Source organism: Medicago truncatula, chromosome 2 (genome assembly GCF_003473485.1).
Source record: "Medicago truncatula cultivar Jemalong A17 chromosome 2, MtrunA17r5.0-ANR, whole genome shotgun sequence".
Classification (NCBI taxonomy): domain Eukaryota; kingdom Viridiplantae; phylum Streptophyta; class Magnoliopsida; order Fabales; family Fabaceae; genus Medicago; species Medicago truncatula.
Window position 1 is genome coordinate 45,207,127 of NC_053043.1, and position 69,062 is coordinate 45,276,188.

The 69,062-nt window shown below is 31.8% G+C and overlaps 4 protein-coding genes and 1 long non-coding RNA gene across 8 annotated transcripts; 4 read left to right on the forward strand and 1 right to left on the reverse strand.

The window, feature by feature from the left end:
* The first annotated feature begins 26,023 nt into the window (after positions 1–26,023).
* LOC25487750 (hyaluronan mediated motility receptor) lies at positions 26,024–28,717 on the forward strand. Its single transcript, XM_024777163.1, has 3 exons — positions 26,024–27,818; positions 28,316–28,488; positions 28,586–28,717. Exons 1-3 carry the CDS (start codon positions 26,024–26,026, stop codon positions 28,715–28,717), a joined length of 2,100 nt encoding a protein of 699 aa, XP_024632931.1.
* A 3,721-nt stretch (positions 28,718–32,438) lies between these two features.
* On the forward strand, positions 32,439–37,287 carry LOC25487751 (cingulin-like protein 1). The gene is made up of 4 exons (XM_013609750.3): positions 32,439–32,597; positions 32,846–35,033; positions 35,454–35,924; positions 37,029–37,287. The coding sequence occupies exons 2-4, from the start codon at positions 32,897–32,899 to the stop codon at positions 37,109–37,111; spliced, it is 2,691 nt and encodes an 896-aa protein (XP_013465204.2). The 5' UTR covers positions 32,439–32,597; positions 32,846–32,896; the 3' UTR covers positions 37,112–37,287.
* A 1,881-nt stretch (positions 37,288–39,168) lies between these two features.
* On the forward strand, positions 39,169–42,872 carry LOC120578260 (myosin-13). 3 transcript variants are annotated; one of them, XM_039830784.1, is made up of 5 exons: positions 39,169–39,235; positions 39,693–40,778; positions 41,380–41,877; positions 42,194–42,366; positions 42,453–42,872. In XM_039830784.1, exons 2-5 carry the CDS (start codon positions 39,710–39,712, stop codon positions 42,462–42,464), a joined length of 1,752 nt encoding a protein of 583 aa, XP_039686718.1. In that variant the 5' UTR covers positions 39,169–39,235; positions 39,693–39,709; the 3' UTR covers positions 42,465–42,872. The 3 variants fall into 3 exon arrangements, with proteins under 3 accessions (XP_039686718.1, XP_039686720.1, XP_039686719.1); XM_039830786.1 differs by having other exon boundaries at positions 41,395–41,877; XM_039830785.1 differs by having other exon boundaries at positions 39,197–39,334.
* Positions 42,873–51,314: 8,442 nt separating this feature from the next.
* On the reverse strand, positions 51,315–53,601 carry LOC112419514 (uncharacterized). The gene is made up of 3 exons (XR_003009626.1): positions 53,339–53,601; positions 52,896–52,967; positions 51,315–51,631 (listed from the first exon to the last, which is right to left on the reverse strand). It is a non-coding gene; the product is annotated as an uncharacterized lncRNA (long non-coding RNA).
* A 4,113-nt stretch (positions 53,602–57,714) lies between these two features.
* Positions 57,715–60,708, forward strand: LOC25487755 (uncharacterized). Of its 2 annotated transcripts, XM_039830168.1 has the most exons (3): positions 57,715–58,980; positions 60,050–60,354; positions 60,467–60,708. In XM_039830168.1, the coding sequence occupies exons 1-3, from the start codon at positions 58,908–58,910 to the stop codon at positions 60,605–60,607; spliced, it is 519 nt and encodes a 172-aa protein (XP_039686102.1). In that variant the 5' UTR covers positions 57,715–58,907; the 3' UTR covers positions 60,608–60,708. The 2 variants fall into 2 exon arrangements, 1 of the variants encoding a protein (XP_039686102.1); XR_005644025.1 differs by lacking the exon at positions 60,467–60,708 and having other exon boundaries at positions 60,050–60,143.
* The last annotated feature ends 8,354 nt before the right edge of the window (positions 60,709–69,062 follow it).

Here is a 69,062-nt window from a genome sequence, read left to right on the forward strand (position 1 = left end):
TTCCGGACATGTCTCTCGCGATATCCATCATTACCCATATTACTAATATCGTAGGTTAAATATAAGGTTTTTTCTAAATTACCTTTGAAAAATGGTGGGTAATTTACCCACCAACCAATGAATATGAGCAATTTATTGATGGGGTCAAAATAGTTCATGAATATGTGCTTATGTGGCTAATGTGTATTGGTTGGGGTAAATTACCCACCATTCTTCCATGGGTACCCTAGTTGTCACATAAATATAATTATGCGTGTAAATTAAATTTAGAAGTTTTATTTTTAGAGAAATTAAATTTCAGAAGATATTTATTACTAATATAATTCTGCGTGTAAATTAAATTTAGAAGATTTTTTTTATGGAAATTAAATTTGAGAAGATATTTATTACTTTACTTTGTTTACATAAATGTCAACAGGTATGACTCATCAATAAAATACGAGATAGAGACCAAAGGGGTGCAAAAACACAATAAAAACACCACCTCTCAACATTACAAATTCACAACGTTATTTCCCCCTCTTCCTCTTTCTTGTGTATCTCATTTGTGTTTCAATTCAATCGCTGGTAACTATCTTTCATTCGCTTACAAATCCAACAAAACATTCCCATGTCTTTTTCATGTTTTATCATTCATATTTCCAACCTTATTTTCATGACATGCATATGAAAAAAAAGCTTAATATTGGATTAGCACTGTTTGGTGATGATTGATCTAGATTCAAACTTTACTACATTAATGCTTTGTGATTCAAACTTGAAACCTTTCTTTTATTTTATTTTAGTATTATATTACTACTTGATGATGATTGATCTATGACTTAACGTGGACTTGCTAATGTTTTTTTTTTTTTTGTGTGGCTTTATGCAGTTCAATAATGGCTGCTCATGAAGGTTCTGATACTACTACAATGTCAGCTAAGAGGTCTTTTGTTGATGATGACAAGGAATTGTACATTTCGTGTAAGAAATCAAAGGTGGCTATAGAAAGCAAACAAGGAGAAGAAGTGGAAGTGGAAGATGTGAAAGTGGAAGAAGAAGAAGAAGAGGAGGAGGAGGAAGTGGAAGAAGAAGAAGTGGAAGAGGAAGTAGAATTAGAAGAAGAGGAAGTGGAAGAAGTAGAAGTAGAAGAAATAGAAGTGGAAGAAGAAGAAGAGGAAGTGGAAGAAGAAGAAGAGGAAATGGAAGTGGAAGTGGAAGTGGAAGTGGAAGAAGAAGAAGAAGAAGAAGTGGAAGTGGAAGAAGAAGTAGAAGAGGAAGTAGTTGAAGAAGAAGAAAAACAAGAAGAAGAAGAGGAAGTGGAAAAAGTGGAAGTGGAAGTGGGAGAAGAAGAAGAAGAGGAGGAAGTGAAAGAAGAAGAAGTGGAAGAGGAAGTGGAAGTAGAAGAAGAAGAAGAGGAAGTGGAAGAAGTAGAAGAAATAGAAGTGGAAGAAGAAGAAGAGAAAGTGGAAGAAGTAGAAGAGGAAGTAGTTGAAGAAGAAGAAGAACAAGAAGACGAAGAGGAAGTGGAAGAAGAAGAAGAAGAAGAGGAGGAAGTGGAAGAAGAAGAGGAGGAAGAGGAAGTAGAATTAGAAGAAGAAGAGGAGGAAGTGGAAGAAGTAGTAGAAATAGAAGTGGAAGAAGAAGAAGAGGAAGTGGAAGAAGTAGAAGTAGAAGTGGAAGAAGAAGAAGAGGAAATGGAAGTGGAAGTGGAAGAAGAAGAAGAAGAAGAAGAAGAAGTAGAAGAGGAAGTAGTTGAAGAAGAAGAAGAACAAGAAGAAGAAGAGGAAGTGGAAGAAGTGGAAGTGGAAGTGGGAGAAGAAGAAGAAGAGGAGGAAGTGAAAGAAGAAGAAGTGGAAGAGGAAGTAGAAGTAGAAGAAGAAGAAGAGGAAGTGGAAGAAGTAGAAGAAGAGGAAGTAGTTGAAGAAGAAGAAGAACAAGAAGAAGAAGAGGAAGTGGAAGAAGAAGAAGAGGAGGAGGAAGTGGAAGATGAAGTAGAAGAAATAGAAGTGGAAGAAGAGGAAGTGGAAGAAGAAGAAGAAGAAGAAGTAGAAGTGGAAGAAGAAGAAGAGGAAGAGGAAGTAGTTGAAGTGGAAGAAGAAGAAGAAGAAGATGTAGTAGTTGAAGTGGAAGAAGAAGAAGTGGAAGTGGAAGAGGAAGTAGTTGAAGTGGAAGAAGAAGAAGAAGAAGACGAAGAAGAAGAAGAGGAAGTGGAAGAAGTAGAAGAAGAGGAAGTAGTTGAAGAAGAAGAAGAACAAGAAGAAGAAGAGGAAGTGGAAGAAGAAGAAGAAGAGGAGGAAGTGGAAGATGAAGTAGAAGAAGAAGAAGAAGAAGAGGAAGTGGAAGAAGTAGAAGAAATAGAAGTGGAAGAAGAAGAAGAGGAAGTGGAAGAAGAAGAAGAAGAAGAAGTAGAAGTGGAAGAAGAAGAAGAAGAAGAGGAAGAGGAAGTAGTTGAAGTGGAAGAAGAAGAAGAAGAAGAAGAAGAAGAAGAAGAAGATGTAGTAGTTGAAGTGGAAGAAGAAGAAGTGGAAGTGGAAGAGGAAGTAGTTGAAGTGGAAGAAGAAGAAGAAGAAGAGGAAGTGGAAGAAGAAGGAGAAGTGGAAGGGGAAGACGAAGAGGAAAAGGAAATGGAAGAGAAGGTGGAAGAGAAAGTGAAAGTGGAAATGGAAGAAGAAATAGAAGAAGAGGGGGGAAAATGAAGCGGAAGAAGAAGCAGAAGAAATAAAAGTAGAAGGAGGAGAGGGAGAATTTGAAGGAGTAGAGGAATATCATTTAGAAATCCAAGTGAAGGAGGTTGGTATAAAAAAAGAGCATTTTGAAATGCAACAAAAGGAGCTAAAATCAAAAGAGAATCAGTTTAAAGGAGAAGTAAAGGATGTTGACTCAATGCCGAATGAATTTGATGGAGAACTGAAAGAGATTGAGTTAAATCTTATTATAATTAGTACTTAGTTATAAAAGAAAAAAAATTCTTATTAGTACTTCCCTAGATTTCAAGTGTGCAGAGAAAACCATTAGTCTTTTTTATAGTGATCATATGTCCCGACTCATTCAATCACTATTGTCTTTGAAGATATTCAAGATGACTAAATTGAACATCAGACTCTCATATCAGGTTTTAGGTGTCTTTTTCTCTTCTCTTTTAACCTTAACTCATCATATAGAATGAGCGTGCTCAATAGCCATCACAACAACCTCCAATTAGCCCACAAAATTTGATGAGTATCCAAAATTTAATAAGCGAAACTCGAGCTACCGTCACGAAAAAGTGCATGGGAAGCTCTGTCAGGAGAGGCTAGGGCAGCACCGAGTATGTTGCATTTCAACCAGTTGGTGGGAGGAGCTTGACAATAAAATTCTTTGATAGTTGGATGCTTTCTAGCATGACCAATGTAAAAGAAATAATGACATTCAAGTGAAAAAAATTTCCCACATGAATTAATGCTATAAAATTGATACTACATGCAACACTTCCAATTTAATATATATATATATATTTCACGCTTTGCATTTATGATAATGATAAATACACTAAAATTTGAAGAAAGTAATTTCGTAAAAATTCTATTACTTTTGTTTCATTTATATATATTTTTAATCTACGTGAATTAGTTGAATATATCCATTGTTGTGTGTGAATAATGCTTTAAAAGTGAATAATCTGTTTCCAGCGGAAGTTGCTACAATACTACATATGTGTTTGGTTTAACGGCAGTGAGAATTGATTTTGGTAAAAAGTGAGTTTGATATAAATTGTTTAATGTTTGGATACATTCACTTAAAAGTGATTCTACGAATTTAAGTTGTTTAGATAATTTGAATCAAAATTGATTTTAAATATACAATGACCAAATTATCCTTTAAATTGTATTAAAAACAAAATATCTCATTCTTATTTTAGATAATTATTTGAACCAGCTTTTTGGCTGTCGAACTTCGGAGTATCACAACCTCTTTTCCATGATAACCAGGGTGTTAACAAAAAAACTTAATTTTAATTTAGACAATTATTTAAATTTATTTTATGTTATTAGTTTCAATTGCGCATAGATCATACGAACTTTTAAAATAAAAATACATATTTTTTAACCAAATAAAATCCATATTATAAGCATGATTTTGCGAGTAAAACAATTACTAGAATGATGGTTGCATATTTTCTTTTTGGTTACAAAGTATGATTGCCATTATAATCGAGAAACAAAATAAGCATGGTTGCGTAAGGAAAAAAATGAACATGGTTTACATATATAAAAAACAAAAATAAGGACATAATAGACAACCTGAAGTGTTATATAATATAATTGTTGGCTTAAATGCTCTTTTGGTCTCTTAACTAAAAAAAAGATTGTTTAAGGATTTTAAGTTTTTTTTTTAGTCTCGTTTTGATGTTAGGTTTAATAAAAAACGTTAAGTGTGGACACGTGTCACCTTGTCATTGGCTTTGAGTTTTTTTTTTTTTTTTACAAAAAAAATGAATATATTTTTATAAAAAAAAAATTTAATTTTTTTTAAATACATATTTTAATTTTTTTGTAAAAAATTCCCAGAACCAATGACAAGGTGACACGTGTTAACTCGAGGACATGTGTCACTTTGTCATTGGCTTTGGGATTTAAAAAAAAAAAATTAAAAAATAATAATTTTTTTTGTAAATAAAAAAAAACTAAGAGCCAATGACTAGGTGACACGTGTCCAGGAGTTAACTTTTTTTTAAAACCCTAACGGAAACCTAACTGAAGGGACCAAAACGAGACTAAAAAAAAACTTAAAATTCTCAAACAATATTTTTTTTTTAGTTAAGGGACAAAAACGATACCAATTAAATAGTTAAGAGACCAAAAGAGCATTTAAGCCTGTAATTGTTCAACAAAAGTGCATAATTGATTTTGTGATCACGGATAACATATCGAAAATATTGAGGAGAAAAAAATTAACCAAAAGTTTTATAAGTTTATAAGAGTTTGCTTGATGCGCAAGAAAAGATAGAGACATAATATAGCAATGAATTGAATAAGGATAGAAAAAGATAGTCACATAATATTTTATCATACCTTTGGTGGAGACATGGTAAGAAAGATGACAACATTATTCAAAAGACTAATTGATGTAAAATCTATTGGGAAAAATTCAAGTCCCACATCAGATATATAAGAATCTTGATAAGAGTTTATATAGAGGAGGTAATCATCACCTTACAATCCGATTTTGTAAGGATGAGTCAGGCCTCAAGTTTCAACATGGTATCAGAGCTTGTCGAATTCAAGGGTTACTTATCGATTCACGCACCAAGCCCAAAGAGTGCTGAGCGTGCGACAATCCTCACCTTACAAGCCGGTTTTGTAAGGATGAGTCAGACCCCAAGTTTCAACATGGTATCAGAGTTTGTCGAATTCAAGGGTTACTTACCGATTCACGCACCAAGCCCAAAAAGTGTTTATATAGAGGAGACAATCCTCACCTTATAAACCGGTTTTGTAAGGATGAGTTAGACCCCATATTTCAACAAAATCAATCTTTCACAATCGAAGGAAAAAAAGCGACAATCAAGCAAAGAGATAGGAACACAAGAAAGAAGTAATGAATCAATCGATAAAAGAAAAAAATTGAAAGAAAACACTATCCAAAGGGAGAGGGAGGGAGATTGAGAAACGAGAAGGATTGAGTCGTGAACAAAGAAATTGATTGATACGCGTGAAAGGTTTTTACATCAAGTTGTTAATACACTAAAAAACCAAAAATTATGGATAAAAATTACAAAAGGTGAGTAGAATAAGATTAAAAATATGTTTAATTTATCTTTCTTCCTAGTGCATCAAACAACAAATTGAACTAATATATGATAGTTTTATCATATATTATCACTTTATCATATGCACCAAATGGGTCTAAGAGTCTATTAGGTAGAGTTTACTAGAAAATAAATTTTTGTAGTTATTCGTACTTTAATAGAAGTGAATATATTTAAAGGAAATAGAAGATGCACGTGTAAAACAGTTTTACATTGATATCCAATAAACATATTGTATTATGTTAAATCACATATATTTAAAAATTGGCTTAAATGATGTTTTGGTCCCTTAAGTATTTAGTTAGTATCGTTTTGGTCTCTTAACTAAAAAAAGATTGTTTGAGTACTTTACGTTTTTTTTTTAGTCTTGTTTTGGTCCCTTCTGTTAGATTTTCGTTAGGGGTTAAAAAGAAAAGTTAACTCCTGAACACGTGTCACTTTGTCATTGGCTCTGTTGGGAGTTTATATATATATATATATTTTTTTTTTTTTTCTTCTAAAAAAATCTCAAAGCCAATGACAAAGTGACACGTGTCACCTTGTCATTAGTTCTGGGAATTTTTTTTACAAAAAATAAAATATATATTTTAAAAAATATTATTTTTTTGTAGAAAAAAAATCTCAGAGCCAGTGACAAGGTGACACGTGTCCACACTTAACGTTTTTTTATTAAACTTAACAGATACCTAACAGAAGGGACCAAAACGAGACTAAAAAAAACTTAAAGTACTCAAACAATCTTTTTTTTAGTTAAGGGACCAAAGCGATACCAATTAAATAGTTAAGGGACCAATAGAGCATTTAAGCCTTAAAAATTAGTAGTTATATGACTTTACAAATTAATATAATATTTTTTTTTTGTTGATTGACAAAATGACAACAACCATTAGAAGCCTACACACATAAATGAAGGAGTTGGGGTTTGAACTCCGCTTATGACGCTTGATCTAACAATATCGACAGTTTCTGTCGGTTAAACTAGAATTTATGGATAAATTAATAATTGTTTTATTATATGACATTGTAAAACTATTTTAAATTGTCGGTACTTGTCTTTTAAACTCATATATTTAACACTACTTTTCAATTTTTTGATAAGATTAACAAGTGTTTTGCGATTTTGATTGAAATAGTTTAAAGAAATTGAAGAGACAATAAAGTCTAGATATTGCATCTTGATAAATTAGGAGTAATCTATTTCTAATGATAAATAGGATTTAATTATTGATTGAAAAAGATGGAGATCACACATTAAATAAAGGAGATGACGAAGTTTTATGTTTTTGGGATTAAAACGGTATTTGATTGTAAAAAAAAAGGCTTAATTACTCATTTGGTCCCTTAACTTATTTTTTGGTTTCATTTTGGTCCCTTAACTATTAAAAGTTTCGTTTTGGTCCCTTAACTTATTTTTTGGTTTCGTTTTGGTCCCTTAACTTATTTTTTGGTTTCGTTTTGGTCCTTTAACTTATTTTTTGGTTTCGTTTTGGTCCCTTAACTCTAATACATTCATCCTAGCATAAAGGACCAAAGTGGTTGATGAAGGAAGAGTTAAGGGACCAAAACGAAACCAAAAAATAAGTTAAGGGACCAAAACAAAACTTTTAATAGTTAATGGACCAAAACGAAACCAAAAAGTAAGTTAAGCGACCAAAACGAAACTTTTAATAGTTAAGGGACCAAAACGAAACCAAAAAATAAGTTAATGGACCAAATGAGTAATTAAGCCTTTTATTTCATGATGGATACATTTTGCGTTAAGAATCAAAACATGTTTAAACCATTTTAATTAATATTAACGAAATACACATTTTTACATTTGATTATTGTTTGGGAGCCGTCTGTTTAAATAGTAAAACTGACAAAACTGTCAAACTTCAATTTGCTGTGGAACTCATTTTATCCGCCATCCCTTACGCTATTAGCTTTCCTATGTTGGATTTTGTGTCAAAACTTTGTCCATGGGAGTGAGAGTGTATTAACCTTTAAACTACATGGCTACTTCTTATGTGATGAGAAAAGATAAATTAGGTCACAATGTTCAGATCATCCTTTAGAATGAGTGTGCTCAATAGCCATCGCAACAACCTCCAATTAGGCCACAAAAGTTGATAAGTATCCTAACTAAACAGCTACAGATGCAGCAAAACCGGAGCCACTGTCATGAGAAATTCTTTGATAGTTGGATTCTTTCTAGCATGACCAATATCTGGGAAATAATGACATTCAAGTGAGATTTTGTTCCTTACGAATTAATGCTATAAAATTGATACTACATGCAACACTTCCAATTTATGATATAGTGATAAATATACTAAAACTTGAAGAAAGTAATTTGGTAAAAATTCTATTACTTCTCTTATATTTAGATATATATTTTTAATCTATGTGAATTAGTTGAATATATCCATTGTTGTGTGAGTAATGCTTTAAAAGTGAAGAATCTGTTTCTAGCGGAAGTTGCTACACTACCACAATATGGTGAACTTAAGTTTGAATTCCGATTTGAAGAGGTAACCCAATTTAATGTTGGATATGCTTTGAATATGATTAAATCACGCGGAGAACCAATGTAAAAATATAGTGATAAATGCCTTTTCAATCTTTCTCTGAGATCAAATTTAATTAAGTTTACATTAATTTCTTTGCATGGCATGACATATTTCCTTGACAATTGGTCTATTAATGTAAACTAAACTGAAACCTATGTCTCTCATTCTCTAATGACTTCAACATACCACAGTCCACATTCCAAAAATCAGTACAGAATAAGCATTTGTTTTACTTTATCCTGGCTCCTAAAATCCTAAGATCCCTTCTGGTATTTTTTCTTCTCTCCATCGACAACTATGATGAAGCCAAATCTTAGATCTTCAACTGCTAGAGGATATAATATCCACAGCAACAAAGTGAAAATTAAGGATAAAAATAACAAAGGGTGTGTAGGATACGATTAAAAATATGTTTAATTTGTCTTTCCTCCTGATGCATCAAACAATGAATTGAACTGGGATATGATAGTTTTAATATATCTTATCACTCTATCATTACAGCAAACGAGTCCTAAGAGTCTATTAGAAAATAAATTTTTGTAGTTACTCGTACTTTAATAGAAGTGATATTTAAAGGAAATAGAAGATGCACGGTGTAAAATAGTTTTACATTGATATCCAATAAATATATGTTTAAAAATTAGTATTTGTATGACTTGACAAATTATTTTTGTTGATAGACAAAATGACAATAATCATTGAAAGCTTACACACATAAATGGAGGAGTTGTAACTCCACTCATGACGTCCGACCTAACAATATCGATATTTTTTGTCCATTAAACTAAGACTTATGGGCAAATTAATAAATGTCTTATTGGTGACATTGTAAAACTATTTTTCAAATTTTTGATAAGATTAACAAGTGTTTTGCGATTTTGATTCCTATTGATATGAAATAGTTTAATTTTTTGTAAGAGTCCATAAAGTATATCTCAAACTATTAATATCAATACCTTAGGTTAGATATTCATTCAAAGATATGATTGTGGGTGTAAATTCAGAAGATATTCATTATTTGTTTACATAAATGTCAACAGGTATGACTGACTAATCAATAAAATATGAGATAGAGACAGAAGGGGTGCAAGTCACGTCAGCAACCCTTTTTGAAGCATACAAAAACACCACACCACCTTTCAAAATTACAACGTTATTTGTTTCCGCCTCTTCCTCTTGTGTTTCTCATTTGTGTTTCAATTCAATTGCTGCTGGTAACTATCTTTCATTCGCTTACAAATCCAACAAATCATTCCCATGTCTTTTCATGTTTTTTATTTTTATTTTATCATTCATATTTTCCAACCTTATTTTCATGCCATGCATATAATATTGTATTTGCACTATTTGATGATGATTGATCTAGAATTCAAACTTTACTACATTGCTTTGTGATTCAAACTTGAAACCTTTATTTTATTTTATTTAAGTAATATATTACTACTTAATGATGATTATATTGATCTATGATTTAACTTGCTGTGCTAATGTTTGCTTTTTTGTGGCTTTATGTAGTTCAATAATGGCTGCTCACGACGCTTCTGATAACAATTTAGGGTTTTCTGTAGACTCCCAACTGGATGACAATGTCCCTTTGATTCTTGATTCTAGGTAGGTTCCTTTACTACATACATGATGCATGCCATCTAGGTTTTCATTTTCCCTTGCTTTATGATTCAAACTTTGAAACCCTTTATTTTATTTCTTGGTCTTCAAGTATAGTTATATATGTATTATTACTACTTGATCATGATTGATCTATGATTTGAAGTGATATGCTGCTCATGTTTGCTATTTTGTGGCTTTATATAGTTCAATCATGGCTGCTAAGGATATCAAGTTAGGGTTTTCTGAAGACTCCAAATTGGATGATAATTTCCTTTTGAATCTGAGGGATACCACCACCCTGTCAGTTAAGAGGGATTTTGACGACGACGACAGGGAATCACATATTTTGTTTAAGAAATCAAAGGTGGCTGTGGATGAAGGCGAACAAGGAGAGGGAGGAGGAGAAGAACAAGAAGTGGATCAGGAAACAGAAGAGGAAATTAAGGGCCTGTTTGAATATTCATTTTTTAAAAACAGTTTTTAATTTTTAAAAATTGAAAAACTAAAAAAGTTGTTTGGTAGACTTGTTTTACAAAAGTAATTTTAAAAACTGATTTGTGTTTTAGAGTTTTGAGAACTAAAAAAGCAAAACAGCTCAAAGTAGTTTTGCTTTTCAATTTTTGGTTTTGAAAACATGAAAAAGACGGACAAGGTGCCATTTTTCATTAATGGCAATTGGGTAATTATGAGAATTTTTTTCCTACACACTTTTTAATTTTTTTGGAAGGTATTTATCGTAGTTTTTTTCTTTTGGAAGGGGAAGGTTATTATCCTAGCTTGTTTAACGTTATTAATTATTATTACATACATGCTCAGAACAACAAAAAAAAAATTATGTTTAAAAATTACTTTTAAATTGTGACTCTAACTCATATTTTGTGAAAAAGAAAATACTTTTGCTCTTGGAGGATTCACACATATCCTTGCTCTTGGTGTACAAATTTATATCCGAAGTAGAAAAATATCATCAAATATAATTGACTCCAAAAGAAATATTTTTGCTCTTGGAGGATTGACATAATATTGCTCCGGACTTCTCCGGACTCCTCGACAAATAAGAAGTATTTTTGAAAGATTATTTTAAAATTCAAACAATGAGGTATTATTTTAAAATTTTGATATATTAATGAACTACTGTCCATTTGTTCCAAATTCAGGACAAAAATGAATATTTTTTCAACAAATGCAAGGCATACATTTCACGACACACATTGGAGACAAACATTTGTTAAGTTTTTTTTTTTTTCTTATTAGTTTTTAAACTTTTACAACTTTATCTTTTCATGTAACCAAAAAACTTTATCTGTTCAACTTAATTGCTTTACCATTTTTAAATAATTCAAATAAAATAATTATATCTGAATCAAACATATCTGTATTAAACAAACGAATTAAATATGCATGTGACAATCACAATGTACCGATTTTTTTTTTGTATGTGACATATTTGTAAAAAAATAATGTATTAAACAAATGTGTTTTGGTGAGGGATATTCTTGGGTACGAAACTTCCGATTCATTTGATTTCGTTTTATAAAAAAATACTTAAACAAACATTTTAGTTTTTTTGGGTGTGATATAATCTACATTTTAGTTTTCAAAACATATTTGTAAAAAAAAATCCACCAAACACGTTTTTTTATTTTCTCTTCTGAAAAACAGTTTTTATTGTGTTCAGTTGGCTTTGCCGCGTGGATTGTCGGATCATTGTCCCTTGGTGTTTTCTATTGATGAGGAGAATTGGGGACCGAGACCAGTTCGTATGCTGAAGTGTTGGGAGAATTTTCCTGGTTATAGTAATTTTGTTCGGGATGCTTGGATGTCTTTTCACGTTGATGGTTGGGGGGTTGTGTTTTGAAAGAAAAATTGAAGTTGTTAAAATTGGCTTTAAAGGAGTGGCACCAGCGTCATTGTCAGAATTTACCCGCAAGGATGTTGTGTCTCAGAGAAAAAATTGCAGAATTAGATTTAAAAGGGGAGAATGAGTTGTTAATTGAAGGGGAGGTAGAGGAGCTTCATGGGTTTTCTGAAGAATTATTCTCTTTATCTCGGGCAAACTCAAGTATTACCTGACAACAATCAAGAATTCAATGGTTACGTGAAGGGGATGCGAATTCAAAATTTTTCCATGGAATGTTATTGAGCAGACGTCGTAGGAATGCAATTCCTTTTATTCTTGTGAACGGTGTGTTGGTTGAAGGGGTTGATAACGTTAGACAGGCAGTTTATACTCATTTTCAATCTCATTTTCAACAGAGTTCAACGCAGAGACCTAGTATGGAGGGGCTGCACTTTCGCACCTTAGATTACTCACAAGGAGCGAGTTTGATCAGACCATTTTCAGTGGAGGAGGTGAAGGCGGCAGTATGGGATTGTGACAATTTTAAATGTCCAGGTCCAGATGGGGTAACTTTCGGCTTCATTAAAAACTTCTGGGACATGTTACAGAATGATGTGATGCGCTTCTTGTCGGAATTTCATAGGAATGGTAGGTTGGTTAAAGGTATCAATAGCACTTTCATCGCTCTTATCCCTAAGGTAGACTGTCCTCAACGGTTGAATGACTTTCGTCCGATTTTGTTGGTGGGGAGTTTGTATAAGATTTTGGCGAAGGTTCTTACAAACAGATTGCGCTCAATTCTAGATGGTATATTGGTGGCTAATGAAATTGTTGATGAGGCTCACCGACACAAGAAGGAACTAATTCTCTTTAAGGTAGATTTTGAAAAAGCCTATGACTCTATTGATTGGGGTTATTTAGATGAAGTGATGTTGAAAATGGGTTTTCCAACACTATGGAGAAAATGGATAAAAGAGTGCATCGGAACGGCCACAACTTCGGTGTTGGTTAATGGATCTCCAACAAATGAGTTCTCTTTGAGGCGGGGTTTGAGACAGGGAGACCCGCTTTCGCCTTTTTTGTTTCTGTTAGCTGCGGAGGGTTTTCATGTTTTGATGGAATCTTTGTCAGCAAATAATCTTTTCACTGGTTATAGGGTGGGTCGTGGTGATGTAACAACTGTTTCACATTTACAATTTGCAGATGATACTCTAATCCTTGGAGGTAAGTCTTGGGCTAATATTCGAGCAATGCATGCAATCCTTCTTCTTTTTGAAGCTTTGTCGGGGTTGAAAGTGAATTTTTCTAAAAGCCTTTTGGTTGGTTTGAATGTCTCCTCTTCTTGGTTATCTAAAGCGGCAATGGTGTTGAATTGTAAGGTTGGATCAATTCCTTTTGTGTATTTGGGGTTGCTTATTGGTGGTAATGCCCGTCGATTGTCCTTTTGGGAACCAATATTAACCGTATTAAATCTAGACTGACGGGTTGGAATTCGAAACATCTTTCTATGGGGGGTCGTCTGGTTTTGCTGAAGTCGGTCATGTCGTCTCTGCTTGTCTATGCTCTTTCCTTTTTCAAGGCTCCATCAGGTATTGTCTCCTCTATTGAATCTCTTTTTAATTGTTTTTTTTTTTTGGGGGGGGGTGTTGACCACAGGAAAATATCTTGGGTGGACTGGAAAACTGTTTGCAGGAGTAAGGAGGTTGGTGGTAAGGAGTTTAATTTAGCTTTGTTAGGAAAGTGGTGTTGGCGGATGTTGGATGAGAAGGATACTTTATGGTTTAGGGTGCTGTCGGCTCGATATGGGATAGATAGGGGGCGGTTGGCATGTGGTGGTCGTGGGTCATCATTATGGTGGAGTGATATTCATGCTTTAGGGAACGAGGGGTGGTTTCGAAATCATGTCAGTCGCTCGGTAGGGAAAGGGAATCATACTCTTTTCTGGACGGATGTTTGGATTGGTGGGGTGTCTTTTAGGGACAGGTTCAGCAGGTTATATGACCTGACGTTGTTTAAGGGGGAGTCTGTTTTGGTTATGCGTAAGTTAGGGTGGGGGGAGGAGGGCGGGGCATGGAGGCGTAGGTTGTTTGCGTGGGAGGAGGAATTGGTGGGGGAACTTATTTTACTACTTCATAATGTTACCTTGCAGGTTAATATGGATGATAAATGGCTTTGGACTTTGGAATCCTCCAAAATCTTTTCTGTACGTAGTGCTTATAAACTCTTAACAACTCAGGTTCCTATTGATAATTCGGTGCCCGTAAAATCACTTTGGCATAAGGATGTCCCTTTAAAAGTGGTGTTGTTTGCTTTGCGTTTGTTCTGGAATAGATTACCTACAAATGATAATTTATTTCGTCGTCGTGTTGTTGCTCAAAATTCATTGGAGTGTGTCGCAGGTTGTGGTACAGTTGAATCTTCTGACCATTTATTTTTACATTGTAAATGGTTTGGGTCTGTCTGGTTTTTAATGTATGGATGGCTGGGTATTCATACGGCAGCCCCTCGGTCTTTGTCAGATCATTTTATGCAGTTTTGTTACTTAGGTGGCGCATCAAAGGTTCGTCAATCAATTTTACAGGTTATTTGGTATGCTACTATGTGGGAAATCTGGAAAGAAAGAAATAACAGGTTGTTTACCATCAAATCTTGCTCGGTGACTCAGGTGGTGGATAAGATTAAGTCCCTCACATTTATGTGGTTGAGGGAGAAATTTACTACTCTTTCCTTCAACTTACATGGCTGGTGGCTTAGTCCGTTCACAATGTTGGACATAGGCTAATTGTTATTTCGTTTATAGTTTATTTTTGTACAGATTTCTTGTAAATACTTTTGGACCTGTATGTTTCTTTCCTAGTACACCTTGTGCTAGGAAAGACTCATCTTTTTGAGTTTATATACCATTTTAGCTTCTCAAAAAAAAAAAAAAAAAAAATAGAACTACCAAACAGATTTTTTTTTTATTTACTTCTAAAAAACTGTTTTCAAAGACAAATTTATAAAATAGTTTTAAAAAACTAAAAAGTAAAAGTAAACCAAACAAACCCTAAATTACTGAAACCCAACAATAACACTCACTTGTTTCGGTAACAAATTGATTTAAAAAGTCAAATGTATGTAGACTAATAATATTTTACCTTTTAAAGTCATTTGCATATATTTTTAATGAATGAATTATTTGACTTAAGTTTTTTTTATTTTTTGATCAGGTTGACTGAGTATGAACAATCGACTGTTTGTGAAAATTTATTACATTAACTATTCTCTTTGGTCCTATTATAATTTTTTTTTGAATTTTTAGATCCATTGAGTAATTGATATATCTTATCTAGAATATAGACCAAATACATAATTTATACAATAAATCAAAAAAGTCAACTATTTTTTATAAATAAGACAAAAAGGAGTACATATGAACATTTGATCGTAAATAATGTACTGTTGAGAAAGTTATTATAGAAACGTCAAATAGAGAATTGATGTCTACAAATGATTGATTGAAGGTGTAATTTTTTTTATACTGACTATTTCCTTTTGAAGAAAATTGACAATTTTTTTGAAAGGTATGTTGACTGTATATTTATACATTCACAAAAAAAAAAATAAAGTCAATTCATAAAAATAGCATAATTGTCCTCGTGAGCGTAACTCAGTTGGTAGGGACATACATTGTTATATGCAGGGGCCAGAGTTCGAATCCCGAACACCCCACTTATTCTCCTTAAAAAAGGAGAATTCTAGCCACTAGACTACCTGACAAAAAAAATAGCATAATTTAATATGAAAGGAGAAATAGAACCGAATTATTATTAAAAAACAACAATAAAAAAGGAAATTATGGAATATTATTTATTAAATAAAGAACAACAATTAAAGTGAATATAATGGAATGTTATATAAGAAATAAACGGCTATAGCTCCAACTCACAATCACACTCTTCCCTCAAAAACTGTCACTAAAATTTCTCTTTTGAGCACACTGTCATTTCTCCTTCCTCTGAGACAAGAAGACCATCATCATCATTGTAAGAACCACATTTCTTTTTTAATCTTTATTTTTTTATTTTAGACATTTTGTCAATGGTAATTGTTTATTATTGGTTCTTAGTTATTTCATAATTTTCGAAACTATGAAACAACCTTATCATTAGTATAACTCAATATTGTATGATACTAGTGTAACGCCCCGTGCCAAGCACGGGATACATTTTATTTAAAATTTTTTAATATGATTTAAATTTTAACAGATTTTTTAAATATTATTGTTTTTGTTTCTTTTCATCCATAATTTTGACGTTATGTGGTATTTTATCTTCGTATTTAAAATTGAACAATAAATAATCATTTATTGAGATCAAAAAGTTAAATTTTATAGATGACTATTTTTGTGAGAGTGATAAAATAATTAACAAAAGTACAATTAAACCCAAAAGATAAAAACACTATAAATAATTAATATATTTCTAAACAATTAACTAATTAGTAAGAGTTTGTATTAGCTTTGGTTTGTCAGTCATTCAATATATCAAATGGATATGATTACCTATGTTTTAATTTTTCACTCTTAATAAAAATATTAATTTTTTACTTAATCACAATGATCTCTATGATCGCAATTATAAATAAAAAAAACCTAAATTCAAAATTTTAGTTACATCTATTATTTTTATTGGTTTCATAAATAATATTCATTGACATTATTTTTTTTTAATTTATCAAAATAAGCACATTTTTGAATAAAATTTACCTCATAAATATATGTATATTTTGTATTTCATTAAAAAAAATGAATTTTTATGTTAAATTTTGAATACAAAAAAAGCATTAACAAATCATGTTTGGTTTTATATTTGTGAACAAAAAATAAGTTAAAACACAAAAACAATATTTTTAAAATAATAGGTTATCGCTAATTATTCACATTTAGGGAAACTTAATTTTTGTATTTATTTTAGAATTTGTGTAAAGTTTAAGACATAAGTAAATTGTAAATTGAAAATATGGAAACTGGTTTTTTTTATTTTATTGAAGTGTCAATACATGCAACAAAAACGATTTGTTCATTTGAAAATTGAAATTTTCAAGACAATAAAAGAGGTGCCCTGCATCACCATACAAAATAACATTATACCAAAAGGTGTACAAACTTTACCAAAATAGACCTGTAATAAAATAAAATAAAAAACCTTATTAACATTCTTCAACTCCTCAATAGTGGTCCTAGGGGTAAGTAAGAGAAACTCCTCATTTACAGGTATGCGAGATGAATTTGGTAACTGGATCAATCCCGATGCAGGAGAATTTGTATTTGCACTAAGAAAGCTATAATAAAAAGTAGGGTTAAATATGTTTTTGGTCCCTATAAATATGTTAACTTTTCGTTTTAGTCCCTTTAAAATTTTCCTTCAACTTTTAGTCCTTATAAAGTTTTCAATCACTACTTTTGGTCCCTATTTTTAATTTAATTTTTGTATTTTTTAATGAAATTGTGCAAAAATATGTATAATATTCTAAAAACAATTCCTACAAAAAATTAGAATTTTTTAACAAAACACAAATTAAATATGAATTTTTAACCGTAAAACATATAAAATTCATATTAAATTCATGTTTTGTTAAAAAATTCTAAATTTTTGTTGGAGTGATTCTTGTAATATTTTGAATTTTTCTAGAAAATTTTATTAAAAAATATGAATTCTACATATGAGTTTACTTTAAAAGAGGGACCAAAAGTGAAGATTGAAAATTTTATAGGGGCTAAAAGTTGAAGGAAAATTCTAGAGGGACTAAAACGAAAAGTTGACATATTTATAGGGACCAAAAACATATTTAACCCTAAAAAGTATCAATCAATAATATTATAAATTAAGAAAAAAAAATGTTATATTAAAAAATATATATATACCTTTTCCTTAGTTCCTTTGTTTCACCAATTTCAGGATTGAATGTGATTCTAGTGGAAGAAAATGCATTTTGCAATGCTGGTTTTCCTATCATTAAGATTCAAAAGTATATGAATCAAGTATATATATTCGTATAAACAAACAATCACAATTGCTAGTCATAAATTATTACCTTGAAACAATTTAACTTTTGTCAACATAATGGCTACAACAGCATTTTGAGATTAACCGGACGATAGGAAAGAGTTCAGCTCTTCAACATACTCTCCAAAAAGAGTACATTTAAAAGTTAAAACGGTTCCTATTTAAAATTGTCAAAGATTATACAAATATTAATAAAAATACTATAATACAGGTCTTGAAAAATTACAATTACCAAAAAAAAAAAAAATCAAACCTACCCATTTGAATCCAATTCAATGACATTCATTTTAGTTTTTACACCATCTCTTTCGTACTCTCTTTCAACTCCAACTCCAATCATGACTCCAATTACATCTGCATATATAAAACACATTAAAATATCAATCAAATTACTATTTATTATTAAAAGAATATAACGTACAATTGAATCATATTAAACAAAACATTTTTTTAATTCAATATATAAATTATTGTGTTATTTTTGTAAGCAAAAATAATATTTAAAAAAATCTACATGAAGAAAATTATAGTCACTTACCAACTAAGTAGTTGTTGTCGTAAGATTCATTGAAAACATCAGGTGTAGGTATAAACGAATACACGTTTGTTGGGACCAAAACAGTTTTAGATAGTTTGACTTTTGTGTTGATTGTGAAATTCAGTTTGTATTCGTTGCGTGATGGTCGATACGAACCATTGTTGCTAGCAACATCAAATGAGGAAATCGTGAACACCATTCCTCTTGGAGTTGCTCCTTGAACTTGTAGATCAATGTTCTTCGTATAGACGCACCAATTCGATCACCCTAGATAAAAAAGATGAGAACACTATACTTTAAACAAAAAAATACTAAAAAAAACAAAAGAAAAACGATATGAAAAAGGTACATTTCGATACATTAGAACCAACTCCATGGAAAATGGTAGTTTTTTATTTTTGTAGTCTTGACCAAACCAAGCACGAACAACCCTCACAACCAATGTTCACGATTGTTTTCTTGGTGAAACATTAGAGATGAAGTCGTGTTTCGTAGACATTTTTCTTTGCAATAGAAAAATTACAGAAATAGTTTAGAATATAGATATCAGAGCACCAAAGAACAGAAAACGAAGAACTATATTTTGTGATTGTTATGTACTCATACCCAAAATCTCTACTATTTATATAGAAAAATAGTACCATAACGGTTAATATAAATTAATTATCAATTTGACCGTTTTAAAATTAATATTATCAACGTCTTTAATATTATAAAACGTGCATTAAACGATTAAATTATATTTCATGTAACGTACAAAAAATTAACTTCATAACATTTGAAATTTAATTTAATATTTAATAATATCTTATAAATAATTATGTAATATAGTTTTGTAACAAACAAAAATTAATTATATAACCTTAAAAACTAATTAATACAATTAATTTTTTAATTAGTAGGTTAATGCCTTAGTGTAACGTCCCAAAATTCAAAATATAATTTATTCAGTTTATTTATTATAATTTTGTAACCAACCAAATTTTGAATGTTATATATAAATGTTAATTGAATACTAATTAGATTAATAATTATTTGATTTGTAACGTTCAAATTTTTATTGTAAAATATAAATTTTAATCGAAACAGTAATTATATTAATCATTATCTGATTGTAACCAACTATTTACTTTATGTACAATTTAATGTTAAATAAAAAACGGTTTTTAATAATAATTAAAATTATTAAGCTTGTATTAAAAATTAGGAGAAATTTTGGGAACATATGCCAAGTAGGCTTTTGATGAGGTGGACATTCTTAGAGGAAAGGAATTTGAAATCTAAATTGTTAGTATAAAGATGTGTGTAAAAAACATTAATCACAACATTATATCATAACTTAATTTCTCATTATGTCTTCATACTTTCATAATTGTGGTTCTTTTTATAAACTCAGATTTTTATGTTTTCGGAACGACAAGAACACAAAAAAAAGAGACAATAAACTTATTCCCTACCATTTTCCGCAATTGTAATGGCGAGTAACGATGTTTTGTCACGATCGCTTCTGTGATTTTTGTTCACTATGTTAAACTAGATAAAAATGGTTTTGAACACTACCTATATCTTTTTGTTGCGGCAATTTTCATGGAAACGGACTTCTTTTTAGAACCTTGGTAATTATGTAGTATCACTTTAATTATTGATCAAGAAATTTTAAAAGGAAGCTTCTTGATTTTGGTTTTGTCTTTGTTTTTTCTTCCCAGGGTTTTATGTGGTGTTCAAAAATGTCTCTTAAGAGTTCTGGTAAGCCAAATTTTGATGGTGTTGGCGGTGATGATAACGGGCGTTTAACTTTTAAACGCTACACATCATCTGAGAAAAATACATGGAATTCAAATGCGAGGAACGCGGTTTCTTACAATGATGCTGATTATGATGATGATCTCCCTTTGTCAGAAAGGTTCCTGGATGTCGAATTTGGAAGCATCGAGTAGTAACTGCGGTACTACTACAAAGCTAGTTAAGAGACCATTTGATAGCAGCAACTCCTTGCAAAGTTCTGTTAAAAAATCAAAGGTCACACCATATGACAATCAAGTTAAAGATACAAGAAAAGATGATACTCCTTTGTCGAGGAAAATTGAAATGCCAAGCAAATCTGCTGAAAAATCATTTTTCTCGACGAAGGAAGAACTTGCATTTGTAGAAAAATCATATGAGGAATGCAAAAAGAAGAGGCAAGTATAAGAGGATAGATTGCACTCCATACAGAGAGATATTGAGGGGTGCTCCAAAGATCTTGAAAATATGAAAAAGGAAATGAGTTATGTTGAAAGAATTTACGAATCTCACAAGAAAATGCAGGGAAAAACTGAAGAATTTGTCAAGGATTTTCTTGTAAAGCAAGCACAACTCTCTTTGATGGACGACATGATTGGAGAGCGCAAGAAAGAACTGAAGACAAAAGAAACAGAACTTTGTCAAATCATGGATAACATTGATAAGGTCCGTAAAGGGATGGAGTGGGAACTCAAGGCTTTTTCCAACAGAACTGCTGAATGTACTTTGGAACTTAAGACCAAAGAGAAACTGATTAAAGCAATGAAAAAGCAAATTGACGAACAGGCAGAAAGATTAGAGTCGGAAAGGATGAAGTTTCTGAGCGTAATGCAATTAAGTAAGAATGATCAACGTGCTCAAATGATGGACTATGAGTCAACGAATAAGCAATTTGAAGAGCAGGTTATGGAGATTAAGTTAAAAGAGAAAAGCTGCAGAGAACGAATGGTGGAGCTCGAGTCAAAGGAGAAGCTCTTTAAAGGCTGTGTAAACAAGCTCAAGTTAAAAGAGAAGCACCTCGAAGGCCAAGTGAAGGAGTTCAAATCAAAGGTGGAGAGATTTCTTTGTGAGATGAAGGAACTTGATTCTGAAAAGAAGCATGTCGATAGCCGAATGAAGGAGCTGAAACTAAAAGAGATGCAATTAGAAGGCTGAAACTAAAAGAGATGCAATTAGAAGGACGGGTGAAGGAGATAGAGGTAAACGAGGAGCAACTCAAATGCCGATTAAAGGAGTTTGATTCAGAAAAGGAGAAATTCAAAAGCCAAGTGAAGGAGCTAGAATCAGAAAAGAAGAAATTCAAAGAAAAGTTAATTGAAGACCAAGTGATGGAGGAGAAATTCAAAGGCCATGTGAAGGAGCTAGAATCAGAAAGGAAGCTATTTGAGGGAAGATTGAAGGATCTCTTGTCAAAAGAGAAGGAAATCAAAGGCCAAATGCAGGACCTGAAGCGTTTTGTAAGCCAAATGGAGAATTTTAAATCAGAACAGAAACAATTAGAAGGACGATGGAAAGAGCTCGAGTCAGAAGAGAAGGAGTTCAAAGTACATGCTAAGGAGCTTGAGCCAATAGAGAAGCAGTTTGATGGATGTGTGAAGGATGTTGATTTAAGAGAGAAACAATATGATGCTTTAATAGAACCATCCGATGAAGAAGCATATTTGGGTAAATGTTCTTTTTACTTAGTTTTTGAAACAATTTCATTGCAACTGTTTTTTTTTAATGGTGTAGATATTTAATTATCCGATCTACCTATTTCTTTAATTATGTTCATGTTGTAGGTCTTAGCCAAGTTGAAAATCTTCACTTGTTTTCAATATCAGACAATGTTGTAGGTCTTACTAATTTGGATTACATTTTTTGCTAACTTAAACATTTTCGGAAGCTCTTAATCACAACAATTGTTTTTCGTTTTCGTCATGACTATGTGGTTTATTTACAATACTATGGTAATGCAAAAGAAAGATGGCATTTGTTAAGAGTTAATTGACATAGTGGTTAATGCTTGGAAATGAAATAAACTTCAAATTTGTCTTTTTATATGCATCTCTTCTATTTTCCAAACGGTTTGACAAATTTCAACTATTTAGTCCAACCTACTTCATTTGTTTGTTTACTAGAACTTATTTTATAGCAGTTTTTGTCAGTTTGGTGAAGTGAAATTTCTTAAACCTTGCAGTTTTTGTCGAGAATCTTATCAAGAGACAGCAATATGATGAAGCTGTTAGATTCAGTCGTGCATATAACTTCAGCAACGATAATCAACTAGCTGATCTCTTTGAAGAACATGTGCAAATCTAAAACTAATTTCTGAGAGCAATTGCAAGGAAACCGACTCTATTGAAATTAAAGTTCTTATTTTTTTCTTATCTTATTCAATTTCTATTTATGAAACATTCCATCTTCATACACCTTCATGATAGTTATAATTATAAATACTTTGAACGTTTTCTCATCAGGACAAGGCCAGAGGTCAGGAAGTTGCTAGTCTCGTAGCTGTTATCCAATGCAATATAGATAACAACCTAAAATTCAAGGATTTACTTAACAAGATTTACGCTTGTATTCTTGAGCTGAAAAGACAGAGAGGCAAATAGTGTTTTTACTAGAACCGGTGAGTGTCATCATCCAATATGCAACAACCTAATATGTAAAGATATGTGCTAGCGGAAACCTGCTAACATGTTCTCTAAAATGTTTAATTGGAAAGAATAAAATTCAAGATCAATTAACAGGGTCATCTTTATCTTTGGCTTACTGTTCTTTCTTTCTATTGTATATTGTTTGTTTTTAATTTCTCAAAGGCTTAAACTTGATATGCATAAATGTTTTCATATACAAATTAGCTATTTAGAGTACATGCCACACTTTTGTTTGCAAATTTTATGTAATTAGCTTGATGCAGTGTAGTTGTCCAAGAGTTATCTCTCATTTGTTAAGAGAAAATTGAAATCTTGGCCAATGCTTGGAAAATGAAATAAACTTCAAATTTGTATATCTCTCTTTAGTCTTTATATATACATTGTTCTATTTTTTTAAATGGTCTGAGGTGCTTTATTTTCTTCACGTAGTATTTTTGAGTTAATATTTAGCTCAATCTTAGTTGAAGTTAACTAGAACTTTTTATGTCACTGTACCTTGCAGATTTTGCTTAGAATCATATCTGGAAGTTGCAACATATGGAAGTTGTTTGATTCATTTGTGCATATAATAACTTGACCTACAAGAATCAACTATTTGATCTCTTGCTAGAACGCATGCACAATGCAAGAAAACCAACTCTAGTGAAATCAAGGTTCTTTTCTTTTCAGCATTGCAGGAAGGGAGACAGTGCTGTAATTATTGATAACGGGCACGTTCTTCTGCTCGAACAACTGATGAGAATCTCACTAAATATTGAACCTCGTGTAAGAGAAGAAGCAATGAAGCTAGCTCTTAAATTGAAATCTAACATAAGTGAAAAAACCTGAAATTCAGCGGCGATTCTGGGTTTTCTACTCCTGTGTCAGTTTATATTTGGCTTCTTCTTTTGACGATGTCGACGTTTTGAAGGTTTTTTGGATTTGCTTCTCAGCACAAGATAGCTTTAGAATTGTGTAGAACTCTTGGTTTTGCAGAAGTTTCTGGTATGCTACTTCAGAAATGTTTTGTATCAGACACCAGCTATTATACTTATTTTCTTCTCACTTTAAATTTCAAGTGTAGGTTACATCATGTGTTCGTGAATTGCGTTAATATATTCTAGGGACTCTGCACGATTATACAAATATACTAAGATAAATTTAACTGTTTGGTAGAAAATTGACTGATATGTAATTTGCATCATACATTTGATGCAAAGGTTTCATTGCGTTTCTTCCAACATTTCTGTCTCATTTGTTAAGAGAAATTTTGTATTTTGGCTAGTGCTTGGAAAATGAATAGACTTGAAATTTAATATATTTCTCTTTACTATGAACCACCGACACTCTTGGAATTAGGCGCATCGCTGTGTCGGACACACGTGGCGATTTGACACCTGCACAATACTCGTACGACATCTGTCAGACAACTTAGAAAAGCACCCCAAATTTTTTTTCTTTGCTTTGACACACCTTACATACATAAGTTTTCCTTTTCAATTTAGATATTTTATAAATGATTTTCATATTTTATTTAATTAATTATATGCAAATGAATTAACAGGATTATCTCTCTCTATTAAAGGCTAACCTCTATTTGTGCTTCCCAAATAAGTTACCTGCTTTGGTTGACAATGTATATATTTGATAATAATCAGAGGAGATTTTCTGTCAGCAAAGAGCCTTTTACCACTTTAAGCTTTGGTCAGCATAAGCATAGCTGAGCCAAACCTAAACATTTCTTTTGTTTTTTGTTTCAAACCCAAAAACCAAAATCTTGTCTTTTAGGGGAGAATTATTGTTGTGTTGTTCCCTTTCTTGTAGTTTACATAATTTGAAGTTGACAAGGTATGAATTACCAAAACAATTTATTTTATTCGAATATTTTCTACGCATAATTTTAAAGATTAATTTCTCAAATCAGATTGAATCATTTTAAAATAACAAAGACTTCACAAGAAATTTAACATGTTTGTGTTACGGTGATTGAATACAATTCCGAATTCTCAAACAATAACGGACACAATTAATGTAATTTTAAAATTTAAAAAATGTTTGTTAAAAAGAAATAGTACAATAATAGAATAAAAGAGGATAGGATTGAATATATTTATTTACTTTTTAGTATAAAAAACAAGGAATAGCAAGGCAAGGTCCAACCTCGTAAGAAAGTTTTTACCAAATGAAGTATGGTTTTTGTGGGTCCCACATAAACACTGCCTCTCCCTTCCTTCCTCCCACGCTGCCACTACTAAGCCATTTCTTCTCAGCAGAACCAACTTCTTTCCTTTTCACCTTCCCCTTTCTGTTACATTTCTTTTTCATCATCATCATATTTTCTAACTGTAAGTAAGAACAACATTTCTTTTTTTTTTTTAATAAATTTTGTTAATGTTTAATGTTTTTTTTTTTGGTTACAGTTAATGTATCTTCATTTTTGTAACCACCAAACAACATTGTTACCAGGTGTTTAATGGTTAATGTTTGTTTCAACTATGTTCATTTTTTAAACATGGTCACTAGGTGTTTAGTATTTGGGTTTGTTTTTTGAAATTTCCTAAACAAAGCTTCTTCTTTTCAACATTATCATAATGTATTCTAGCTAAAAGAATCACATTTCTTATCTTTTACCTATATATTTTGTTAATGGTAGTAGTAAATGTTTGTTTTATTTTTGTTAGTGAGAGGGTTTCAAAACCATTTTATGCTCTGTGTCAATACAATAGTATCACTTTGTTTATGTTTGATTTTTTGTTTTTTTTACCCTTGTTTTGTAATTACTACATGTCTATTTCCATGGTGTTTATCATTTTGAACTGTGTTTATGCTTTGTGTCAACACAATAGTATCACTGTGTTTATGTTTGATTTTGTTTGAAATTTCCTTAACAAGGTTTCATTTTTGTGTGGTCTGAGTGAATGCCATAGTTGAGAAATTGATTTTAAGGGTTTTGCTTGTTTCAACTATGTTCAATTTGAAACCACCAAATAAACTTATCAACATTGTTACTTACTACCAGGTGTTTATGTTTATTCTTATTTTCTTTTATCTGTTGGCAATGTATATATGTTGTTAGAGCGGTGGATTCTGTTTTCACTTACCTTTGTTTTTCCTGATTAGATTTTTAAATGTCTATTTTCTTGGTGTTTATCGTTTGTGTTTGCTTTTGGAAGTGTATTGTAGAAGTTTCTTGAAGGAAGCTTATTTATTGTTTTTTGGTTTTTTTTCACAGGCTTTTCTTTGGTGTGAAGGCTACTGTTGAAAAATGATTTTTAAGGGTTCTGATAAGTCAAAGTACTGTGCTGTTGGTGGTGGTGATGATGGCCATTTCAATTTTAAGCGGCACACATCATGGTCAGAGAAAATTACTCAGCCTTCAGAAGTGAGGAATCCAGTTTCTTATGATGATGATGATGTCTCTTTGTCACAAAGGTTATCCCGGATGTCGCATTCTGGAACATGGACTACCAACCGTGATGTTCCTATTAAGAAGAGGCATAATACTGCTCCAGTGTCATTGCCAGTTAAGAGACCATTATTTGACAACAGAAGTTCCTTGAACACTTCTGTTAAGAAATCAAAGGTGTTACCATATGATAATCAACGTAAAGATAAAGACGATACTCCTTTGTCGAGGAGCCTTGCAATGCCAGTTGGTAAATCTGCTGATAAGTCACTTTCTTCGCCGAGGAAAGAATTTGCATTGGTAGAAAAATCATTTAACGATTGCAAAAAGAAAAAACAAGAAGAGAAGAGATTGCAGTCCATAAAGAGAGATATTGAGGAGTGCTCCAAAGAGCTTGAAAATATGAAAAAGGAAATTAGTGATGCTGGAAGAATTAAGGAAGCTCACAAGAAAATCCAGGGGAAAATTGAAGAATGTGTCAAGGATTTTGCAGCAAAGCAAGCACAACTTTGTTTGATGGACAACTTGATTGCAGAGCGGAACGAAGAAGTAAAGACAAAAGAAACAAAACTTCGTCCACTCATGGATAACATTGATAATATCTATGAAAGGAAGAAACAGGAACTCAAGGATCTTTCCCAAAATATTGCTCAGTGTACTGTGGAACTCAAGAGCAAAGAGAAAGAGCGTGATGCAATGAAGAAATTAATTGACAGACAAGCAGAAATACTAGAGTCTGAAAGGAAGAAGTTACTCAAGGTAACCCAATTGAGTAAGAATGATCCACATGCTCAAGTAAAGGGCCTTGAGTCAATGAAGAAGCAATTTGAAGAGCAGGTTAAAGAGCTTGAGTTAAAAGAGAAAAGGTGCGGAGAACAAGTGGTGGAGCTTGAGTCAAAGGAGAAGCTCTTTGAAGGCCGTGTAAATGAGCTGAAGTTAAAAGAGAAGCAACATGAAGACCAAGTGATGGAGTTCAAGTCGAAGGTGCAGAAATATCATGGCCAAATGAAGCAGCTTGAATCTGAAAAGAAGCATTTCAGTAGCCGAGTGAAGGGGCAGGAATTAAAAGAGAGGCAATATGAAGGACGAGCGAAGATGCTAGAGTTAAAAGAGGAGCAACTCAATGACCGAGTGAAGGAGTTTCATTCAAAAGAGGAGCAATTCAAAGGCCTGGTGAAGGGCCTTCAGTCAAAAGAAAACCAACTTGGTGTCCGTGTGAAGGAGCTCGAATCAGAAAAGAAGAAATTCGAAGGACGATTGAAGGAGTTCCAGTCAAAACAAAAGTTGCTTGAAGACCAAGTGAAGGAGATTCAATCAATAGAGAAGGAATTTGAAGACCGAGTAAAGGAACATGAATCCAAAGAGGAGGAATTCAAAACTCGAATGCAGGAGCTCAAGCGTTTTGTAAGCCAAATGGATGGTTTCAATTCAGAAGAGAAACAATTTGCAGGACGAGGGAAAGAGCCAGAGTCAGAAGACAAGAAATTCAAAGTACATTTGAAGGATCTTAAGCCAAAAGAGAAGCAGTTTGAGGGATGCATGAAGAGTCTTGAGTCAAAGCCAAGTAAATTTCATGGAAAACCGAAGCGGCCTGACTTAAGAGAGAAACAATATGATTCTTTAATAGAACCATTCCATCAAGAAACAGAATTGGGTAAATGTTCTTTTTCATTTAGTTTTGGAAACAATTTCATTTCAACCATTTCTTTCAATGTTGTTGACATTTTTAATTACCAGATCTACCTAATTTTTTAAAGACATCTTTAATCATTTTAATGTTGTAGGTCTTAGTCAAGTTGAATTTGGATTATATTTTTTGCTTTCTTGAACATTTTCGGAAGCTTTTAAACACAATTTTTTTCTCCGTTTTAGTGGTTTATTTACAAAAAATTTCACCATAGTTTACCGTTTCTTCGATAAATAACAAGAAAGCTAAAATATGTGCTACCTAATTATGCAGTTACGTCGTACACAGGTAATCAATTAAGTCCCACCATTGATGAAAGAAGTTTGATGTTGCTCCCATGTGAGCTAACTGATGAACTTGAGTTGTCTGACTATGACATTCTAGGTAATCTGCAAGGATTACTAGAGCTTACTTTATAGCTGTTTGGTCAGTTTGATGGAGTTAAATTTTCTTACACCTTGCAGATTTTGTCGAGAATCTTTTCAAGAGACAGCAATACGATGAAGCTGTCAGATTCAGTCGTGTATATAACTTCAGCGACAATAATCAACTATTTGGTCTCTTTGAAGAACATGTGCAGAATCTAAAGCTAATTTCTGAGAGTACTTGCAAGGAAACTAACTCCATTGAAATTAAGGTTCATTATTTTTTTCTTATTCAATTTTTATTTTATGAAAAATTCCAATTTTCATAACCCTTCATGATAGTTATAAATACTTTGAATGTGAACTCAGGACAAGGCCAGAGATCAAGAAGTTGCTTGTCTCATAGCTGTTCTACAATGCATTATAGATAACAACCTAGAATTCAAGGATCTACTTAACAAGATTGACAATCGTATTCTTGAGCTACAGAGAGGCAAATAGTGTTTTTACTGAAAGAATGAAAACTCATGAGCAATTAACAGGGTCATCTCTATCTTTGGGTCACTATTCTTTCTTTCCTTTCTATTGTATATTGTTCATTTTTAATTTCTCAAAGGCTTAAATTTGATATGCAGAAACGTTTTCATATGCAAACTAGTTTTTTAGAGTACATTGCCACAGTTTTGTTCGCAAAGTTTATGTAATTAGCTTCATACGCTTGATGCAGAAGTTCTCCAAGAGTTATCTCTCATTTGTTCGGAGAAAATTGAAATTTTGGCTAATACTTGGAAAATGAAATAGACTTTTTGTATGGTCTGAGGCGTTTTCTTTTCTTCCCCTGGTATATGTTATTATTCAGCCCAATCTCTTAGTTTTAGTTAAACTGGAACTGATTTTATGGCAGAAACTGGTTAGTTTTGATAAAGTGAAATTATGTTGCAGTTTGTAGATTTTGTTCAGGATCATATCATAAAGTAACAATATATTGAAGATGGTAGACTAATTTGTGCATATTATAACTTGGCCTACAAGAATAAACTATTCGCTCTCTTGCGATAACACGCACATAATGCAAAACTGAACTCTGAGAGCAGTTCCATGAAAACAAACTCATTTGAAATCAAGACTCTTGTTTGTTTTTCTTATTTAAATTATAGTTTATGAAACATTCCATACTCATACACCTGCATGTTAGTTGTAAATAAGTTGATTGTGAACTTAGGATAAGGCCAAGTCTATATTCTGGCCAGAGACAGAAAATTTCAGTCTGAGACATGGTCTGCATTTCAGAATACAATCTAATGTCTGTGGATCTACTTAACCGTGTAAAGGTAACTAGTATTGATATTGGACCTACACCATCATCCAATGTTCAAATAAATTAGAATTAACAGGATTCTCTCTATTCCTCCTCTTTGTTGAGATATTTTAGTGTTTGTTTAGATGCTATTCCTTTTTTGTTGATCCTTTTTGCGTAGGTTAAGCATCATGTATATAAACGTAATTCTCCTCTCTTTTATACAGAAGATACAATTTATTTTTTTGACGGGAAGAAGATACAATATTATTGATAATATTTTTTATGGTATTATTATTATCACCATCATCATCATAAAACCCTCTAGGAACAGCCGGACCCTTTTTTTTGATAGATAAATGAAGTGACAATAATCATTGGAAATTCACACATACATGCAGTCGAGGTTTAAACCTCGATCACAGTGTCCGATCTAACAATTTCAGTATTTTTATTAATTAAGTTAAGATTTGTGGACGCTTAATATTTCTTATTAATAGGGAGTTGAACAAATGTGCGAACCATCTAACCAAATGTATAATATCTTTAAGTATAATCGAATTTTGGAGTAAAAAATCATCAATCTACTAAAAAAGATATGGTACTCCACAAATAGCCTTTCAAAATTGGCAATTGTTCTATCAAAGTACCAATTGACAATTTGATCAACATAACCAAACGAAATAAATTTAGACAAAACAGTATGTACTAGAAGTATATATAGTACTTCTAGTACTGGGTTGGGAATAGGACAGGTCAGGCTTTGATAGGCTTGAGCCTGGTCTACGAAAATTTTTGCAGGCTTGAGCCTGGTCTATGGCCTTTCATAGGCCTATTTTGTTGGTCTGGTCTGGCCTACTTAAAAGTCTGGCCTGGCATGGCCTGCAAGCCTATTTACAGGCCTACTTACTATTAAAGTCACTAAACATTCCATTTTATCTACTTTTAAATAGGCTTAATAGGCCTCAAAACCTATTTCAGTGTAAGATTTGTCTATCACTACTATAAGGCCTTAAAAGCCTATTTCACTATAAAGCTTTAAAGCCTATTTAAAAAGTCCACTATGAAGCCTAACATGCATAAACAGGCCGGCCTATTAGACTTCATAGACTTTTTTGATAGCCTAAGCCTGACCTATTTACTTAAATAGGCTTTTTAAAAAGCCTAAGCCTAGCCTTTTTAATAAACAGGCCAGGCCAGGCTTAAACAGACTAGGCCATAGGCCCCTGTAGGCCGGCCTTGCCTATTCCCAACCCTATATATGAACAACTTTCTCTCTCATACTCATATGATGTTGTTATTTTCTTTCTTACTTTTTCTCTCTCCATTATTTTTAACCAATAAAAAAAGAGAAAAACAAAATTGTCATTCAATAAATGTACAAATTATAACTTCTTCATTTTGATGGTATTTTGGTTGTCTTAAAATACTTTGTTTATTGTTTAGTAGTAAAAATTTGTCAATTTGCCTTTACTTGTCAATTTGATCAACATATAACGTCTTTATTTATCAATTTGATTAACATAATCAAACCAAACCAAATAAATTTAGATTTTTTCAATTTGGACGTATCACATTGCAGTCTAAAATTAAAATATAGAAAATTCATTTACTTGTTACAATACCTACTCCAGTCTCCATTATAAAAGAAAGTTCAACTTTTAAGTTAAGGTTAATTAAATTTTTAGTCCCCATAAATATTCACAGTTTTGTTTTTAGTCCTTATAAAAAAAAATCATACCTTTTAGTTCTTATAAAATTTTTCATAAACATGTTAGTCCCTATTAAAATTCCATCAGTATTTTTAGTTCCTGTCAAAAATTTCTATCAACATTTTTAGTCCCTAAAATGCTTAAGGAAAATGTCACAGGGACTAAAAAATATAATTGTATTTTGTAGGGACTAAAAATAAAACTGTGAATATTTATAAGGACTAAAAACTTAATTAACCCTTAAGTTAGTTCAATAAAGGTTAATTAAGTAAATAGTCCCTGTAAAAATTCAGAATTTTATTTTTAGTTCCTATAAAATAAAATCACACATTTTAGTCCCTATAAAATTTTTCATCAGCATTTTTAGTCCCTTTAAAATTTTTCCATCAGCATTTTTAGTCCCTATAAAAAATTTCCGTCACCTCAGGGTTAATTAAGTTTTTAGTCCCTACAAAATAAAATCACACATTTTAGTCCTTGTGACATGTTCCTTAAGCATTTTAGGGACCAAAAATGTTGAGGAAATTTTTTTATAGGGAATAAAAATGCTGATGGAAAAATTTTATAGGAACTAAAAATGCTGATGAAAATTTTTATAGGGATTAAAAAGTGTGATTTTATTTTATAGGGATTAAAAATAAAATTCTGAATATTTATAGAAACTATTTACTTAATTTAATTAACCCTCACCTTATAAGGCGAATTCTACCCGCCGGCTATAAAAAAAAAATAAATAGAAACAACAGGGGTGGGTCGCATGTTCATTTTATGTAAGAGCATTTTCATGGTTAATTTAACTTGTTTTTATTTTTTATTTAAATTTAAAAGAATGATATTTTCATATCATTTATTAAAATTAAATGATAGTTTTGAGATTATATAAAAAATAAAAATAAAAACTTTGATCTTTTACTACTAGACAAAAAAAGAAGTATTTTAAGACAAACGAAATACCAACAAAATGAAGAAGTTATATTATAATTTAGAGGCAACTTTAATCAATAACGATAATCGTTTTTTTTTTTAGGGGTCAATAATGATAATCATTGTTGTTTATATGTTACTATGATTTAATTAATTTCTACAACCCCGCACATTGTTTTGTTTTATGAGGAAATTATTTGCAATTTTGGAGTATCTTTTGTGGACCCCACACCTCCACACAACAAACTCATTGCTACCAAAAATAACAACAACCTTCGCTTTACTCTTCTTTGTATCTGTTTCATTCATTTCATTTTCATTTCACTTTCAATATACCAACAAATTTCTAACTACCCCTTTTCCATTTTTCTGGGTTTACTCACTATCTTTGAAGAAGAAGAAGATAACACAAAGCTTTCATTTCAACCTTCACAAATGGAACTACTTGGTAAAAACCTCCACTTTTTTCTTCATTTTTTTTTTCTTCAACATTTATATATTTTTTATGCTATCTGTAGAGTAAATCAATATCATGTAATGTTAGAGCTATTAAATGTGTATACTTGAAAAGTTTACATTTTTTTACATGGGTATTGTTTTTTTTAGTATTTTATAGCTATTTATTGTTTAATGTCCTGGAAATTTTTCAAAGATTTCAAAGCTGAAGGTTGAAAGTTTTTATTTTTTTCTTCCCAGGATGTTGAGGTGTTCTTGTAATTGCTGAGAGGTTATAGTTTCTATAGTTGAATGATGGATATTGTTGAGGCTACTCATAAGCCAAAGTTTTGTGTTGGTGATGAAGAATACTTAAATTTTAAATGGCTTGCATCATTCGATAAAAATACATCGCAATCGGCTTCTCGTGAAGATGATGATGATGATGCTTTATCAGCAAGGTTTCATAAGAAGAGGGATACAACTACACTGTCAGTTAAGAGGGTATTCGATGACAACAATTCCTTGTGTGGTTCGATGAAGAAATCCAAGGTGTCTCCAACACCATATGATGATGATGATGATGATGATGATGATGATGATGATGATGATGATGACGACGACGACATGTCAACTGATAAATCATTTTCCACACTCAAAGAAAAACTTGTGTTGGTAGAAAAATCATTTGAGGATATCAGAAGCAAGACACAAGTAGAAGAGAGGAGATTGCAGTCCATAAAGAGAGATATTGAGGAGTGCTGCGAAGATCTTGAAAATAAGAAAAAGGAAATTAGGGATGTTGGAAGAATTATCGAAGCTCGCAAGAAAATGCAGGGAAAAATTGACGAATGTGTCAAGGATTTTGTAGCAAAGGAAGGGCAGCTCGGTTTGATGGAGGACTTGATTGGAGAGCACAAGAAAGAACTAAAGACAAAAGAGTTGGAACTTCGTCAAGTCATGGATAACATTTCAAAACAAAAGGAATTGGAAAGCCAAGTGAAGGAGCTGGTGAATGATTTGGTATCAAAACAGAAGCATTTCGAAAGCCATATTAAGGAGCTTGAGTCGAAAGAGAGGCAACTTGAAGGCCGATTGAAGGAGCATGAATTGGAAGAAAAAGAATTTGAAGGCCGGATGAATGAGCTGGAATCTAAAGAGAGGCATTTCAAAAGCGAGGTGGAGGAGATCAATGCAAAATTGATGCCATTGAAAGGACAAATTAAGGAACTTGCCTCTAAAGAGAAGCAACTGAATGGCCAAGTGAAGGAGCTGGAATCTAAAAAGAACCAGTTTGAGAACCGAATCAAGGAGCTTGAGTCAAAAGAGAAGCAGCATGAAGGCCGGGTGAAGGAGCATGCATCAAAAGAGAGAGAATTTGAAAGCCAAGTGATGGAGCAGCAATTTAAAAAGAAACTGTTTGAAATCCAAGTCAAGGCGTTAGAGTCAAAAGAAAACCAACTTGTAGACCAAATGAAGGAGTTTAAATCAAAAGAGATGGAATTTGAAGGCCAAATGAAGGAAATGGTATTGAATCAAAACCATTTTGATAGCCGAATGATGGATCTTGAGTCAAAAGTGAAGGAGCATGAATTGAAAGAGAAGGAATTTGAAGGTCGCATGAAGGAGTTTGAATCAAAAAAGAAGGGATTTGCAGGCCGACTGAAGGATCTGGTGAATAACCTGGTATCGAAACAAAAGCATCTGGAAAACCAAGCGAAAGAGCTTCATTCAAAAGAGAAACAACATGAAGGCCGGGTGATGGAGCATGAATCAAAAGTGAGAGAATTTGAAGTTAAAATGATGGATCTAGAATCTAAAATGAAGCAGTTTGAAAGCCAAGTGGAGGAGCTTAAATCAAAAGAGAGGCATAGTCAAGGACAATTTAAAGAACTTGAGTCTAAAGAGAAGAAACTTGATGGCCGACTGAAGGAGTTAAAGTTAAAAGAGGATGAATTTGAAGGCAGGGTGAAGGAACTCGAATCTGAAAAGAAGCATTTTGAGAGCCGACAGAAGCAGCTTGAAACACAAGAAAAGCAATATGAAGAACAAATGAAGGAGTTCCAGTCAAAAGAAGAGGAATTCAAAGTACACGTGAAGGATTTTGAATCAAAGGATGAGGAGTTCGAAGATCAAGTTAAGGAGCTCAAATCAAAAAAGAAGCAATTCGAAAACCAAGTTGAGGATTTCAAATCAAAAGAGAAGCAACTTGAAAGCCAAGTCGAGGATTACAAATCAAAAGAGAAGCAAATTGAAGAACGGTGGAAAGAACTCGAGTCAAAAGAGAATAAGTTCAAAGTACTGGTCAAAGAGCTCAAGTTAAAAGAAGGACAGATCAAGGATCCTGGTTCAAAGCTGGATAAATTTGATGGACAATTGAAGGAGCCTGAACTGACAGAGAAACAATTTGAATCATTGATAAACTATTTTGATGAGGAAAAAGAATCGGGTAAGAGTTCTTATTCATCTAGTTTATTCAGCTTGAATCATTGTAGTAGTATATCTTACTCTAGGCCCTTCCAAAAAAAATGTAGTATATATATCACACCCATACAGACACACTCAAAAAATTGTAGTATATCTTATCTTACTCTTAGTCAAGTTGAAAAGCTTTGACCAGTTTTTATATCACACATACGGACACACTGTCAAACTAATTTGGACTATTTCAAGTCTTGTTTATAATTATTAATCAATTTAACACTATCTTTGGTGATTCAGTTAAGCTTCTATATTGACTTTGATTATAACAATTAATATAATGATTCCCTCTCTCACCCATACATTCCAAAAATCCTATTGTCATCTTCATTTGCTGTTGCTTCTAAAAATATGAGGGATCTTAATTCTCTGCTATCCAAATATGCAGTTGCATCTAACACGGATGATCAATTAAGTCCAACCATTGATGGAACAAGTTTGCAGTTGCTCCCAAGTGATGAAACTGTCATTCTAGTTAATCTGCAAGAATCATCAGATCCAGCAAAAGTTGTTTTGGATATAATACAGAAGCCAATTATTCCACGGTGTAAGAATGGAGAACATGCTGTGATTATTGATGATGGCTGCATCTTTCTGCTAGAACAACTGATGAGAATCTCACCGAAGATTAAACCTGATGTAAGAGAAGAAGCATTGAAGCTAGCACTTAATCTGAAAGCTAACATGAAAAATACTGAAAATTCTCTGGTGGTTCTCGGTTTTCTACTGATTTTGTCAGTTTATGAATTGCTTACTTATTTTGATGAAGATGAAGTCTTGGAGCTTTTCACATTTGTTGCTCAGCACAAGACAGCTGTGGAACTGTTTAAGACCCTGGGTTTTGCAAATAAACTTTCAGGTATGTTTTAATTTAGACATGGTTTGGTCAGTCACCGGTATCTCTCCTTTTGTCTCAATGTTTTGGTATTTTACATTATATGTTTATCAAATCCATATTGCATTTTTGGATCTTATCATTTATTGTGTGTTGTTTTGCCTTTTTATTCTTGTTGAAAATCAGTGTAAACTGTGAACTTAAAGAAATTGATAGAATGTTGATTACATGTGTAACTCTTATGAGGTTTGTTATGGATCTTCTCTTGAATCCATATTGTTAGTGTTATCTCTTGATGCTTGAGAAAAAATTATATGCAACATATTTATGTGATTATACAAATGTTCTTGATGAGGTTCAAATTTTATATCCTATTTTGAGAATGTGGACTCTTAGAACCGTGTTTCACATCTGTTTTCTTAATTTGGTGTCTGGTTCTTTGGATGAACATGGAACCGTTGAGTATGTCTCGTTGCTCCTGGAACGTCCATGCAGTGTTATATTATGGATAATGAATTCTAAGTGGTACATCGAGTTGAACACAAATGGAGCCAAGTTGGAAAATATAGCTAATGTATAAGTGTTCTGTGAATTTCTTTGAATTTATTTGTGTATAATAGTGTTATAAGATTCTGTTTTTTATCTGCTATCAGACAGAATGAGGTGGTTATGGCTATTCATGCTGAAAACCTAAAGTTGTTTGAGTATGAGATAATAAAGGAATGGGTGAAATGAATCCTTTTAAGAAATAGGACAACTCATGTTGAAATTTTATAAATTCAAATACTTTTAGATGATAAGTAAAAACTGTGCAGGATATATACAAAGATACTCAGATTGATATATTAGATGTTGGTAACTTGGTACGAAATGGAACTCATGTAGCTGGCTTCATTTTGTTTCCCCCAACAGTTCTATCATTTGTTAAGAGAAAATTGACATCTTGGTGTTAATGCGTGGAAAATGAAATAGACTTCAAATTCATCTCTCTTCATGTATCTCTTCCATGTTATAAATGGTTTGATGGATTTTGAATTATTCAGACCAATTTCCTTGGTTTTTTGTTAACCAGAACTTATGTTTGTTCTGGTATGTTTTGATGAAGTGAAATTTTCTTGTACCTTACAGAATTTGTTGAAGATCTTATCAGGAAGAAGCAATTTGTTGTGCTTACTGCTTGGCTGAGAAGAATAAAAAAGTTTTTGTGCTAGAAAAAGCTAATGTAAAATAATGTGGTAATGGAAACCTGCTAAATAATGTGTACTTTGGTAGGACTCTCTTTCTTTTTAAAATCTCTAATTGTAAAGTTTGAAAAATCATATGACAAATTTAACAGGACTATCTCTCGGCTTCTTAATCTTCCTTTCTATCATATTTTAATTTTCCAGAGGCTTGAATTTGTTACCTAGAAACATTTCATATTCACATGTAACTTGAGTATTATTGGTCTTCTCTGGTTTTTAAAAGAAATGGATTTAAACCAACTTTCTCGAAATACATAAAATCAATGTCCTCTTCTTGGAAACTAACTTCTGATAGATTGCTACAAAGATTTATCCTCTCAATGCACCAAAGTTAATCTCTAGCTGCAACTTTACCAGGGCAGAAAATTTCATTAGCACTAGCGGGAGTGTGAAAATATTTGGCCAAAAGTTTTATTGTGAAAGGGTGCTTAAAAAAGGTTGTAAAACCTGCGACCCTTAAGCCTAACAGTTGCAACAACAGTCGTTAAAGTGTAATCTGCGACAGTTCTAAGTCAAGGGTTGCAAAGTAAGTGTCGCAAAATGACAAATTTCTTGTAGCTAGCTGCAATTTGAGATATATAACTTCTCTTCTTTTTTCTTTGCAACTCTGTAGCGGTGTCGCCTTTTTAGAAAACTCTTTATCCTAAATCATTTATTTCATCGCTCACTCTCTGAGCGATTAATTTTGAACTGGTATGCGGCTCCGCAATTTCTTTGCTCCACCTCCAGTGGTGAAGAGCACCATCAGTATAATAATAAAGGAACCATCACTGCGAAAAATATTTAGAGAGCTTCATTACTACATTCACATAATTCAAACACTATAGTAAAGGTTTCATCATTTTCATTTCTATCTTCATGTTCAATTGCAAATGCAAAGAACATTGAGCCCTTGTTTGGAATTTGTCATCATCTTATTTACATTTCTAATTCTTGTAAAGATTTTTTTTCTTTGCTTTCTTAGAAAGCAATGAACTGAAATGAGAGCCCGTTTTGCTTTATTTTTTCGAAATAAAAAATATTGAAAAAAATAATAATGTGATATCTAAGTAAATTGTGGAAAAAGGACAAAACTTCCTTTGTGATTGGCTCAAATCAAAACAATTTATGTTGTTGAAGGTAGAGCTTATAATAAATATTTAGCAGCACACTCCCATGGTTCCTATAAATGTAACATTGATGTAGGTTTCATTTACCAACATTTAAGAAAAACTAGTTTTAGCATGTACAATTGTGATCACTATAATTGCTTAACTATTCTTAAACGTGAAGTTACATGTCTTCTTAAGACTCTTCGTGTGTGTTTGGTTGGGCGGTGGCGAGAATTGATTTTGATATAATTGAGTTTGAAAGAATTGATTTTGGTTAAAAGTGAGTTGGATATGAATTGATTATGTTTGGATACACTCATTTAAAAATGATTCTTATGAGTTGATGTTGTTTGGATAGTTTGAATCAAAATTGATTTTGAACATTAAATGACCAAATTACGCTTTTAATTATAAATTTTTTCCATTAATATTAACGAAGAAAAAATGGTAAGTACTGAAACAAAAGATGTGTAGGAAATTGGAGAATAAGAGATAAGGGTAATATGGTAAGTAAATATGTCATCAAACATTAAAACTCTGGAATCGATTCTCTGCTGCCGCAGAAGCTCCAATATATGACTTCTTATAAATTTTTGATGAAACCGCGTTTTAAAAAGTAAACCCACGTTTAAGGGTTTCAAACGCAATACCAAGTACTTCGATGGATGAGAGAACAATGCCTATAAAATATTTTTTCGAGTTCGATAATTAATGGAATGTTAATTGTCATTTCATTGATTATAACCAAAACTGAAAAAAAAAATCAACTTTCATCAAAAAACAAATTTTATATATATATATATATATATATTCCTCCTTACATTTCATCAATATTATATGCTGAACTGCCGTTTAAAGTGTTTTTGTGGGCCCCACTAAGAGTCTCTCTCCCATACTGTCACTGCTATATCTATAGACTAGACGTTTTGGCCATTTCTTCATTTTTTTTCCTTGACCAGAGTCCTTCCTTTACACTTTCCTCTTTCACTTTCATTTCTAGGTTACTCTCTCTGTCTCTCATTTTTTTTGTTACGTTTCATTTTCATCACCTGCTTCAAAAAGACCACTACCATCATCTTCATCATATATATTGTTAATGGTAAATGTTTCTTTGGAAACATGAAACAACCTTAGCAACATTTTATGTTTTGTCAAGAAAACAGCTGTCATGGTGTTTATGTTTTATGTTTTTTCATTTGTTGGAATAAATGTTCTTTATTTGTAGTTTGAAATCATCATGGTGATGTTTTTTTATTTGTTGGAATAAATGTATATGTATATTACTGCAGTGATGGATTCTGTTTTAGTGATTAGGTGGTTAAACATCTATTTTCTTGGTGATTATCATTTGAATTTGTTTTTGAAAGTTTAGTTATGTAGTAGTATCATTTGATGATTGACCTAGAAATTTAATAAAGGAAGCTTCTTTTTGTTTTTGTTTGGTTTTTTTTCCACAGGGTTCTATGGGGTGTGAATGCTAGTGTTGAAGAATAGAATGGATTTTAAGGGTTCTGATAACTCAGAGTTTTGTGGTGTTGGTGAGAAAAGTATATGGCATCCAGTTTCTTATGACGACGCAGATTATGATGATGATGTTCCTTTGTCAAGAAGGTTATCCATATGGCATCCAGTTTCTTATGACGACGCAGATTATGATGATGATGTTCCTTTGTCAAGAAGGTTATCCCATATGTCGAATTTGGTAACACGGTTTAGTAACCGTGATATTCCTCTTAAGAAGAGGCGTACTGCTACAATGCCATTGTCAGTCAAGAGGCCATTTTACAACAGCAGTTCCTTGAATGATTCTGTTGAGAAATCAAAGGCATCGCAGTATGGTAATCAAGATAAAGAAAAAGATGATGCTCCTTTGAGTCGGGACTTTGTGTCATCGAAGATGAAGAAGCAATTTGAAGAGCGGGTTAGGGATCTTCAGTTAAAAGAGAAAAGGTGTGCAGAACGAGCGGTGGAGCTTGAGGCCAAGGAGAAGCTCTTTGAAGGCCGTGTAAAGGAGCTCAAGTTAAAAGAGAATCGGCTCAAAGGTGAAGTGAAGGAGTTTGAATTGAAGTTGGAGAAATTTCATTGGCAAACGAAGGAGCTTGAATCTAAAAAGAAGAATTTTGATAGCCGGGTGAAGGAGCTGAATTCAAAAGAGAGGCAATTTAAAGGATGGGTGAAGCAGTTAGAGTTAAAAGAGGAACAATTCAAAGGCCAAGTGAAGGAGCTTGAATTAGAAAAGAAGCAATTCGAAGAGCAATTGAAGGATATCCGATCAAAAGAAAAGCTGGTTGAAGTCCAAGTGAAGGAGTTTGACGGCCGAGGAAAGGAATTTGAATCAAAAGAGGATGGATTCAATGCTCGAAAGCAGAAGCTCAAGGGTTTTGTAAGCCAAATGGAAGATTTGAAATCAGAAGAGAAACATTTTGAAGGACGAGGGAAAGAGCTCAAGTCAAACGATAAGATGTTCAAAGTAGATGCGAAGGTGCTCAATCCAAAAGAGAAGCAGACAAAGTCAAATAAATTCGATGAAGAAACAGAATTGGGTAAATGTTCTTTTTCATCATGTTAATGTTGTATGTCTAAGTCAAGATGAAAATATCCACTAGTTTTCAATATCAGACATTGTGCTTACTAACTTGAACTATATTTTTCGATTTCTCGAACATTTTAGGATGCTCTTAAACACAAAAAACTCTATTTGTTTTAGCCCATGACTAAGCGGTTAATTTATAATATTATGTTAAATGCAAAATAAAGATCAGCACTTTGATGCATCTTTAATTTTTCAATATTGCAAATAGTCCGATTAAAAAAAAAAAGTATATTGCAAATAGTGTCTAGTTTATGAGTTACTGTATTGATTCAACTTACAATATCCTGACAAACTATTGGTGAAACAATTTACATTCTTGTCTATTTGTCAATCTGCACAATCTCCACTGGTTCAGTTAAGGTAGTGCCAGTAATTTTGATTGTAACTTTTAGTACAATGTTTTCCTCTGTCAATTGGGCATTAAGATCTAGGAGAGGTTTTTCACTCTTTCATTTTATATAATATTTTATGAAGTTTATATTGTCACCTTGGTTTACCGATTCTTCAAAAAAATATTGAGAAAGCTAAAATATGTGCAACTAATTATGCAGTTACATCATACATAGGTAATCAATTAAGTCCCGACATTGATGAAAGAAGTTTGATGTTGCTCTCATGTGAGCAAACTGATGAGCTTGAGTTGTTTGATGATGACATTCTTGGTAATCTTCAAGGATCATCAGATCCATCAAAAGTTGTTTTGGATATAATACAGAACCCGATTATTAAAAAGTGTAAGATAGGAGACGATGCTGTAATTATTGATGATAGCCACATTCTTCTGCTCAAGGAACTGAGGAAAATCTCACTAGATATTAAACCTCATGTAAAAGAAGAAGCAATGAAGCTAGCACTTGATTTGAAAGCCAATATAAGTCAAAACACAGAAAATTCAGCGGCGATTCTAGGTTTTCTACTCCTTCTGTCAATTTATGGGCTGGGTCCATCTTTCAATGAAGATGATGTTTTAAAGCTTTTTGGACTTGTTTCTCAGCACGACATAGCTGTAGAGCTGTTTGGGGCCTTGGGATTTGCAAATAAAATATCTGGTAAGATATCTAATATCTGCCTTGTTTTTCTCTTATTATGTTGTATGAATCACTAAATATGTTCATATATATTATGATTAAGATATTGGTGTAGGTAGGAAACCGTACTTATCTGTAATTATTAGCTTTATACACTTGGTTAATGCTTTGAAATTGAAGTAGGCTTCAAATATATCTCTTTTTATATGTATTTCTTCTATTTTTCAAATGGTTTGACAACTTTTGAACTATTCAGTCCAATCTGCTAAGCTTTTTGTTAACTAGAACTTATTTTATAGCTGTTTTGGTCAGTTTGAGATTTTCTTGCACCTAGCAGATTTTGTACAGAGTCTTATCAAGAGACAGCAATATGATGAAGCTGTTAGATTCAGTTGTGCATATAACTTCAGCAACAATACTCAGCTAGTTGATATCTTTCAAGAACATGTGCAGAATCTAAATTTAATCTTTGAGAGCAGTTGCAAGGAAGCCAACTCCATTGAAATTAAGGTCTTTTTTTTCTTATTCAATTTTATGAAACATTCCATCTTCATACCATTTCATCGTAGTTATAAATACTTTGAACATGAACACAGGATAAAGCCTGAGATCAAGAGATTGCTAGTCTCGGAGCTGTTCTACAATGTATAGGTGATAACAAGCTAGAATCTGAGAATCAACTTAACAAGATTCACGGTGGCATTAATGAGCTACTGGAACCAGTGAGTGCCATACTACAAATACGCAACAACCTAATGTGTAGATATGTGGTAGCGAAAACGCTAACATGTTTCCTTGTAAATGAATAACAGGATTCTTTTAGTGTATTACTCTATGTAGAATGTCTAATTAGAAAGAATGGAAACTCATGATAAATTGACAGGGTCAACTCTATCTTTGATATGTAGAAACATTTTCATGTAGAAACTGACTATATGGTCTCCATGCCATGACACACTTTGGTTCAGTGTTCATGTAATTAACCTCATACACTTGATGCAACGCATTTTCATAAATGATCCGGGTGCCACAAGTAGGGGTGTTCATGGGTCTGGTCGGTCCATTCATTCATTCATTCAATCCGATAGTCCAAACCAACCTAATCTGCCTTTTACTCGAACCTGTTAAAGGTCGGGTCCAACCCGAAGTGGTTTGGTTTGAGTATCGGAATTATGATTTCAAGCTTACGAACCCAACCAGTTTAAAAAAGTTGTTAAATTTTTTATTTTTGATAATCTAATTTAATATTTTTATGTGTTAATCTTAAATTTTGAATTTTAATGATATAGAATGGTATTTAATTAGATATATTTTTTGAGAATTTATTAACAAATAATGTCTAATGATCCGTTGATCTAGTTAAAACTAACATATTCATTGTCAAATTGGGTTGGTTCGGATTTGACATAAAAATGACCCACCCAAATTAATTAAGCTTATTTGGGTCGGATAACATATTTCTGTAAAGAGAAATGATATTTGAACATCTATAGGGACCTCCTACCCTTTTAATATGGGGTCAAATATGTTTTTGATCTCTATAAATATGTCAACTTTTTGTTTTAATCCCTCTAAAAAATTTCTTCAACTTTTAGTCCTCTAAAAGTTTTTCATCTTTACTTTTGATCCCTCCTTTAAAGTAAACTTATTTGTAGAGTTCATATTTTTAAATAAAATTTTGCTGAAAAATTAATAATATTATAAGAATCTCTCCCAAAAAAAATTAAATTTTTTTAACAAAACGTAAATTAAATATGAATTTTTATATTTATTTTGGTTAAAAAGTCAAATTTAATTTATGTTTTGTTAAAAAATTCTAATTTTTTTTTTTGGAAGAGAATTTTACAATATTTTACGCATTTCTGCACAATTTTCATTTAAAAATACAAAAATAAACTTAAAAGTAAAGATCAAAAGTAATGATTGAAAAATTTATAAAAACTACAACTTAAAAATTTAAAAGGACTAAAATAAAAAATTTAATACATTTATATGAATCAAAAACATATTTAACCTTTAATATATTTTCCAATCTTTATTCTTTAGCTAATAGTACATATTTTCCAATCTTTATTCTTTAGCTAATAGTACATAGTTTTGTCGTTTTTGGAGTCTGTTTTGTGGACCCCACTCCCACATACAACCACCCTCACAGGCAACAACTGTTTGTCTTATATTGCTCTCAAAAAAAAACTGTTTGTCTTATATTCTTGCATTTCATTTTGATTTTCCATTTCATTCTCAAAATCCTAACAAAATTCTAAAGTCCCTTTTTCCATTTCCTCTTTCTAAATTCTGAGTTACTCTTTCTTTTTGTTCACTGTAAGGAGTTAACATCAAGCATGCATTGTAATAAGTTCCACTTTTTTTCTTCGTTCTTTTTACTTTTTATTTTTAACATATTTATATTTTCATGCCTTTTGTCTATAAAATCAATATTATGAAATGTTAGGGCCACTAAATGTTATGTAGTTATATGTTGAAACTTCAAAAGTTTACAGTCACACAATAACATTGTTTTGTGATTCAAAGTTTACACTTATACAATATCATGCAATGTTAGAGCTACTACATGTCTATTTTCTAGGTATTTATTGTTTGATTTTACTTCTGAAAAATCAAAGGATTTTTTGATGGATGAATGTCCTACAAATTTTTCAAAGGATTTTTTTTCTTTTCCTTTTTCTTCTTTTCTCAGGATTTTGAAAATTAATTGGGCTTCTCTAAAAAAATATATTGAGCTAAAAAAAAATCAGTACAAGGCCTCGTTACATTAAAACTATTTAGACTAGATTTCTGACAGAAAAAAAAAATACACTTTAATATATGGATCAAGTGAACATCAATCCGTTAAAATATAATAATGGATGGATAAATCGATTTTATTCTTAATGGATTGGACGTATTTTTTCTATAAAGAAAAATAGAAATGATACTTGTACAACTATTTTTTTACAACTTTTGTAACAACTTTCTCTTTCATATTCACATTATGTTTTTACTTTCTCTTTGTATTGTTTTGATTTTTGTGTCAATACCTCATTTTTTTTGTAAATTTATGATTGTCCCAAAAGTTGTCATTAAAATGGTTGTTCAAATAACACATCTCATAAAAAAAAAAAAAGTAGATTTTAATGAACTAATTGATTGTTTGGTCCATCCATTAGGATTCAAATTCATATACATCAAATTCATCTATTTTGCCACCTCTAAACTCAACTTTACGAAATCAGTTTGTAAGGTGATGAATGACCTTACTTATAAACACATTGTATTATCGTATCCCATCTATAGTGAGACCCTTTAACACGCCATCTCATGCTCAAGACAGAACATATGGAATGTGACCAACGAACCTTGGATAGCCTATGATATTGTAATGAAAAATGTTCAAATATATTTCGATAATGTGATTATAATATGATGACTATTCTATTTGAAATTTAAATAGAGAAAAATGTAGACCTGATGAGGCGGACCACATACTACAAAATAAAAGTAAGAGTAAATCACACTTTCCTTCTATAAGAGATACTTAAATTACACCACCGTCCTATCTTATGTCAAAATATACATTCTCCTCCTTTCTTGTGCAATATTTATTAGAGAAAATTACGCCTCCTCCTATGAGAGAACTTAGATTACATTCATGGTGACGTTTAGCATACACAAAGGCAAGTTTTTGTGTATGCTACACAAAAACATGTCTTTGTACACCCTCTTATCTATAATTCAAAATTGAGAATTTATTTCATTTTAAGGGCATTTTAGTCATCTCAAGGTGTAACCAGAATCTTCTAAGTTGTGACTAAAAATTGTCAATATGATTGACTACGTTAAGTAGATAGTCAATGTGTTTCCGCAACTCAAAATAAGATATTTACAGATATACTATAGGATTAATTCCATCATTATAAACTTTTATAGAACTAAAACAAAACAACAACTAAAAATAAAAAGTTATATTTTCATGAACTATATACGAAAAGAAAAGGATCAAAAACAAAAACTTATATATTTTCGCTACTTTTTTTTTTTTTTGTTAATAAATATATTTGTAGCTACTAAAATATATCCAATCTTTAATTTAATAAATAATTCTTTACATTTATTATGTCATTTAGGCTAAAATTGTAAAAAATAAAATAAAAAAATATTAAAGATAATCAAAAATATTAAAGATAAACAATATGCATTGATATGTGTAACAGAGTCGATTGTGAAAGAGTAATATTTTTTGGGTCATATTAATAAGGGCTCAGTCAATATGCTAAAAGTAAAAATAGAAAGAAAAAATAAATTTTATATTAAAAATAGGTGGATTACAAGATGATGACTCACCTAAGTCCATATATTAATAGAGTGATGATACATGTACCACCCATGTGGTAATACACCTTTTACACCCACACAAAATTATGAGACGTGGTAATTTAGACCCACACAAATAAAAGATAAAGTGTAGTTGTGGGATGAACTTACCAAAATATCTCTAATACATAGGATGTACAATTTAGAATATGAAAAGTTAAAGATCAAATAAATGTATATGTCCCTTTGTCCTTTAAGATTCTGTTTTGTGGACCCACGCACACAACACAACACAACCAACCTCGTAGGCAACAAAAACAACAACCTTCTATATTCTGAGTTACTCTATCTTTCTGTAGTTCACTGGAAGAAGAAGAAGATAACACAATGCATTATTGTAAGCTTCACCTTTTCTTCATTCTTTTTTATTTTTCATGCATTTGGTATATTTTCATGCTATTTGTATAGAAAATCAATATCATGCAATATTACTGAATGTGTATTTATACGTTGAAAACTTGAAAAGGTTTAAACTTTTTTACATTGGCATTGTTCGGTGACTAAAAGTTGAATTGTCTATTTTCTAGGTATTTATCATTTGGTTAAGATTTTACTTCTGAAAATGTATAATCGTTCTTTAATGATTGTCCTAGAAAATTTTCAAATTTAAAAGTTGAAGTTTATATTTTTAAGCCTAAATGTATTTTTGGTTTTTTAACTATTTAAATAGTATCACTTTAGTCCTTTAACTAAAATTCGATTTATTTTGATCCCTTAACTTCTATTTGTTACACATTTTGGTCATTTCCGTTAGTTTTAATTCAAAAACGTTAGGTTTTCTTCATCTTCTTCTCCTCTTTTTCATCTTCATATCATCTCCATCAACAAGAATCCCAGAAAAATTCCAGAAGAAAACCTAACGTTTTTGAATTAAAATTAACAGGAAGGACTAAAATGTGTAACGGAAAGAAGTTAAGAGACCAAAATAAATCGAATTTTAATTAAGGTACAAAAGCGATACTACCTAAATAGTTAAAGGACCAAAAATGCAATTTAGCCTATTTTTATTCTTAGGGTTAATAGTGCATTACCCCCTGTAATATAGGACTCTTTTGGTTTTGCCCCTGTAATTTTTTTTTGGATTCAATCCTTATAAAATAAAGATTCTTTAGAAAACTCTCTGACCCCTATGACTCAGCAGAATCTCTTACGTGGCGCTGATGTTGATATTTATTTTCATTTTTTATTTTTTTTCATTGGCCACATGTGTAATTGATTTTACACATCATATTTAATTAAAAAACACAAAAAAATTAAATTTCAAAATAAAATATTTAAGTTTTTTTCTCAAAAAAATGGAAAATCTGGAATTTAATTTTCGTTTTTTTTTTTTAAATTATAAAAACCAATTTTGAAATTAAAAATTTCACCTTCTTTTAAAAATAAAAATTATGGAATAAAAAATTCAATTTTTTTTTTCTAAATAAAACTTTTAAATTTTTCGAGAATAAAAACAGAAAATTAGATAATATTTAAAATAAAAAAAAACACTTGTCCAGAATTTATATTAATTTAGAAAAAATAAAAAGTTTATTTCGAAAAAATATATTTTATTTTCCAGAATATTTAATTTTTGGACAAAAATAAAAACTTGTCTTTTTTTTTTTACAAGACTTGTCTTATTTTCCAGAATATATAAAAAATTTTACAAAATAAAAATATTTTTGTTTTTTATAAAAATAGAAACTTATCTCATTTTCCAGAATTTCGAATTTTTAAGAAAAAAGTAAACAAAATTTTTTTATTTAAAAAAATCTGAACTTATTTAAATTTCGAATTTATTTTGAAATATTTTATCTATTTTTTGAAAATTAATTTCCAGAATTTTTTATCATATTAGAAAGAAAATAAATCATGATTTTTTTTAATTTAAAAAAATTAATTTTCAGATTTTTTAAATTGTTTTTTATTTTTATTTTTTTTAATATTTATGTTTTTTTTAATTATTAATGAGGTTTAAAACGTTTTTTACGCATGGCAACTGAAAAAAGAAAAAGGAAATGTCATATCACTGTCACGTCAGAGATTCTGCTGACTCAAAGGGCTTAGGAGGCAATTCTGAAGAATCTTTATTTTACAAGGACAGAATCTAAAAAAAGACTTTTACAGGAAGCAAAACCAAAAGTGTTCTATATCAGTGGGGTAAAACACTGTTAACCCTTAATCTTGGCATTTTGAGGTTTCCTTGCTGAGGCTTTCCAGTTTCTGTAGTTGAATGATGGATTTTGAAGCTTCTAATAAGCTAAAATTTTGTGTAGGTGATGATGAAGGACGCTTCAACTTTAAACGGATTGCATCGTGCGAGATAAAAACATCTCATTCAGCTTCTCGCGAAGACTTTGAATCTGAAGATGAAGATGATGATGTTCCTTTGTCAGCAAGGTTTCCTCAACTTTTGAATTTGGGAACAAGCAGTAATAATAACCATGATGGTCATGTTAAGAAAAAGTATTGTCCTACACTGCCTATTAAGAGGATGCTATTTGATAGCAGCAATTCCTTGTGCGATTCGGTTAAGAAATCCAAGGTGTCATCGTATGATGATAATGACGACGATGATGATGATGTTCCTATTTCCTCCAGAATTAAAGTGTCAGCCATGTCAACTGATAAATCAATTTCCTTGCTGAAGAAAGAGCTTGCATTTGTGGAAAAATCAATTGATGAATGCAAAAGGAAAAGGCAAGTAGAAGAGAAGAGACTGCAGTCAATAAAGAGAAATATTGAGGAACGCTCCAAAGAGCTTGAAAATAAGAAAAAGGAAATTACCTGTGTTGGAAGAATTAACGAAGCTTGCAAGAAAATGCAGGGGAAAATTGATGAATGTGTCAAGGATTTTGTAGCAAAGGAAGGGCAGCTCTATTTGATGGAGGACTTGATTGGAGAGCGCAAGCAAGAACTCAAGACAAAAGAGTTGGAACTTCGTGAAGTCATGGATAACATTTCAAAACAGAAGGAATTTGAAAGCCAAGTAAAGGAGCTGGTGAATGATTTGGTATCCAAACAGAAGCATTTTGAAAGCCGGATTAAGGAACTTGAGTCTAAAGAGAAACAACTTGATGGACGAGTGAAGGGGTTTGAATCAAAAGAGGATGAATTTGAAGGCCAGGTGAAGAAGCTGGAATCAGAAAAGAAGCATTTCGAGAGCCGACTGAAGGAGCTCGAATCAATGGAAAAGGAATTCACCGGTCTAGTGAAGAAGTTTAAAAAAGGGAAGGAGGAATTCAAAGGTCAGGTTAAGGAGCTTAAATCAAAAAAGAAGAAATTTGAAATCCAGGTTGAGGACTTCAAAACAAAAGAGAAGCAATTTGAAAAACGGTGGAAAGAGCTCGAGTCAAAAGAGAATAATCCAGTGAAGGAGCTCAAGTTAAAAGAGAAGCAGCTTGAAGTAGAAGCCAAGGATCTTGAGTCAAAGCTAAATAAACATGATGGACAGTCGAAGGAGCATGATTTGACAGAGAAACAATATGGACCATTAATAAAATATTTTGATGAGGAAATAGAATCAGGTAAATGTTTTTATTTGTCTAGTTTATTGAAAATCATGTTCAACCATTTCTTTTAATGATGTTGATTACTTTAATAACCTGATCAACATGTATGAGAGAGCTTAAATATCTGATATCTAAATATGCAGCTACATCTTACATGGATGATGAAATTAGCCCTACTATTGATGGAACAAGTTTGCAGTTGCTCCCAAGTGATAAAAGCGACATTCTAGATAACCTGCAAGAATCATCAGATCCAGCAAAAATTGTGTTGGATATAATACAGAACCCAATTATTCCACGGTATAAGAACGGAGACCATGCTGTGATTATAGATGGTAGCTGCATCTTTCTGCTAGAACAACTGATGAGAATCTCACCGAAGATTAAACCTTGTGTAAGAGAAGAAGCATTGAAACTCGCACATGATTTGAAAGCTAAAATAAAAGAAAATACTGAAAATTCTTTGGTGGTTCTTGGTTTTCTACTGGTTTTGTCGATTTATGGATTGGTTACTTCTTTCGATAAAGATGAAGTCTTGGAGCTTTTTGCATTTGTTGCTCAACACAAGACTGCTGTGGAACTATTTCGGACCCTGGGTTTTGCAAATAAAGTTTCTGGTATGTTAATTTAGACATGCTTTGGTCAGTCATCGGTCTCTCTCTCTTTTTGTCTCTATGATTTGGCATGTTATATTCTTGTTTGAAATCAGTGCACACTGTGAACTAATAGAAATTGATAGAATGTTGATTACTTGTGTAACTCACTTGCATTTTTGCTTTCTTATGATGTTTTTGGTTGACCTTCTCTTAAATTCATATTGCAAGTGTTGGCTATCAATGCTTGAGAAAAAAAATTATATAAAACATATTTGTGTGAACGTACGAATGTTCTTGAATACGTTCAAATTTAATATTCTATTTTGAGAATTTTGAATCTTAGAAACATGTTTCAAATATGGTTTACAAGTGTTTCACATTCGTTTTCTTAAGTTGGTATCTGGTTATTTGGATGAACTTGGAGCCATTTAATGTGTCTCATTGCTCCTGGAATGCCCTTGTAGAGGTTGATAATGGATTATGAATTCTTAAGCGGTGCATTGAATTGAACACAAGTGGAGCCAAAATGGAAAATATATAGCTTAATGTATCCCAAATTTTTCTCCTTTTGAATTTATTTTGGTATAATGGTGTTATAAGATTCTGGTTCATACTTCTGTTATTTCCTCATGTGATTAGTTTTTTTTTTTCTTCTTTTAATTTCAAAGGATATTATGGTTGGTTTGATATCTATATCTGTTGTTTTTTTCCCTGCCATTCTTATCTAAAGTTGCTAGTCTCTGGAAAAAGTAAAAGAAATGGGTGAAATGAATCATTTTAAGAAATAAGACAACTCTTGTTTAAATTTGCTAAAGTCAAATACCTTTAGATGATAAGTAAAAACTATGCAGGATATATTCGAAGATGCCATGAGATATTAGCTGTTGGTACGAAATTTAACTCGTGTTATTGGTGTCACGACCCAAGCACAAAATCGTGACCGGCGCACAGACTTGTACATTTTAGTCCGGCAAGCCTAACGACCAAACTCGACAAATGACATAAATAATTTACAGATATCCATTTTTTCATCAAAATAATATTTATAAAAATTTGGACAGAGTATCCCTTGTATTTTTAACGTTACCAAGATATGAATCCTGTCCATAAACCTGTCACATCATCCAGAAGCTCAAAAAGACAATTTTTACATAACTGTACAACTCAAAATGAGGCACTCTAACTCCATATAGCTGCAGATACATTGACTGAATATTTACATAAATAAAAAGCCATCCATCAAGGAGGCCTACCAAAAATAGAAATGATGGACTTCGGATCTACTTGCAGCTTCCTACTCAGCTGCTCGGGAATCTGAAAAAAAATAGAAAAGAAAGAGTAAGCCACAAGGACTTAGTGAGGAGACAACAACCACCACCGACTAGAAGGGAAACACACAAGAGCACGATTATTTATTTTTCTCAAATCTAATTTTTAACTTACAAAGCTAGTACCCGTATAAAAATATGATAAACTCACAATCGAGTGTGCCATGAAAATTCGGAAAAACATCGTAACTTAATCAAACCAAATAAAAGTATATTAAAATTCCAATGTCGTAAGGAAGTGAACCCAAATCCACAACTTAAAGAAAATATAGAATCGCGTATAATGAAAAAGGAATCGAAATAATCAATTCCAAATAGAATATAAAATCAAATTCCATTTAATTAAAAGTAAGTATAAAATCCAACTTTATTGAAAATAGTCAAATGGGTGAATCGAGAACTAGCTCCATCTCGTTGATAGCCCTCTCCTCCTAATGGTGGCCTTTCCATGGGGCGGCTCCATCTAACGGATAGCTCTTTTCTCTCGACTCAAAACAAAGTGTAAAACATTTTCAATTAGAGAGTTTACCACTCATTGATAGCCCTCTCCTCCTAATGGCGGCCTTTCCATAGGGGCGGCTCCATCTAATGGGGTAACTCTACCTAATTGAAAACACATACTAGGTGCACCTAGGTCGACGCCATTATAACCGTAATTTTCAAAACATCATTCTTAAACCACAATGCTAAAACCATATATCACAACATAACGAAACTTGTTTCAAAATACGTTTCATCAAAACTCAATCGAAGATCTATTACTTAAAATCATAAGTTAATTCAAATCCAAATCGTATACAAATATAATCAAACCTTTGAAAAACGCATATTTCAACACCACGTTTCACAACATATCAAAACAAATACGAAAATACATAAAATCCAATCCTCCGTTTCAATTTCTTTACTTTATAAATCACAAGTAAAATCCAAATCCAAATGAAGCGCATATTAACATCGAATATTCTCAAGAACATGTATCTCAAAACCGTATTTCTCCATATCTCAAAACCCGTGTCATAGTATATGCAACCAAACATCTATTTTCAAATCATTTGCTCAATAAGTCATAGATAAATCCAAATAGAGACCATAATAATATCGATGACTTTAAACATAAGTATCAATGAGAAGAAAAATGTTCAAAGGGCGTGTTCCCCATTTTTTATAAACACTTTAACATAGAAAATTATCAAAATATCAATAATATTAATAGTGAAAATATGTGATAATGATCGTTATCAACTCACAGTTACGATGAATCAACTAAGCGTGCTCTCCAACCATCCCGGGAGAAGCATGTGAAGCATCCGGCATCGTATCTGAGCATTAATAATGTTTTCACATATATTAGAAACTCATTCCAGAACTTTAGTAGCACTAGATGACCATGAAATGCAAGTTGAATATGTATTATTGCATTATTGATAACATATAGGCTTCCGGAACTTATTAATTTATTCCCAACTTTTGTTTTAGATCGAATATGACACAAATGCTTATTCTACAAGGAACGAATAGCAGAAGCAATGTGCCTACATTGCTTAAATTATATATATAACCATTCAAAGTAAATGAAAGTCCATGTCATATTTATATGTTGAAATCTTTTATACTTTACTCTCAAATTAATTTCTAACTCACTAATCATGTCTAAATATGCATTAATTGAAATATAAGTTGATAAATATACCTTAAAAAGTCTCAATGAGCAACCTTCACAAAATGGGTATTTTTCTTCTCAGAACCCTAACCCCAATCTCCAAAATCAAACCCAAATTAACTTGTAATATGAAATTGTTTTACTTTGGTGAATAATTTCTCTTATGGGTGTTTGATTAGTGTGTGGAATTGGTTGATTATGGAAAGGGAAGAAGCAAAATGGAAAGAAAAGTGAGAACAGAGAGAGCTACGGGAGGAAAAGAAAGAATGAGGGAAGTGTTATGCTTTTCTTTTTCTTTTTTCCACGTTTGTCTAGTAACTTCTATATATATTTTATTATTATTATTATTATTTTAATGAAACGGTGTGTTTCAATTGGCAAGACAAAATTGACAACTTGGTGTTAATGCTTGGAAAATGAAATAGAATTGAAACTGATCTCTCTTTTTTATGTGTCTCTTCCATTTTCTAAATGGTATGACGAAGTTTGAATATTCAGTCCAATCAGCTTAGATTTTTGTTAGCTAGAGCTTATTTAATATCTGTTTTGCATCTCACAGATTTTGTTGAGATTCTAATCAGGAGGAAGCAATTTGATTCAGCTGTGCATATCACTTGGTTGAGAGGATCAACCAGTCGTTATACTTGAAAAACCTAATGTAAAAAAATGTGGTAATGGTAACTTTCTAACTTATACACTACTATACATATTCATGTGTAAACTTTAGCAGCATTCTCTTTGTTTCTTCATCTTTAAAATATATAATCGTAAAGAATAAAAAATTTAACAGGATTATCACTATTTCTTGGCTTCATAATCTTTCTTTCTCTTGTATTTTAAATTATCAGGAGGCTTAAATTTGTATGTAAAAACATGTTCATATTCACATGTAACTTGAGCATTGATCTTCTCTGTTTTTCAAAAGAAAGTGCCCATATTACATGGCTATTTAGAAGCGTATGCTTCTTTTACAACTTCATATTCCTGTATAAAATTGTTTGGCTTTAGGGTTTTTCAGTAGATAAATGAAAATTTCAAATACGGATCTATGACAGAGTGCTTTGGTGACCACTTGTTTGTCTATATGTTATTTTTTTTTATTTTTTTATTTTTTTTTATAATATTTTCCCTGATCTTGTATAGGGACTAAAGTATTTACACTCAAATTTTATAGTCCAAAGAGACATTAAAGTTTGGAATAAATTCAGAATAATTGTCTGAGTTAGTATTCAAAAGATGAATATGAAACTTAACGATGAAGTTAATGTTCTATTTCGCACATTTATGCTTGTTAAATATCTGATAAGTGATAACTATATATCCACTGATGAAAATACATGATCTTGGTCTGCAACACGAAAACACTCAAGTTTGTTTTATCGCTGTTTGGATTCTGCTGTTGTCTGCCATACCTTTTTATGTTCTCGTCTTCGAAGCACCGAAACAGACACAAACACACGATATGATACTAACACATCGACACTAGTAATATTTAAGGAAATGAATTATTAATTGAATGTAATCATCACATTGTCGAACACTGGACGCACCTTAGGTTCTCATTTCTTTTCATTGGTACTAATTTTGTTGGGGCTGTTGTAGATTGATAATTGACACACAACCACGATTTCTTCTATTTCAGGTTGGAAAAGAATCTTATACAATCTTTGCCCTTCTCAATTGTCCAAAGTATTTAAAGGAGTGTGAAGGAAGATCAGTTTGAGTTAGAGTCTCATAGCATATTTATTACCAACAATAGCTCACTCTAATATGTGGTTTAGTTGCTTTAAGAATGCCTCTAATTTTATGTTCTGCAACATTTTGGTTTTGGTTTTTAGAATGGTTAAACTTAACTCACTCTAGACAGATTTAAGGCACAATTGCACAACATGTATTCTGTTTTTTTGCTGCATTTACTGATCATAATTACTGCTGAGGAAGGAAATCATGTGTGCACTTAAGTTGAATAAATTTGATTGTTTGATTAAAATGAAATTGAGGGATAGGATTTGGTGTATGTTAATCATATCCCATAAAATCCTAACACATAGGTTACTGGTTATTTTTTATTTTTTTTTTTGGAAAAAACATAGGTCACTGTTTTTGATTTTTTGTTTTTGTGAAAAAGAAGGAAAAAAGGCATAGGTTACTGTTTTATTAAGTAGTTTAATACTATTTGTTATGTTAATCGATTTTTATATATTGGTCTATATATTGTTAGGAACTTAGACATTCTTAAAATACTTTACTTTTGATAACTAGTTCTACTTCTCATTTTCGTAGTTTTTTTCCTTCACTCTTGGCCGGTTCCCACCAGTTTCATTACGTGTCCAATCCAATAGCTAGACCGGACCAGTTACCACACCTGTTCTGGTTTGACCATGTCCGGTTTTTAAACGATGCTATTATCACTATTTATCCCCCAAAAAGAATGACATCAAATCACAAGTACACATTACTAGAGGTTCTTCATTGTTAAAAGAGACATGTTCAAACTTATCAAACAAAATCAAGAAATTGACAGTCCAACTAGGAAGCAACACAAATAGAGCGACTCATTCCCTTACACAACAATGAAATATGTAAGGCTTCTTTGAATATGGTTGCTCTTCTATTGCATTCACCATTTTTAATTTGATCTTTCATTTTTTGTCATTGAACATTCTGTTTTTTCTTTCAAACCATTCTCTTGAGCAGTGACCTTTGATCCCTTCTTTGAAGAACAATCTAAGATGAAGAACTGCTTTCTTTTCCCTCAAAACATTCTCTTGAGGCCTAACAAGTTGCTCTCCATGTTCATCATCTGAAACAAGACCTGATGCATTTTTAGGAGTTGCATCGTCAGTCTCGTATGAACTGGATTCTGAGTTCACAACTCCACTTATGAGCATGAAATTAGTCCCTGCTGTTAAAAAATTAGTGTAATATTCAATGTAGAGCAGGGACTAATTTCATGGATGAAATTTTTTGGAGGGACCAAAATCCTAAAGAATATTTTTATGGCTAAAATCAAATGTTAGTATATTTAAGAGGACTATTAACTTATTTAACCCTTTTTTTTCTTTCTTTTGGTAAGTTTTGACGAAGTGAAATTTCTTGTACCTTGTAGATTTTGTTAAAAATCTTATTATGAGGAAGCAAACTACTGAAGCTGTTAGATTCAGTTGTGCATATAACTTGGCTTACAAGAATTAACTAATTGATATGTAATATGTTGCGAGAACACATCCAGAATGCGAAACGGATTTGTGATAGCAGTTGTGAGAAAACTAACTCAATTGAAATCAAGGTTCTTATATTTTTATCATTTACCCCTGTATGATAGTCATAAATAAATTACTACTTACATTATTCTTAATTCATTATATTTTACTTTGCATTTAAGATAATGGTAAATGTACTAACATTTGACAAGAGCACTTAAAATCATTTTTCTCTCTCTATCACTATTACATTTTTCTAATAAGTGTGAAATGAGCAAAAGACCCACTTAATTGAGACAAATAAGAGTATAAGATTGAGAGTGAAGTTTCATTCAAGTTAATTAGTTGAGGCCTAGATTACCCTCTCTTGTTTAGAGAGTATTTACCCTTTTAAGATATCAACCAATCAAAATGTAATATACAAATGTAACATTAAATGTCAAATAAATGAGTCAATTTTTCTATAAAAAAGAAATCAATTTTAATAAGGTAACTTTTAATTTTATTTAATTATATTTAGGTATACAATCTTAATTAATTTATATTATAGGGCTTGTAACAATTAAAATTTCACATCAAATTCAACCCATCATATACGTTCATAAATTTTGTTCCATTCCAAAACCTAGAACACACATAACGTACAATTTCTTCTTCATTCTTCTTCCCATCTTGATTGTTCAATTCTCTCGTTCCAGAATTGCCGCCGTTTTCAATTATCTTGAACCCGCAATGCTATTTTTTTGCTAGTTTATTAGAAATGAAAAAAAAATTATTGAGGGACTAAAGCGTAGATTTTAACTTAAGAGGGGAGGGGAATGTAATTCAAGCATCTTTGAGGGGAGGGGAGTGTAATTTACCCTATTTTTTAAGATTAAAACTTCAAAAATGTCTATTTTCTAGGTTTTTTCATTTCATGCTTTTTCTCAACAAAATCAATATCATGCAATGTTAGACCTACTAAATGTGTTTTTATATGTTCAAACCTTATATAGTTTACATTTTTTTACATGGGTATTGTTTTGTGATTAATAGTTGAAATGTCTATTTTCTAGCTATTTTTATTTGATTAAGATTTTACTTTTGGAAACGATATGTATTATTATTTGATGATTCAGTTTAACCTACAAATTATTCATTTGAAGAAACTGGTTGTTTATTTATTTTATTTTTATATTTCTTCCCCGGATTTAATTCGGTGTTTGTACTTTCTGCAGCTTTCAAGTTTCAACTGTTGAATGATGGATGTTGAGGCTTCTGATACGCGGAAAACATGTGGTGGTGATGACAATGTGAAGAAGGAACATGCTTCTTGTCAAGACTTTGATTCAAGTTTGAGAACATGTAGTAGTAAATGTGATACTTATGCACTGCCAGTTAAGAGGCTGTTTGAGAACAGCAATTCCTTGGATGTTTCTGTTAAGAAATCAAAGGCGTCGCCGTATGATGATCAGGGAAAAGATGGAGATGGTATTCCGCCGACAAGTACAACTAAAAAGCCAAGCAAATCAGCTGATGAATCATTTTCCTCGCTGATGAAAGAACTTCAATTGGTACAAAAATCGTTTAAGAAATGCATAAGGAAGAGGCAAGTGGAAAAAGGGAGATTGCAGTCCATCCAGAAAGATATTGAAGAATGCTGCAAAGAGCTTGAAGATAAGAACAAGCTAGTTAGTTGTGTTAATGAAATTCACAACAAAATGCAGCGAAAAGTTGAAATGAAGGAAGAGGAACTCAGGACTCTTTCCCTAAAAGTTACTGAATGTACTTTGGTACTTAAGACCAAAGAGGAAGATCTTGATGCAGTGAACAAATTAATTAGTGAAGAAACAGAAATATTAGAGTCAACAAGGAAGAAGTCAATAAATATAATATCAGAAATGAAGAATAGCTGTGCTCTAATGAAGGAATTTGAGTCAAAGCAGAAGCAATTTAAAGTCCGGGTTAAGGAACTTGAGTCAAAAGAGAAGCAGTATGAAGGACGAGTGGAGGAGCTTCAGTCAAAGGAGAAGCACTTTGAGGAACGGGTAACGGAGCTGGAGTCAAGAGAGAAGCAGCTTGAAGTCCATGCGAAAGAATTTGAATCAAAAAAGAAACAATTTGAAGGCCAAATGATGGACTTGCTATCAAAAGAGAAGCATGTCGAAAACCAAATGTAGGAGCTTGAGTCAAAAGAGGAGGAATTTGAAGAACAATTTAAATCGAAGGAGAAACAACTCGAATCAAAAAATAAGCATTTTGAAAGACAAGTTGAGGACTTCAAATCAAAACAGAAACAATTTGAAGGACGGTGGAATGAACTGGAGACGAAAGAGTATAAGCTCAAAGTAAATGAGAAGGAGCTCAACTTAAAAGAAAAGCAATTTGAAGGACAAGTCAAGGATCCTAAGTCAAAGATGAATAAATTTGATGGACAACTAAAGGAGCCTGAGTCAAGGAAAAAATATATTGATGAGGAAAAAGAATCCGGTAAATGTTCTTCTTCATCTAGATTATTGAAAGAATTTTATTATAACTGTTCCTTTTAATGATGATGATATTTTTTGAATCCTGATCTACTTAATTTTTTAAACACGTTTTTACTCATGTTAATGTTGTATGTCTTAGTCATTTGAAAAGCTTTTCCAGATTTCATATCACACCCAGACTTTCAAACAAATCTGAATTATATTTTTACCCTTGAACTTTTTATGTATCTCTTAAGTGAAAAACCTCATGTGTTTTTTATCCATGGCTATAGTTTTATTATAATATTATGGTACTACTGCTAATGAAGGATTAGTATATTAATGTAGTTTTAATTTTTCAATTATATTTCAAAAACTGTATGTTCAATATTCTGACAAACATTGCGGGGTACTTAATAGTCCTATTAGTGCAACTATTAATAGTCTTGTTTATTAATCAATGAAATCTAACACTTTCTACCTTGATTCAGTTACGGTGCTATGTTGACATTGATTGTAACTGTTAGTATTATGCTTTCTCTATCATCCATCTATTTCATAATTTGATGAGTTAAGTCTGCATTAACCCAACGATAGAAAGTATATTTATGAGTCAATGAACAAAAAAATTCTCTAAAATATTGTGGTCATATGTTGTAACAAGCAAATATAAGCAGTACTTATATTGCACAAACACATAAAAGGGTGTGAAAAATTTGTCATTGTTTTACAAGTGGATGATATAAAGCCTAGATTGCAGTGAAAAAGGATTTTAGAGAAAATGCTATCTAGTTTTGTATAACATGGCAGATTGGTCATATAATATTTTCTGATGAAGAGCTTGTTTATCAACGACCGGCATCCAACTTCAGAGCTTGTTCCATGACTTTCCCTAGATTATCTGTAACACTCAGCACCAACATTCAACATCTAGTTCATTCCAATATTTAGTATTAATGCAGCCTTAACTCATCAATGTCTTACATTCTTACATACTATATTTTTTATTTTTTAAATTCTTATTGTCACTATCATTTACTGATGTTTCCATAAATTTGAAAAGCTTAAATATCTACTTTCAAAATATGCAGTTGCATCTTACATGCATGATCAATCTAGTCGTGCCTTTGGTGGAACAAGTCTGCAGTTGGGCACAAGCGAGAAAACTGACGGAGTTCAATCTCTTTACAATGGTATTTTAGTTAATCTGCAAGAATCAGCAGATTTTGTTGAGCATCTTATCAACAGGAACCAAACTGTTGCAGCTGTTAAATTCAGTTTTGCATATGACTTGGATGACAAGGATCATTTAGTTGATATGTTGCGAAAATACGTCAAAAATGCCAAACTGATTTGTGAGAGCAGTTGCAAGAAATCAAACTCCATTGGAATCAAGGTTCTTCTGTTTTTCTTATTGAAATTTTATTTAATCAAACCTTCCATTCCATATTCACAATACCCTTGCATGATAGTTATAAATAAACTGTTACTTATGTACTTGAACTCAGGATAAGGCCAGAGATGAAGAAATTGCTAGTCTTGGGACTGTTCTGCAATGCATTTCTGACAGCAACCTTGAATCTACGGGTCTGCTTCATGCGGATATTGAATATCGCATTCTTGAGCTAAAAGCACATAAAGGCTATTAGTTTTTGGACTGGAACAAGCTAATGTAAACAAATGCCATAATGGAAATGTGCTAACTTAATTTGATTTAATTGGCTTTGACGCAACTCTTTCTCTTTCTTATTCTGTGTAAAAGGTGTTAATTGGAAAGAATGAAAAAACTCATGATATAGTTAAAAGGGTTACCTTTATTTCTTGGCTTTCATTATGGTGTTTTTATTTTTTTAATTTTATAGGCTTAAATTTATTAGGGTTAATAGTGTTTTTCACCCCTGTAATATAGGTCATTTCCGATTTTCGCCCCTATAAAATTTTCGGTTTGAATTGCATCCTTGTAAAACTTTTTTTTTCCAAAAAACACCCCTCCCCCATCCAACTCAGCAAATTCGCTTACGTGGCGCTGATTTGGCATTTTTTTTAATTGGTCACGTGTAAAAAAAAATTCAGTTTTTTTTCCAAAAATTTAAAAAATCAAAAATTAATTTTTAAAAAATTCAAAAAAAATATTAAGATTTTTTCCGAAATATAAAAAAACAAAAAAATAGTCATATCTGTTTCGAAAAATCGAAAAAAAATTATATTCTTTTGTCAAAAATTTAAAAAATTAGAAAAAAATTCAGAAAATGTAATCAGAATTTTTTTTTAAATTAAAAAAAATTAAAAAAATTCTGGAATTTAATTTTCAAAATTACAAAAGAGTCAGATTTTTTTTGAAAATCTGAAATTTTTTTAAAACCTGTATTCAAATATAGAAAAAATTAAGATTTTTTATTCGAAAATTGTATTCCACAATTATAATAAAATATTGGGAAAAAAATCATTTCATTCCACAAATATAAGATTTATGATTTCTACCTCCTCTAAGGAAAAGCTTAATTCTAGGAAAAATGGAATTTCCACGACTTTTTTAAAACCCTCAAAATTTGTATCCAGATTTTTTTTAAAAAATCTGACCTTTTTTTTTTAATTTTGAAAATTAAATTCCACAATTTTTTAAAATCTTTTTAATCGAAAAAAAATCTTAATAGTTTTTTTTTCTTCTAATTTTTCAAAAAAAATGACTATTTTTCTGTTTTTTTAAATTTCGGAAAAAATCTTAATATTTTTAATGATTTTTTTAAAAATTATTTTTCGATTTTTAAATTTTTGGAAAAAAACTGAATATTTTTATGATTTTTTTTATTTTTTAAAATTTATTTTCAAATATTTAAAAAGTAAAATCTGATATGAAAATATTTTTTTACACGTGGCCAATTAAAAATAATAAAAAATAAAAAAAAATGTCAAATCAGCGCCACGTAAGCGAATTTGTTGAGTTGGATGGGGGAGGGGTGTTTTCTGGAAAAAAAAGTTTTACAAGGATGCAAATCAAACCGAAAATTTTACAGGGCGAAAATAAAAAATGGCATATATTATAAGGGTGAAAAGCACTATTAACCCTATTTATTATTATGTGGAAATGTTTTCATATACAAACCAGTTATTTGGAGTACATGTCACATTTTACTAAAGTTTTGAATGTATAAAAGGTTTAACTATATAACCATTTTTTAGATGTGATCTTTATACACTTGAACGTCTTTGTGACAAAACTGTCATAACTACGGTTGTAAAATTGGAGTTCTGTTATAAAGAATGTAAACATAAGCTTTGAGCAGCATTGTAAATTCGTTCTGAGGCATGTCATCATGCATTGAAAGAGGTTATTTTCAATGGTTAAAAATTTGAGGGAAATTGTTTAATATCACTTTGATTCCATTGTTTAATGTCAACAAGTCTGTTCTTAGAAAAAAAAAAGTTAATGTGTCACATATATGCATGCTTGAAATTTGGGTTGGGAGAGTTTGAATGGAAGGAATAGGATTATGTTTTATTTTGAACGAACACGCTGAAGTAAATTGAGGATTGAACATAAATATGGTTGATTAACAATACATTTTTACAGTTAAATCTTTCGTTGACATCATATTAAGTTCTGATGGAACTCTGAGGGTAGACCAGCGTAACAAGTTCTGATGAAGTTCTTATGGAATTTTGTAGTTCTGAAACGTGCTTCTTCGATCGAAACAGCTTTTCGTAAACACTTCGCATTGTGTAACAAATTGGCTTATGCAGAATCAAGAGCAGCTTATGCATAACATCTTTTCCCCAAAAAATAGCTTTTCCAAACACTGGATCACAAACCACATAACTTCTTGAATCAGCTCTACAGAAGTGCTCTAAAACAGCTTAATCGAAACACGCTTCTCAGAAAACACTATTGTTGGAAAATGCTTCTCCAAACACGCTTCTGCAAAGCAATTCTGCAACATTACCATTCAAAGCAAATCAGTGAACATGCTTCTTCAACCCAAACGAACTTTCTACAATCGTGCTTTTCCATCCCAAACGCGCTATCTGCAATTGTGACTATATAAAGAAAAGTTTTGAAACGTGATTCTGAAACACGATGATACCCAGAAACATAACTCTGAACTCCGCACCTAAAATCAAAATAGCTTTCCCAAACCGCGATTTCAAAACGTGATTATTCTTGATTTTGGTGTTTGATTCTGATGTTACAGTTGAAGAAAATATAAAAGATTTTCCACCAGCATCCAAAACGAAGAAAGAACGATGACAGAGTGTTAGTATCATCGCAAGGAAAAGGGAACGAAACGCCATCGCGAACACATTCGAGGAAAACAGAGAAGACCGGGCCAAATCTGTTGCGCTGAGATCAAATACTAAAATGCAGAGCCTCCTTCTCGAAACAAGCGCAACAATGAATAACTTGGTTTCTCATAAAAAAAGCCTATGGTAACATATCAATCGAGACTTGAAAGATAAGAAACACAAACATGGATGGATTGATTATACAGCAAAATATTGTGTTTTTGGTGTCTATAGATCTTTTTCTTGTTTTTTTTTAAGGAATTCAGACTGCTTTGAGTATTTTGGAGGGTTTTCTGAAAATTATTTCTTCCCTTCTATTAGAAAAATTTCCAAAACATAGTCCACATTGATGATGTCTTTCATTTCATCCTTACATAAGTACTCGCTCCGTCCCATTTTAATTGAGCTTTTTGCTCATTTCACATTTATTAAAAAAAATATATATATAAGTGAAAGAGAAAGAAAAATGATTTTGAATGCCCTTATTAATTATGTGTACATTCTTTTTTATCATAAATGTAAAGTATAATATATTGAATTGGGAGTAGTGAAAGTAATATAAATTAAAGTCATAATTGAAAAAAGTGATTAATTTAATATTGAAAAGTGAAATGAGGTCAATTTTTTAGGACAATATTTTTTTTGCAAATAGGTCCGTTATTATGGGGCTAAGGGAGGAGCAGTTAGTGGTGTTTAGTTCTCACATATAAATTTATGAAAGCCGCACTCTCTATCCAAAAACTCCCATAACGCATTACACACTCCTAAACACCGCAAAAACCCACAAATCCACTATTAGACCATTACCATAGAACTGTTATCCATACTTATTAGACCTAAACACCTCTATCATTACATAAAATTCACACAACCAGACACAATATTTCCAGCACCTCCATCTATATTCAGCCTAACCCGGAAGCTTCTACTGTGCAATCAGAAAACTGACTTTTTTGAAAAAGTTAATTTTAATCTTAATGTTTTATTCATTTTTAAATTGTTGATTACTGATTCATAATTAATAGTAATTCATCTAGTAATGCTAGCAACAATTTGGACTTACATGTACTATTTTATCGTTGACATCTTTAACATACAAACAGAGTTGATGATATTATGTGATAGTTGTTACACTTTGTGGGATGTTACACTTAAAACAAGGTATAATAAAATTAGAATAAGTGTATTCTTGTTACTCTAATGAATTGATGATACTATGAGGACTGAACTTTTGATGTCATTGTACAAACAGTGAGGTGTTACTCACAATACTTTTGATACTATTCTGTTAACTTCATCAAAAAAATCATTCTCGTGACTTCACCATAAAATTTTCCTTGATGTTGCAATTCGTAAGTTCTTCCCATTTAATTTGAGTTTTTATGACATTCATATTTAGATAAATATAAATGGTGAATTTTTGTTTTGGATTTTATTTTCTATAAAGACAAAAAATGAATTAAAAGATATAGAATTTATTAATTCAGATTTGCCAACTCAGGGTCTGTTTGGGAAACCAAAAAAAGAGCTTATAGCTTATAAGCTCGTTTGACAAAAAAAGCTCTGTTTGGTAACACTTTTTCACCATGAGCTTATAGCTTATTTCACGAGCTTATAAGCTATTTTTCAGAAGCTATTCCAAGTAGCGTTTGAGCTTATAGCTTATAGCTTCTCACTTTTTCTTCCAATTTTACCCTTATTATTTCATTTAAATTGTATTTTTATCCATTATAATTTTTATAATAAGCTACGTAATAAAGACTACTATCCATTTATTCCAATTTTTGTATATATATCAGTTGACCTTTTTTTTTTTAAAAAAAAATATATACCTTCGTTTTTTTTTTACGGAACAAAATACTATTATTCTATTAGTGTCACTTTTTTTTTATTTTTTTGAGGTAAGTAAGTGTTATTTTCTTTATTCTCTGTTATTAGTATTACTCTATTAGTGCTACTTTTTTTTTTTTTTTTGAGGTAAATGTTATTTTCTTTATAAAGTATAAACACTTAAATGATAATAAATATAAGATAAAATTTTAGTGAATAAAATTTAATTTAATTTATAATACATAGGATATATTAAATTAATAAATTTAAAGTATTTTTTTAAAGAAAAATTAGTTTACAAAATTACAAATACTTAAATTAATGATATAATTTTTATTATGAATTAAGAATACCCTTTATGTCATTTTACATTTATCAGCTGGTTGAACCGCTATTTTTACCAAACACTTCCGTTAGCTTATAGCTATCAGCTAGCTTATCAGCTAAAAGCTATCAACTAGCTTATCAACTATCCGTTATTTTTACCAAACAGAGCCTCAACATCATTTTTACCAACACGTCAACAAATAACCATGTTTTTTTTTTTACTCAAAAGGATAACTATGTAAACCGTGTAACATAAAAAATAACATTATAAACGAAACAAAATATGAGATTTGGAACCACATGTAATTTTGCATTTTTTTTATACTTAAAAATTAATTTGGTTAACAATGATATCGTATCTTTTCCTACTATTAATATGTTTTTGTTATTAAATTTTGGTAATAGAGTAATATATATTTTTGTCTTATATGTGGAGTCCAAGATGGCATCTTGAAAAGGGAGGCTCCTCAATAAGGTCGGTCGTTTAGTTCTTGCTACCGCGGTTATTAACTCTATAGCTTCGTATGGGATGTAAATCCAGTGGTATCCTCAATCTGTTTGTGATTATCTTGATAAAGTTGCTTGTAGATTTGTTTGGAAGGGGTTAGAGGACAATGGTATTCATTTGGTTAGTTGGGATAAAATGACTCACCACAAGAAATTAGGTGGCCTTGGTATTCGCATTGCTAGATTCCAGAATGTGGCTCTCCTTGGCAAGTTGGTGTGGGATATTCTTAACTTTGAAGATAAATTATGGGTCAAGATGCTTAAAGATATTTACTTGGGGAAAATTTGGTCTTAAATGTTACTAGTAGAAAGGGGTCTCCTACTTGGAACTCTATTGTCAAAACTATTGAGCACCTTAAAGATGGGTTTCAATTCAAATTGGGGGATGGTAACTCTAGTTTTTGGTATAGCCCTTGGCTAGACAAGGAACCTCTTTGTACTCATGTGCCTTATGTTCACTATCATGATATGAACTGGAGTATCAAGGACCTTGTTGATGGAAATGATCGGAAACTTTCTCGCCTATATTCCATACTTCCCACCAACATTATTAATAAGATTAATTCGGCTCCTCATTTTCTTGTGCATGGTGTTCCTGATGCGTGGGTGTGGACCAACTGCACATCTGGCATATACTCTGTTGGAGAAGGCTACCAGTGGTTAATAGGAGCTCAGACTTCATTGCTTGGGGAAGAAAGTTGGAATTGGAATTGGCGCCTTTGTGTTCCTTCAAATATTCAATTTTTCTTATGGCAATTGTGCCATGACTCTGTGTTGGAACAAAATGTGTTTCACAATGAACCTTATTAAGTTTTGATGATAACAAGGTATTAAAAATTGTCAATTGGTTATTACTAATAATTGTTCAAGTGTACAGGACCAAAGGCTACTCAAGTTATTTCAATAGGTCTTGGAAGAACAATGGAAAGAAAAAAAAAAAAGAAATTCTGAGCATCTGAAGAAAACTGCTCCTGAAGCTAAACTGCTCCTGAAGAGATGACGTCATCAGAAGCAGAAAGTCATCAGAAGCAAAAGTTTTCATCAGAAGCAATATCTTCACCAGAAGCAACTTTTGATCCTTTAATCAAACTGAAGATTCAAAGTTGCTGATTCTCAATTCAGTCTTATCAAAGAAGAACGAAGAATTGAAAGGGAGGTATCAACGGATATATGGATAGCACTGAGCTCTTGTCTCTCGTTAATAGAGTTGACAAAGTACAAGTGTACAACCACTACCTCCACTACTCTGTTTTCTGTCTACGCTACAAGACAAAACAACAGCCATGCCTGCAGAATTTGTACACTCAAGATGGGAATGAATTTGAAGTTTATTCTTCAAAGGACTACACCCAAATCAGGCAAAGGATCACTGGTGGATAATCAAAGGATTTCAAACGACTCTTTAGACGTGCTGATTATCTCAACGTCTCTTTCACACCTCTATATAAAGGAATGAAGACTTGAAGATTTTAGATAGAGATACATAAGTTTAAAAGCGCCAAAACTCTGTCAATTTGATTCTACAAAGCACACTGAATTTCTGCACTGATTTGATACATCTTAGAAATTCAAAGTCTAGAGTCTTTTCTGTATTGTATTGTGAACACCACTGATTGTATATCAAGTGTTCAATTCAAACTCAATTCTCTGTATTTCTGTTTGATTAGAAGTCTCTTGCCTGCGTGCTTGAGCATTAGAAGTCTCTTGCTTAGTGCTTGAGCATTGGAAGACTCTTGCGTGTGTGCTTGAGCATTGTTTTGTGAAGTCTCATACTTTGAAAGTATTGAGCAGTTGTAATCTTGTGATTATAGTGAAATCTCCTTGGAAGTGCAAGGGGGACTGGACTACTTCCGTGTTGTGGAAGGAACCAGGATAACTGCATGTGTGTTTGTCTTTCTTTTCTCTGCTCTGTTCTTTTCCGTTGCAATCTGACTCTGATCATTTCATCAGAAGCAATCAAACTGCTTCTGAAGTTTTATCAGAAGAAGTTTTAATTAAGAGAAAAAGAAAACACAATTCAACCCCCCCCCTTCTTGTGTTTTTCACCTTCAATTGGTATCAGAGCTTGCTCTGTTATCACAGCACTTAACCGTGTTACAGTTCAAGATCTATTAGAAAAACATGTCTGGAGATGAGGAATCAGCTACTACAAAATACACAAGTGTCAAGCATGACTATGATACTGCTGACAAGAAAACAGACTCTGGAAAAGCTCCAAAGTTTAATGGATATCCAGAAGAGTTTTCATGGTGGAAAACTAATATGTACAGCTTTATCATGGGATTGGATGAAGAGCTATGGGATATACTGGAAGATGGAGTTGATGATCTGGATTTGGATGAAGAAGGAGCTGCTATAGACAGAAGAATACATACTCATGCTCAGAAGAAGCTTTATAAGAAACACCACAAGATAAGAGGAATCATTGTGGCTTCTATACCTCGCACCGAATACATGAAAATGAGTGACAAATCTACTGCGAAGGCTATGTTTGCTTCTCTATGTGCAAACTTTGAAGGCAGCAAGAAAGTAAAAGAGGCTAAAGCTTTGATGCTAGTTCATCAGTATGAACTTTTCAGAATGAAAGATGATGAGAGTATAGAAGAAATGTACTCAAGATTTCAAACTTTAGTTTCTGGATTGCAAATACTGAAGAAAAGCTATGTTGCTTCTGATCATGTTAGTAAGATTTTGAGAAGCTTACCTTCAAGATGGAGACCCAAAGTAACTGCTATTGAGGAAGCTAAGGATCTAAATACTTTAAGTGTTGAAGATCTTGTTAGCTCACTCAAAGTGCATGAAATGAGTTTAAATGAGCATGAAACCTCTAAGAAGAGTAAATCCATTGCTTTACCATCTAAAGGAAAGATCTCAAAATCTTCCAAAGCCTACAAAGCCAGTGAATCTGAAGAAGAATCACCTGATGGAGATTCTGATGAAGATCAATCTGTAAAAATGGCTATGCTGTCCAACAAGCTTGAGTATCTGGCAAGGAAGCAGAAGAAATTTTTGAGCAAGAGAGGTAGCTACAAGAACTCCAAGAAAGAAGATCAGAAGGGATGCTTCAATTGTAAGAAGCCTGGTCATTTCATTGCTGATTGCCCTGATCTTCAGAAGGAGAAGTTTAAAGGCAAATCCAAGAAATCAAGCTTCAATTCC

What these genes read in the sequence shown, in the direction of transcription:
- LOC120578260 (XM_039830784.1), top strand. Translation starts at nt 39,710, where the DNA reads ATGCTAGTGTTGAAGAATAGAATGGATTTTAAGGGTTCTGATAACTCA. An exon ending in CGATGAAGAAACAGAATTGG is followed by an intron (nt 40,779 to 41,379) that starts GTAAATGTTCTT and finishes CTAATTATGCAG; the next exon opens with TTACATCATACATAGGTAAT. An exon ending in ATTTGCAAATAAAATATCTG is followed by an intron (nt 41,878 to 42,193) that starts GTAAGATATCTA and finishes TGCACCTAGCAG; the next exon opens with ATTTTGTACAGAGTCTTATC.
- LOC25487750 (XM_024777163.1), top strand. Translation starts at nt 26,024, where the DNA reads ATGATTTTTAAGGGTTCTGATAAGTCAAAGTACTGTGCTGTTGGTGGT. An exon ending in CCATCAAGAAACAGAATTGG is followed by an intron (nt 27,819 to 28,315) that starts GTAAATGTTCTT and finishes TACACCTTGCAG; the next exon opens with ATTTTGTCGAGAATCTTTTC. An exon ending in CTAACTCCATTGAAATTAAG is followed by an intron (nt 28,489 to 28,585) that starts GTTCATTATTTT and finishes ATGTGAACTCAG; the next exon opens with GACAAGGCCAGAGATCAAGA.
- LOC25487751 (XM_013609750.3), top strand. Translation starts at nt 32,897, where the DNA reads ATGATGGATATTGTTGAGGCTACTCATAAGCCAAAGTTTTGTGTTGGT. An exon ending in TGATGAGGAAAAAGAATCGG is followed by an intron (nt 35,034 to 35,453) that starts GTAAGAGTTCTT and finishes CCAAATATGCAG; the next exon opens with TTGCATCTAACACGGATGAT. An exon ending in TTTTGCAAATAAACTTTCAG is followed by an intron (nt 35,925 to 37,028) that starts GTATGTTTTAAT and finishes TGTACCTTACAG; the next exon opens with AATTTGTTGAAGATCTTATC.
- LOC25487755 (XM_039830168.1), top strand. Translation starts at nt 58,908, where the DNA reads ATGAATAAATTTGATGGACAACTAAAGGAGCCTGAGTCAAGGAAAAAA. An exon ending in TGATGAGGAAAAAGAATCCG is followed by an intron (nt 58,981 to 60,049) that starts GTAAATGTTCTT and finishes CAAAATATGCAG; the next exon opens with TTGCATCTTACATGCATGAT. An exon ending in CAAACTCCATTGGAATCAAG is followed by an intron (nt 60,355 to 60,466) that starts GTTCTTCTGTTT and finishes ACTTGAACTCAG; the next exon opens with GATAAGGCCAGAGATGAAGA.